Below are 60,948 nucleotides of genomic sequence, written 5' to 3'. Positions count from 1 at the left end.
CAATACAGGACCCATTTTTCCACTGATATGAAATTATACCAATTAGCTTATATAACTTGGTAATCTGACTGAGATCCTTATTTTTTTGGAGACCTGCTTCAAGTTTAAGTAACAGAAAACAAATATGATGCTATACATTTCATTTTAATGTAATATGACATACTCTTAGATGATTTCATGACAACAGAAGGTTTGAATTGATTTTCGGACATCCTGGTTCCTCAGAAAGAAACTGATGTAGAGGTGAAACAAAAGAAGGAAAAGTGTGAAAAGTAATTTCATATCTTGAATTTATGTGGAACAAGTGAGGCGCTCCCAGCTATTTCTGACATGCAGCCCACCTCAGTAAAGGTTGTGTGAAACACAGCCATCAGTTACCAAGAGGGGTGAAAGTCCCTGGGCCACCAGCTGCAGAGTGAAGCTTCTCCATCTGTCTACGGCCTTCCAAGTACACATTCCACTGTCAGCCTTCCTCCTCTCAAGACAAAGGCTAGCACAAACTGTCTACTATCCACAGGGAAGTAAACAGGACCCCTCAGAATGGCTACAGGAATTGGTATCTTCTGCAGAGGATAGTCCCAAATTCCTAGCTAGTCGGGATATACGGAGAGAGCTTGTGTTAATTATGCTGAGCTGTCCACAATGCTCTGCTCAGGCTTGCTGGACTTGCAGAAAAACACTTTCCTGCAGGGCTGATGGCAGAGAGCGCTGTCATACATGGGCCAGGATCATCCTAGCTAGAGCTGCTTGGGAGGATGCCATTGCTGAAGCTGTGAAATCAATGCAAAAGTGGTCTGTGGCTTCCTTATGCTTAACTATCACTGGCAGCCATCTGAACCTGGAGTGCTAACAGATCTAATCCTGAAACAAAACCACTCCAGGAAGAGATCATGAAAGAACCATCAGCTTCTTCCATCTTCTCCTGTATCCTTCTTGCCCTGGCTGATTTCATGACTTGAGCTACATTTACATCTCTTTACATTTACATTTACATTTATCAATTCATGGAAGTGGGACATGAGGAGTTGAAGGAAGAGGAACAAGGAATCATCCTTTTTTGTCCTAAGTAATTGCAACTCAAGCTGGCCATAATCTACAACTTTTGGCAGAAACAGAAGTAAAAAACCAAACCCACAACCTAAATCCAGCTAACTGTTGAAGAAGAAAAAAAAAAAAAAAGAGATACCAGCCAGAAATTCAGGAGCCTGTAGTACAAAATACTGGTGTGGTTTGTGACTGAAGAACACAAGACAAAACTCTGATTTGGAGCAGATCCACAGTGCATGCACCAGAGGAGACTCTTTGTCTCACAGATTTTGGCAGATGGCTGTTGGGAGTTGCCTAACATACACGTGACAAAGCTGTGGTGACATCCAGGTGCAGGCCTGCCTTCTGCTGAAAGGGTTCCAGTGGAGTACACAGCTTGCACTGTGAAGCACAAAGGGTTGTAAATTCCCCAGCTGTTCATACAGCCTGTCATTACAGAGTCGTAGGGTCAAAGGTATGTTTGTTCTTGGTGCTGGTTATCATCTGGAGATTCACACTGATATCATGGTACAACCTTCCTTGATGCAGGAGTGCTGCTGTTGCTGAGGCCACCACCAGCATGGTCTCCTGCAGATGACTGCTGGACTTGAGCAGCTTGGGAGAAGCAAAGGATTCCTTCAAGCAGACCCTCATCCCAGCCTCAGCCAGCCTTGCTCTCTGCCAGCACTCAACACTGACACAAAGAAATTACAGTAGTGAAAATTTCCTACATGACTACCATTTGGTGAGCTGAAATCAGACCAGGAAGCAAAATACCTCACACTGAGTTAAATTATATATGGAAGACTTCTCAGCTGTGTGGGTAACGACATCTGACTGTCCCCAGTGCCACTGCCCATTGTATATTCCTGGGCTGCTTGCACAAAAGCAAGAAGTGGAGCACTGAAAGACTGTCTATATCATAATAATGAGCTATTTGATTAATGAGTCATTTAATACATATAATTGTACAATATCTAGTAACAGAAAAGTCTCGAGCTATTCATGAGTCCCCTTTCCTGAGAAAGGAAGGATATACCGTTTCAGTGAGTAACCTGGAGAGAGAATTTGAGATAACATTACTACTATATCAATATCTTAGGAAATGCAGCCTCTGAGGGGATACATTATACTGTTATAAAATACTCTTTGCTGTGTTTTCACCACACAGGGGTGATGTGCTCCGTGGGCTACCTGATAGCTATGGCATAAGAAGGGCTTGTCACCTTCCACCTCTCCGTTTGGAACAGAACTGAGAGGTGGAGCAGTGGGCTGTCCCCCACCCCCAGGTCTTGGAGGCAGCTGGGACCTTTGGGTTTGGGGAAGTTTGACTCCAAAACAGGAAGAAATGAGCCAGATGCTGGCTGAAGTGAACTCCAGTTCCTCTACCAGAAGCAAGCTGTATATAAGGCTTGGAGTGGGGACAGGCATGGAGCAGAAATGTGATGTCTGCCATGCCTCAAACACCATTACCCAGCCATCCTGTGGAACCCCGTTGCCCACAGTGTCTGGGTGCAGTGCCTCACCTGATAACTGGTCTTCCTGCCTGGTGTCAACATTTCAGTGGGACTGAGGGTTGCCTTCATCAAGCAGAGGAGAGTACATGAGTGGCTGGGACCAGTTTTTCTGCCACAGATGTATACAGGCATGTTGTATCCATCTCATCCCTAGAGGGATGAAGAAAAAGAGATGATAGGAAGATTTCCTCCTGTTTGAGTTACCCCACAAACATACCACCACTCAAGTGCAAACACATGAAGCAGATCATACATGCAATTATGTACATCTAAACAACAGCTTAAAATTTAAGAAAACCAGATGGAGCCTGGGAACAAATACATCATGCTGTTCCTCAGCATACATCCACTACAAGCTGTGCTTTGAAAAGAGGCATGCCCACCTTGGGTGTTGCCCTGGTGGACATGCACCAGCATCAGCCCAGTCCCATGGCTCAGTGATTGATACAGTACCACCCAGATTTGACGAGACCACCAGTAGGTATAACTTTGTCAGCTTTAACAGGCTCTCGCCGCTGCAGCATCTGAGCAGAGGAGGTGCTCCTGGGCACCTCCAGGTGCCTGGCAGTCCTGCCGCGACCCTGCAGGATGAGAGGTTTTCACGAGCATCCTGTGTCCCGTGAGTGGGTGGGCGGGCAGAGCGTCTGTCGCGCCAGGACGGCCCTCCCTCGGAGCGCACCGGGACCGGGGCCGCGGGCGCGACGGGAGCGCAGGGCTGGCGTGATCCCGCCGGGAGCGCGCGGCATGGAGGGGGCCGCGGATAGCGCCCGGTTCGGCTACATCTTGGAGCTGCTGAAGCGGGACAAGGTAGGCACGGCGCCGGGACGGCACCCCCGGGACACGGCGGGGCGGGGAGGCAGCCCCGCGGGGAGAGACGGCTCCCTTCGCAAATGGTTTGTCGGGCTCCTTTAGGGGAACCTGCGGGCAGGAACGGCTCGTCTTTACCGCTAATGTACACTGGAGATTCGATTCTTATTTGCCGCGCACTTCCGAGGCTACGAGGTGAAAAAGTTAAAAAGCTAATTTCTGTGCGAAGTGTCCCTCAGCCCAGCACAGCTGGGCGGGCGCCTGTGGCCCTTGCAGCCCTGCTCCTGCTCCGTGTGCTGCGGAATGCCCCGCTCCAGCGCGCCGGGATGCGCCCTGCCGCTAGCCACCGGCTGCGGGCAGCGCTGGAGAGGGAAGTGTCTCCCCCAGGAACTGATTCAGAGTTGGCAAGTATTTTGAGGAAAACTTGCGTGCGCGCTTCGTAGAGAAAAAAAAAAAAAAAGGGAAACTCAACTTCTTGTGCTGTTGAGCTACTGATACCTATGAAAACCAGGTAGCATCAAAGATTCAGATGTCGTGTTTTTCCGAAAAAATGAAACAGCCACAATATTTTTAAACTTAAAAATAAGTGTGGCAAATAATGGTGCTATTGGAAATATTGTTTGTTCCAGACTCATCCGGATGACTTTCCCGCATATCTCCAAAGGCTGCCTTCACAACCAGCTCTTTGGATGCATGTTTTTACCCCTCCCTCTCCTCCACTCCCTCTTCTAAAAGTTCTGGAAGAACCTTTAGAGCAGGTGAGTGAGGAGTTTCCTGGGTGATTTTCTGCTTCTCCTTGCTTAGGAGTAATCATGCCGGGGCTTTAAAGGAAAATTCAGTCTTGTTCTGTCCATTTTATACAACAAACAAAATCATAAAGTGTTTCAGGCCAGAAACTCCTTCTGGCTGCGATGTCCCTGCAATGGGGTGTTACATCCATCCCTTATCCCACAGTTAAGCAGTTGATCTGACACCCTCTGCAAGAGCATATGGCTTGTGCAGAGCTGGCACAGTACTGTGAAATATGCATGTTTATTACAAACAGTGCTGTTGTTTATACATAGACAGTGACACTGCCAAGTCCCATCATCACAGATGCTTGATGTACATGGGGAAAAGGGGAGCAGCATCAGTTGTGTGACTGCCACAGACTTTCCACAGTGGTGATCACTGCTCTACAGCGCCCAGCTCCGAGACCTCTTGCTCTCCACATTTTCCTTTTGCATTTTTTTGAACCTTCAGACCAGGGTTTTAGATTACAGCCTCTTTGTAATTTATTGATGTTATCCAGCAGCTTGGAGGTGTTTTGCTGGGATAATTAAACTGCTTTCTCAGATGACATAAATCATGCCAGCAAAAGGACTCTTCTCCAAGGTAAACTGTATTTGCTTGGGGTCAGGGTATTGCTGCTTAGAGGTTCCAGCACTCCAGTTTTGCCTTTCCCATTTCCCCCCATCAATAAAGCTTTTGCAATAAAGCCTGGAAGCATTAACATTCTCTGAGTTAACTGCCAAGCATCTGGCTTTCACTGAACAAAGAACTATTAGAAAATCAGGATGCAATAAGAATACTTGACACTTGCACACTCAGCTCTCAATATGTAGGGTCCCTGCAAGTACGATGCATCAGCCCTTGGACCCTGGGCACATGACCCCTTTTGGCAAGCATGCTGTTTTTCCACTTAGCTGGCAACCTCCATCAGACCTCTCAAACAGGGCAAATCATTATATATCACTTTTCCCCGGGGGAATGTCACTTCAAAAACCTGTTATCTCTTTTAATGATCTGTACTCATTATTCTCCTGTGACTCCCCTTCACACACACAACTTGCACATCATACCTAGGACAGAAAGATGCATGTAGCACTTTCAGTTCCAATAAGACAGTCCTTGTGTAACCCATATATCCACAACATCTGTTTAGGCTCACTACAATACTCTCTGAGATATTCTGGGCCTCCATGGCACCTGTCACAAATGTCACAGCAGCATCTGAGAATTCCAAAATACCCGAGAGACAGATTAACAACTAACTGCATTTTTTATCAGAGGCACTGGCACAGGAGATTGTATGACCTTCTTTCAGGATTCTGAAATCTCAGTTCAAACCACAGCAAGGACATTCGTTTGTCTCAAAATGATATATTATTCCAGAACCAGTCTCAGGCTTCTTCCCTGTAAGTTTACTTTTGCAGTAGTCAAAACACACACATTCCTACCCCAGTAATTCACCCAAACTCCAGTTCAAACTGTTTTACTTGCATAGGTGTTTTTTGAAATGCATATGATTCTCTTGTAGTATTAACTTCAAAGAATTTTTAAATGCTGTAAAGAAACAATCATATCTGAAGGGCTAAACAATACCAATACTTGCCATCTGTTTCGAAAAACCATTTTTGAGCATTCTTCTCTAAGCAGAATAAAATCAATAAGCTGATATAAATCAATGTGAGTCTCAGAGGGAAGCTAACAACACCAACACTGTCCCTGTGGCCCCCTTATTTAATTGAAATAGGGATCTTGGCATGCTCTATTTTTTAATCAAGGCCCTGACCCTCTCTTTTTTCCCTCACTTGTTTGCTTTGTTTTACCATCTATTCCTACACTCCACATATTTTGCAGAAACCAACAGTTTGTGGTTCATAAGGAACAGCTTTTAAAGCTATTCTGCAGAAAAAAACATTTAGAGAAATAGATATTACTGAAAACAAGCCCCAAAACCCATATGATATGAACATGAGAAATACATAAAAGTAATTTTAAGAGCATTTCAGGTTCTGCATGCTCTCCACCTGCAACCTGCAGGGGGACACTGATTTCTGTCCCTGTCTTCTGCTTGATCTCATGTAATGACTAATGTAAAATTCTCTTGTGGTAGCACTTTAGCTTTTGTGCACGTGACAGTGAGGGATAGAGCTATACAGGGCTTCAAACCAAAATCACAATGAGGAGCTGGAGAGGGGAAATGCAGCATTTAGTCATGTCTGTGGTGGCTGGCAGGTGACTCTGGGCTGCCTGACTCAGCCGAACTGGAGCTCTGCTCCTCACACTAAAGAAGATAAGGCTTTACATATTTCTTGCTTATGTGCAGAAAACTGCTTCTTCGGGGTTGGGGTCCCTAAGAGGAGAATAGTCCTCTAAGAACAATTTTCTTCCATTTGCAGAGTATTCAAAAGCATGCCATGTGTATATTGTGAGGGGCATTTGCACAAAGAAGTTACTCTGGTTGAAAGAGTATGTAAAAGTAACTTGGAGTTCAGTGTCAGGTAACAGCATTAAGTTAGGTACTACAGAGAGGTCTGAGTTTGAAATCGAGCAGTCAAGAGCAGTTAAAATCCAATTTGCCTGTCTTTGCAGCTTTTACGCAGTTACTTGGCTGGGTTAGCCAGCCTGTGTGACAGAGGTGTGTTTCCACATCTTAGACATGTCCTCATCACTCCAGCAGTGGTTTCCCTGAAGCACCTGAGCAGCACATGGGATGTGACATGGCAAGGGTGAGCTGCCAGCTTTGTCCTCTGTGACAGGGGTATCTACAGCCTGAGGCGAAGGAGAGAAGGCTCCACATGTGTTCCACGTGTACTGTACTATTTTTTGTGTCATATCTTTATGGTGTCAGAAACTGAGCCTGTGACTGATTTTCTTGCAAACATGATTTAAAAATTTTGTTTTATGTAAATTTTTTCTATTCTAAATCCTTTTTAAAACAACCTTACATCTTCTTTCTGCTAAACAGTAATCATTTCTTTAGAGGTAGGACTCTCTCCTAATTCAGAGCTGGAAGATATTTTGATTTGAGTGTCACGTATTTTTGTGAAACTTTTTCATTTTAATTCTTTCATTTGCTGGCTAGTGATTACAATGTATGGAAGGAAAGAGCAAAGTCCTCTATGTGGGCTATTGCCTGTAGCTGCTCCTTGGATTCTCTGCTGCTTTTCAGGTGTCCTGGAACTGAAGCAGAGTATTTGTACATGTGGCTATAAGCTAAAAAGTAAAGATACACTGAGCCAATTCAGCACATTTTGAGACATGCTATCTACAAATCCTACCCAAATCTGATTGCAGACCCAATACTCTGGCAGTTCAGTGAATGTAGTCTTTATTGACTCAGCACTCAGCAGTGGCATGTGGGATCTTCCGAACTTGTCCAGTCCAGCTGATCAGGTTATGGGATCTGTTTGTAAACCCCTCCAGCCTTGAGGATTATGGGCCTGTAGCACACCTCTGCAGAGAAGACAAACAACTCTGAACCAAGGGATTAGGGACTGATATTTTTGTTTAATGACGAGATCCTCAAGCCATAGTTACGTTCATTTTGAAACACCCAAGGCCTGCAGATCTGTGATGGCTCTTCAGGGTCACACAGTTGAAGGGCAACCATTGTGAAGAAAAAGTTGAGCCTCTCTTCCTGAGCCAAAACAGGCACATTTCTCTCAGGCAGCATAAATTCCTGCCTTATTGCTGAGGGGACAGTATATCTTTCAGCCTGCATGACTGGGAAAATCCTGTTGATAGAAGTCATCTTCATTAGGTTCAATTTTCAGGACTAAGTAGAGAAGCAAATTGCAGCACTGGCAATTTAGAGAGAGCAGGATGTGGGCTAACACCCCTCTGAATTCATCCTGGAAGAAAACACATTGCGCAGGGAGAAAAGTGTCTGTGTGATAGCTCAGTCCCCACATCAGTCATACTAGCTCAGGAAAAAGTCTGTTTTCATCCTGCATATCTCCAGCTTGATGCATTGGCTCTAATACTGTCAGTCAGATGAAGGCAGACCAGCAGGAAACTGACTCAGTCTCAAGCCATGGTTGCAAAAGCAGCATGAAAATAAATGTCTTGAAACGCTTTGGTCTGAAGACCTACTGAAGGCAGAGGAGGTGTTGGCAGAACTGTCCTGGTGCTTTGGGACAGTCTCATGTTTTTTCATGCAGTAGGACTGCAGCTGCACTGTTTAACAAGTGTAGGATTTTTACAGCTTGTTGGAAAGCAGTGCTGCATCCTTCTTGAAACTATATAGATAGTTAATGCAAATGAGCACCTGGAAGATTTCTGCGTATCAATTATTGAATTAATAGGCACATTTAACCTGAGGTAAGGGGGAAATAGGATGGCAACACCCACCCATCCCAATTTCTGTCTTCTTCTGCTGTCTTGGGAGTGCAGGCCATGCTGTAACTCCTAGTCAGACCCTGTCTGCTGAGGTGAATTTTGAAGGATGTGTAGAACTACTTAGACCCTACCCAGGTATTACTCCATGCAAAAGGAGGGCCTTGTGAGCAGAATGATGCACGTCTTTGGCTGGAAACAAAGCAGAAGGGTAGGTCTGACTTCTGTAGTCATGCTGATCTTGTTGACCCCATTTTCGGAAGCTAAGGACAGGAGCCTTTTCTGACACTGGTTTGTGCTCTTATCTTTTTAATGTGTCAGTCATTCCTAGCTGTTGCTTTTTCCTCCCAGTACCTAAAGCTAATGAGAATTTTGGCACTGCAAATTTAGTAGTCCTGGGCTGGGGGAGGATCAAAAGGCTAGTAAAAAGGTATGTGTGCAGAAGAGGGAGTTTTGCCCTTTGGAGACCTTCAAGGACATTTTCTTCCATGTAACATCTTAATGTGCTGGAGGTGGTAATTAAAATCTTGCTCTAAAGTACTCTGAAGCCAGAGCAAACAGGTACACAAACAAGATAATACCTTAATGAACTAGTAAGGGATTGAACAAAGAATCATTCACAAGTCCTGGCAGTAACAGTAGTTGGCACTGTGGTCCATGTGAAGAATGCAGGAGGACAGGGGAAAATGTGTGCTCCAGGTTTGTCCGCACTAGCAACACCCACCTGCTCCTGTCATCTACACCTCTGCCATGAAGTGCAGAATCATTTTCCTTGCTGTGCCACCAAAGACAAAATTTCTTCCCACTGTTTCAAAGGCAGCTGTAGAGCCAAGGGGTCTTTGTTCCTGTCTGAGGCTGATAGCTTATTTGGCCCTGTCTCAACCACAGTCCAGTGTCATGGTGGGTAGTGCGCTAGTGAAGACAAGTGCTTATTAAAAGCTGCCTGCCTGTAATGTCATGAAATCTGGGAATAGTAGAGATGGTTAAGAGATAATATACTTATTCAGAGGCTTGCAAATCAAAACATATTCAAAACATAGTTGGAAGGCTGACAACACATGACCTTACCAACCTGTTCTCCCCCCTGCCCAGGTGAGTGACATGTTTCAGTTTGAATACATGTACTGTACATTTACTGGCACTATCAAGCACAGTACTCTGTATTTTTATGAGATTGGTTACTAAAGTAAATGTTAAATAATATCTTTGTAAGTGTTCTGTAGAAAATTCTTTGTTGTACTGGACATGTAAAAAATCACCTCTGTCTTCATGATTTCTGAGGGTAAATTTCCATTCAAGTTTCATATCCAGGCCACTGGAACCCAGGTGTAAATAATGCCCAAGTAAGACATTTCAGCTATGTTTGTTTTATTGACTCATACGGAAAGTAGTTTTGAGGGGAAAAGGGAACTTTTTATCCTGATGTTTTTCTTCAAATAGGCAAGTAGGTCAAATTTAGGATTTGTGAAACAGACAACGTTTCATCATTCGCATAACCCAGGCTTCATGTACTTTAATTAAGTGAATCTCCTTCAGCTGTGTAATGTGAGGACAGTGTATGCTTTCACTCCAAGCTTGCTAACTGGTGTTTTTTCTCCCTTAGCCTAGTGCTATGTTAACTATTGCTACTGCAATGGTTGTGTCTGCACCCTTGCTAAAACCTGAGGATGCTGGAAATTTAAAAGTATTTTTGTGTGTTCTGGTGGATGGTGGAAGGAGTATTTGCTACCCCTTTTCCAAGAGAAACATGGTGTAAGGGGAGGGTAGGAGGTGCTGGCTGTCATAACCACTTCCTCACCTCTTTTTCATCCTAGCTGCCACAAAAGCTGCCTGGTGCACACCTCCTGCACGATATTGGAGAACTCACAGCAGTCAGGCAAAGTCCCCAGTGACTAGAAAAGGGGAAACAACATGCCAATTTTTAACAAAGGGATGAAGGAATGTCTGGAGAATTACAGATTTGTGAGCCTTATTCAAGGCTTCAGTAAGGGCAAATTGTGCTTCACCAAACTGATCACCTTCTGTGATGGGGTGGCTGCAACAGTTGACACAGGAAGACCAAGAGATGACTTCTGTAAGGCCTTTGACATGGTCCCACATGACATCCTTATCTCCAAATTGGAGAGACACAGATTTGATGGATGGAGTATTCAGCAGATAAGGAATTGGCCAGAGAGTTGTGGTCAATGGCTCTGTGTCCAGGTGAAGGCCGGTGATGAGTGGTGTCCCTCAGGGGTCTCTCTTGGGACTGGTGTTTTTCAGTATCTTTAAAAATGATGTGGACAGCAAGATCCAGGGCCCTCAGCAAATCTGCAGATGGCACAAATCTGAGCAGTGCAGCTGGACACACCAGAAGGAAGGGATGCCATCCAGGGAGACCTGGACAAACCTGAGAACTGGGCCCATAAGAACATCACGAAGTTCAGCAAGTGCAAGTGCAAGGAGCTGCACCCGGGTTGGAGCAATTCCAAATGTGAGTACAGACTGGGAGAAGACATTGAGAGCAGCCCTGAGGAGAAGGACTTGGGGTTTCTCATGGATGAAAAGTTGGATATGAGCCAACAGTGTGCACTTGCAGCCAATTGTATCCTGGGTTGCATCAAAAGAAGTGTGACCAGCAGCTTTTGTGACACCTCACCTGGAGTACTGCATCCAGCTCTGCAATTCTCAGCAAAAGACAGACACAGACCTGTTGGAGTGAGCCCAAAAGAGAGCTACAAAAGTGATCAGAGGGCTATAGCACCTCTCCTGTGAAGACAGGCTGAGAGAGTTGGGACTGTTGAGCATGGAGAAGAGAAGGTTCCATGGAGACCTTACTGTGGCCTTTCAGTACTTAAAGGGGACTTAACAAAAAAGAGGGAGAGGAGTTTTAAAATGGCCAGGTAGTATAAAAAGGGGAATGAGTTTAAACTTAAAGAGGGAAGGTTTATATTGAATATTAGGAAGAAATTCTTCACTGAGAGGGTGGTGAGACACTGGCACAGGTTGCCCAGAGAAGCTGTGGATGTTCCATCCCTGGAGCAAGGCCAGGCTGAATGGGGGCTTGAGCAATCTGGTCTCATGGAAGGTGTCCCTGGCCACAGTAGGGGGATTGGAGTTAGATGTTTAGGATGACATAAGACAATCTTAAGCTATGTTGGGGGAAATTTAGGTTGGACATAGGAAAGAATTTCTTCAAAGCCCAGGGAGGTGGTGGAAGTATTTAAGGAAAGACTGGATGCAGCACTTAGTGCCAAGGTCCAGTTGACAATATCGCTCTAGGACATAGATTGGACTAGAAGGTCTCAGAGGTCTTTTCCAACCTGATTGATTCTGTGATTCTGTCATCTTCAACATCCCTTCCAAACCAAACCGTTCAACAATTCAGCGATTTTCTGTCATGGGTACCACGGGAGGTGATCAATTGCAGGGTCTGAGCGCGAAAGCACTCAATACTGCCGGCCGCCGGGACGGGCGGTGTTTCCGGTAACGCTTGGCGAGAAAAAGGACCGAGACAATAGCAGCGAAAGAGCCGGCGTCCCGCGGGGCGCGGCGCGGCGGGGGCAGCTGGACAGCTCCGCTGTGCGGCTGCTGCCGCGGGCGCGCACGCCCCGCCCCGCCCCGCCCGCGCTGCCCCGCGCCCGCCCGCCCGCCCGCTCGCCCTCTCGCCCTCTCGCTCGCCCTCTCGCTCGCCATTTTGCGCCGGGCGCCGCCGCGGGCGCTGCACCGTCCGCGTCCCGGCCGCCCGCCCGGGCTGACGGCGCCCCGGCGCAGGAGGAGGAGGTGGAGGAGGAGGCGGCGGGATGGAGAACGATCGGCTGGAGAGCCCGGTGAGCACGGGGGAACCGGCGGGGCGGGGTGCGTCGTCCCTCCGCTTGTGATGCGGGGGGCTGTAGGGTGTCTGCCTGCCTGCTTGCCTGCCTGCCTGCCTGCCTGTCTGTCTGTCTGTCTGTCTGTCCCCCCGGTGTGCGCCGACAGGTTCGTCCGTGCCCGGCCGGTAGTGCAGCCGGGACGGCGGGCAGGGCTCGCAGGGAGCTCCGACGGGTGCGGTGCGCGCAGGGGAAGCGCTCCCGGAGGGCGCCGGGCGGAGCGGGCGCTGCGCTGCCGCCGCCGCTGCCTGCGCCCCCCCGACACTGGTGCTCGGCGGGGCGCGGTGCCAGGGGCGGCCGCGGGGGTCACGGAATTACTGAACAGCCGCACCGATCCACAGGCGGCTCTTTGTGCGACAGATACAAGACGTAAATAAACGTATAAATAAATAAATAAATAAATAAATAATGTTTCTGACTCGAAACTATTACCCTAATGAATTCAAGACAGTTGCAGCCCTTAAACGTGAATTATACGTCCAGAAAGCCTGTTGTTTAACCAGTCTGACACTTAATTTCTTTTTTTCCCCCTTCCTCTTCGTAAGCCAGCGAGCAAGCTAAACATATGGACTCCTATTGTTAAGAAGTATGGTTGCATTCGTTTCACTAGGTCCTTGAGTGGAATTAAGACTACTCCCCTCCTTTCCTCCCCTGCAATGCAGACATGACCTAAAGATGAACTGAGTTTGCCTAGTGGCAATGCTCACTTCAGTTGAAATGAATGGTGTCAGTGCTTTCATAAATGTTAATTGAGATTTGTTTTAGTCAGAGAAGTGCCTCAAACCAGATAAAACTGTGTGCATTTATTCTACAGAGCTGGGGTTTGGTGACATAGAGCAGTGCCATAACTCTTGGTGGCTTGTGTTTTCCTGCGCTTACACTTGTTTCTCCCTCTTTCTATCATGAAGGTTGCCATTAAGGGTATTGAAAGAGAGCTTATCTGCCCAGCATGCAAGGAATTGTTTACCCATCCACTGATCCTTCCCTGCCAGCACAATGTCTGTCACAAATGTGTGAAAGAAATACTTTTTGCGTTTGAAGACGCCTTTGCTGATGGAGGCTCTGAATCCTCTAATCAGAGTAGCCCTCGAATTAGAATCTCTGCTTCTAGCATGGACAGAATTGACAGGATTAATAGATCAGGTATGTATCAGAATTTGTGCATGTTTTCCTGATTTTATTATTAGACTGGCTTGAGCTGAGTGGTATCTGCATTGGTAAAATGTCTTCCTGGTACTCCTGATACGGTTACAGAGATGACTTAGGGATAGTGCTACTCTTGTTCATTTTGTGTCAAGAACAATGGGAATATTTTTAAGGACAATGCACTCTGTTTCATCTATAATAAATGTCTTTGTGGCATTTTGTAAATCTTTATAACCATTGTGTTTGTTTATTTCTGTATTTCATTTACATGGAGATGCAATAGCATCATGTTCAGTAGCGTGGAGATGTAGATTTTCGCAATTTTCATTGCCTGTCAGTGGTTTGCTCTGGTTTCAACCAGCCCCAGTGCAGTAGTTCTGACTTCCTTCTGAGCCTGTGCAGACTTTGCAAGTTAGAGTTTTGTCCTGCCCACTTCATTATGCATACAGTAAATAATTATCCATTGGTTATGATTATTGCATGATTGCAGATTTGAAGGACAGATGACTATAAGCAGACAGCCCTAACAGCCTCCTTCATTGTGGTCTGCTCGAAGGTTTAAGGAGTGCTTAGCTGTAGGACTCCTCATGCTCTTTGTGGTATCGTGCTAGGAAGATTCTTGCAGTCAGTGTAATCCACGGATGAGTTGATCTGCTTTTATACAGATGCATTGAAAGTGATTTGTGCATGCTTTACTTCTTAAAAGATACCTCATCTTGGCTTTTAGGCTTTCTTCTGACGTAATTATCCACTTTAAAACCACATTCCCCCGTGCTCTGGAAGAGCTACTAACAAGACAAACTCTAAAGCTCTCTCTTACATTTTGTGTTACTAAAGTTCATCCTTCCCAGTTTTCACAGATCAAATGTGCAAACAACTAGTGAATTGTTAGTACTGGTACTCTTTCAAATGAGTCTGATAAGCAAAAAACCACCAGTTTTTGGTACTCCCCCTGCCACCACCACCCTGTCCTGAGATACATGTACACAAGTTGTTGCAGGAGTTGTAATCTTTAAATCCCTGGAGTCTGCCACCATCTCAGCAAACTGATTGGAATATATCTCCTCATCTGACCTGCTAGTAGAGAGGTGATTGCTTTCCTAAAGACCTGTTTGATGAGTAGCAAGAGAAAGTTGAGACTTGGAAATAATGAGCTTCCCCCCTCTTACCTCAAAGAGCATTGGGCAGATGCACATCACAGGAAAATTATCATCTCAGACAGTTCAAATTTGCAGAATGAAAAGCATATGGAAATGGCAGCATTAAAGAATAAATTTGTAAATTCAGGTTGTACTGTCTTTGCTTCTAATGTAACAGGCGTTGTAGCTCCATTGCTGTATCAAGTGTGAGATTTGCTCTCAGACAGTTTGGTACCAGCAGTGGTCGCCAGCTTGCAATTTACATTTGCACAGTTGTTGTCTTGCATCTGGAGTACTCATATTGTGCATTGCCTTGCTAAATTGGGTTTGTGATCTGTAGGGGAATTTGCAAGAAAACAGCTCCGTAAGAGAGAAAATGCTAAGAAAATATCCAAAGTAGGGTCTCACATGCATAACAAAAGCCTACTAGAACTTCTGGGAGGCTCGTGCAGGGCATGTCAGTGTCACATTTCAAAAGGCATATGACACCTTCCCACTATGGTTTTTTTTGGTTTTTTTTTCCCCCACTTAAGGAATCCCTGATGTCTCCATAAGGAATATAATCTATTTTAAATGGGTTTGGCATTTAAATTCTTGGTATGCCAGAAGGAGCTGGTCGGTATTTGGTCCTGTTCTGTATTTGTTGTGCACACACAGCTTGCATTTACAAGTACAATTTATCTTAATGTAAAAAGGACAGAGCTCATTGAAATGGAGTGTATGTGCTGCTTAAAATCCAGTGTGTTGGTTTAAAAATACTCCTCTTTATATTGTATTTAAAATCATTTTTAATTAAAAAAATAATGCGGTATATAACATGAAAATGAAGGCTATTTCTCATTGTTGTTCCATTACCTTTAATGTTACTGTAATTACAGTGTTGGTGTAATTAAAGTGTGTAATGTGGTTATGTTGACACTTGTGAGAATGTTGGAAATATCTCTCCCTGTCCCCCTCCCCCCCAATGCCTTCTTTCTCCCTTTTCCTGTTCTGCTTAAATATTACAGTTGTTTGATATGCTAGGAAATTAAACATTCTTGCCTTTCAACCCTGCAGGAGTTTAACAGCCACAGGAGAGAAAGGAGTTGATGCTTTTCATTTGAACCATTGTAAACCAATGGTATATCTCATTTCTTGATGTCTAAACAGCTCTCTGTTCATTGTTTGCAGCCTCACAGAGGAGGTCTTTTGGGTGCAGAGGTAGAAATGCTTCACTTCTTGTGTTGGCTAGAGATAGTCTAGCATTTAGATCTCAAGTTAACTATTGTTGGTTAGCATATAGCTTTTTGTCAGTGGTCAAGTCCACAAAAAGGCTTTTGCAGTGAGCAAAGGTACAGCAAAGAAGTTCTGTAAGGACAGCTTTTCATTCTGTGCAAGACTGATTTAAAGGTCAACTGGACTGGAATTCAGTTAAGGGTTGGATTAGATTTTTTTCCTTGTGTGTGTACACGACTGAATATATATTGGTGGGTGCAAAAATGCAGAACCCCAGCAACCACCACACCACCTCCTCCACCCCCTGCTTTTTAATTTTCAGGAGTTTACATGCTTATGTTTCAGTGCAACTGCTGTCTTAACTGGTAATGAAGAGTGATTATTGGATTGATCTTCCTAATGTTTACATGTCATGTTTAGCCATCACTTTTTAAAGGAATGTAATATTGGTTCTTCATTGTATCTAAGCCTGCTTCATTTGATGAAGAACAGATTGAAATTTACACCATGTTGATATGAATAGGTAGATCTGAATCTCACAGTTTATCACAGCACATGAATATGTGAGGAAAATGAAACATTTTGCATTTACAGACTTGTAATATTTGGTGTGTCTAATGACACAATCAGATTGAAGGATAGTCAGTGTTTTAATTATATCTCATTTCCAAAATAGAAAAGCTCAGTCACTGTGTGGACTTTTTAAATACCGATTTCTTATTTTTTTATGTAACGGTCGGTCAAAAATGAGAGAAAAAGTCCCCAAATTCCTTGTTGCCACAGTATTGGCAGACACATGAGCAATCCATAGGGAATATAGGTGTCCTTCAAGAAAGATGTGAACTGAGCTAAACACAAATCTGAATTTCACACTCAGTGGAGGACAAAGCAGCTGATCGGAAGAGGGAGTTTAAATTGCCTTAGTTGAAGGCTGAATGTGTCACAAAACAGAGATACCACACGATACTGTCAGACCTCTTGGAAAGCTGTCCGTATCTGTTCTTTTGGCAGAAAGCACTTTCGATTTGTGAAAAACTAAAGTGTCTGAAAGTAACATTTGAGCTCTGCTGGCTTCTCTCATGAGGCCTTTCCCCTCTCTGTGCTTCCTCTCCCTTTCTCTTCCCCTTCCCTCTTTATCCCTTCCCCTTGCTAAACCTATCCCCTTCCCCCCTCCCCTTTTTCCTTCCCCCTAAAAGTCCATACAAAAGCATCACCTGAGATATGGGGTGGCAATATATATTTATATTTTAAAAAACCCCCAACCTTTCAAGAGAATCCAGTTGACTTTTAAATCTTTTTTTTTTTAAACTTTCACACATTTAATGTCCGTGTCTTCCACAACCATAAAATTCTGGTAATACTGTTTACTTGGAAAACACAACTTTATCTTTAAGATGTCTTATCCCTTTGCAAACCATTCACTGCAGCTTGGACTTTTCAACATTTTAAGTGTTGGTACCTCTCCTTGGGAAGATGACATTTAAACATTGTCTTTAAAGGACATACTTAAGATTGCTCTTCGACCCAAGTCATTGCAATCTGTATGGTAATATTTCTGAGTCTGAGCATGAGTGTATGTTGTGATAATTTTTTGTAACTGATTGAGCAACTTACTGTAAGTGGAGCAATCAGTTTACAAATCACAGTGGAAAATTTCATGTGATGATTTCTAATATTTCACAAAATACATATTTGCCTGTTGTAAACTGAATTGGCAAAGGAAAGAGAATGTGGGTAGGACCTAAGTTTCCCTGAGCTGCACGTCTATATATGTCTACAAAATCCAGGGGGTTTGTTGCTCTGGTTTTTTTGTGTGTGCTTTTTCTTTGTTAGGATCTTTTTTGTGTATAACCAGAATTCAGTTTTAGCAAACTGGACACAAGACAGATAGAAAGACAGTGTCCAAAGTAATTCGTTACTTCATCACTGCATTCTTCTTAAAATACGAGTGTAGAAATCCTTTAAGCAGAAAGCAAACTAGAGTGTTCATATTTTAACACTCTCTAGGCAGAAAGAGAATGTGTTTCCTTACTTTTGAGTGTCAAAGTGGCAGAACACTCCAAGAAGGTTTGCAAATAAATTTCCAAGATTTAAAATAGGAAAAAAACCCCAACCTAGACTCTCGAAGTGCTGTCAATGAAAAGGGATGAGACATCTGAAGGTGTGCAGGACTTCCTTGATACTGGATTGCTTTCCGTAAACAATGTCACCAGTCTTTGCAGAGCATCGCTCATGATGACAGTCTCATTTTGGTCCACCATGGGCAGAATGAAAGGCCTCCATTGGGATGGATATGAGTTTCAGATTGTATTTTTAAACTTGACCACTGCACCATGTTTTTTTTTTTTCCTTGTTATCTTGCTTTGTCATTATTTGCCCTCTGCTGTAGCCTACTACTTGTAGGCAGTCGTGATATGTGCCACACTGTATGATTATTTTCTTAGTTTCAGCAAATGTATGTATTCTAGATCACTTTTTATAGCTACTGTCTGCATGGCACTGCATGTGAAGTCATATTTTTGTCTAAGACGTAGTAGAAGTCTATGTAGAAGATTTCTCTGTGTTGACGTGTGCAGTGCTGGCTTGGAGCATACACTGGAAATACAGTTTGTGTTTCACTGCTGTTGCTGTGCCTTGCATGCGTGTGTTGCTGTGTATGCCAAGTTATAGGTACTGCAGGATGTGCAGTAATTAATTCACTTCAAGTAAGTACTGAAAAAATATGAAATCTAAAAAAAAATCTCTGCTCCCTTAGCCAGAGAGTTGTATACCTGTCTTGTGTCACCCATCCTGTTCTGTAACTGCAGCCTAGTTCTGCTCAGAATTTACAGAAAGGCATGAGACCAGCTGGGTGGGAGACTGTCAGTGCATGCACACTTATGCATGCTCCAATTGTGACTTCTTAGCTGACAGTCATGCATAACTACCACGGGTCAAATTTCAAAGGTATTTAAAGGAACTAATTCCTTGTAGGAGTGTTGGTTTGGTGTTTCATTTGAAGAGACTGGAAAGGGCATGACAGGAATGGAGGTTTTGGATTTTAAAGTGAAGGGGCAACAGCAGAGCAGCCCAAGGCAAGTGTATTTTGGGTAGCATCACAGGACACTTCAGAAAGAAAAAAAGCATTATTATTATTATTATTATTATTATATTAGCATTTTTGATGGGAAAACACTGATTAAATACAGAGAAGTACGGATTTCCCTTTCTGAAGAACCAATTTCCACACTAAGAATTCAGCTTTAGGTCATACCTCCGTTTACAAATTTGTTAGTGTCCTGGTTTCAGCTGGAATAGAGTTAATTATATACTGGAGTATATACTGGAGGGATAACAATAATTTAAAAAAATAGCAATGCAAAAGAGAAAGAGGAATAAAATCCAAGAGAAACAAGTGATGCACAATACAATTGTTCACTCACTGCCCTGTGCCCAGCCTGTCCCAGCTGACTGCCCCTAGTTTATGTTCTGGACATGACATTCTATGGTATGGAATATCCCTTTGGCCAGTTTGGGTCAGCTGTCCTGGCTGTTCTCCCTCCTGGCTTTTCATGCACCTGCTCACTGGTGAAGCGTGGAAAACTGAAAAGTCCTGGATTTAGGGTAAGGACTACTTAGCAACAGCCAAAACATCAGTGTGTAATAACAACATTATTCTCACACTGAATCCACTGTACCAGCTACTGAGAAGAAAATTATCTCTAACCCAAATGAAATCAGGACATTTAGTTATACCGACATGCAGTGCTCTCAAAGAGATCTTAAAACAATGTACCAGCGCTACAGAAGGTGGGTTTTTTTGTAAGGGGAAGCTGAGAGGATACAAGTTAAGCCTAAAGACTGGCTTAGCCTGCTTTTGAAATACATACAGGATTGTTTCTGGTCGTTGCATCCTGTGGGCTCATGAGTGAGATGGGATGCACTCCTGGTTTGGTAACCTCAGGAGCATCACCTTGTGAGTAACCTCTGAGTCTGTATGAGCCAGTCCCCTAACAGACTCAAAAGGCTCCTTAGGTTAGTGGCTTTTCTTGAGCCTGTGATTTTATTTTGGAGAGGGGGGGAAATTTGTGTGTAGCTGTTTGGTAGGAGTGCAGCTTCTCTGCAGTTCCTCCTTTAGAAATTAATAAAGATAGAGGTACCCTGTGGAGATCTGTGGTTCCTCAGTTCAGGGTGGAGGAATCTCTCCCATATAACTACCTCAGACTCCCCTTTGGTGTGCAGGACTTATTTCGCAGTTCTCCTTTATTGAGGTCTTTCAGCAGGGGCCAAGTCAGCCTCTGCATTTTTTGACTAAATGATTTGGCTGAGATATCATACTGTTCCCTCATTTTCCTGGCTTTTTTATGATGTCTCTTAGGATGAGTAAAGTAAGTTTGAACTCAGCCAAAGCAAGCTTCAGGGAGCTCAAAGTTGGCTATATTTTTCTGTTGCTCTGGGAGTAAGCATCTTTAATATCTTAGGAAGCTGTTGCTCTCTATATGGGCAACCAGTTAGTCTAAAACCACCTGGCTTCCACGAGGTTTTGTGTTTATTGTTTCAAAAGGCTACAGCCTGAGTGTATCCAAAACTAGATAAAGAAGATAGAATTGGAACAGCTAAATTTATCTTAACATAAAATTAAGTTTTAGAAGAGTAATTTGTAATGTCCCTTGGAGTCAGAAATTACAGTACCTTGTCAGGGCGATTGTATTCTTTTTGGCTTGGCAGACTGCGTCTGAATTGGTGTTGTACTGGTTTGGATGATGTGCTACAGTCTGGAATTGATTCATAGATTCCTGTGCTGCTTTTAAAATCTAAACCAGTTTGGTTTGTGCTCATTCTGAATTGGGCTTTGGTGTCTACACAGGCAGAAAACGCAATTCACTGACTCCTAGATCGACTCTGTTTCCTTGTCCTGGTTGCCAGCGGGATATTGATCTTGGAGAGCGTGGCATCAATGGCTTATTTCGCAACTTCACTTTGGAAACCATTGTGGAAAGATACAGACAGGCAGCCAGGGCAGCCATTGCTATTATGTGTGATTTCTGCAAACCTCCGCCTCAGGAGTCCACAAAGAGCTGCATGGACTGCAGTGCAAGCTATTGCAATGAATGTTTCAAAATACACCATCCTTGGGGAACTGTGAAAGCCCAGCATGAGTATGTAGGACCAACCACCAACTTCAGACCCAAGGTAAGTGTACTGTACCCTACAGAATTTGGGTTGCAGGATTCTCGTGTAGCTTCAGATGTATCTGTGCAATGGTGGTTGCTTTTTAGGACCATTATTGCTTTATTGACTATTGCTGTTATTTATTGAGTGAACCACAAGATTTTTTTCTTGCTGATGGTCAAGTGGTTGTCATTGAAGGGGACAATGAGAACATTCTTGAAGGGTACTATAAAAAGAGGGATTTTTACTTTATGGAATGGATTGTGTTACTTGTGATTTGAGTCTTTCTTTCCATTTTTTTTTTAAGACAATGATCACAGATCACAGAAAATTCTGAGCTGAAAGGGACCCACAAGGATCATCAAGTCCAGCTCTTAAGTGAATGGTTCATACAGGGATTGAATCCACACCCTTGGTGTTATTGGCACTATGCTCTTGAGCATCTAAAATGGGACTGCCTCAGAAGGATGCCTGTGTGTGATAAACTTAAAAACCTCAACACACCTGGCCTCTTCCATGCCCCCTTTAGGCACATCCGCTTTGGATGCTTTGTGCCTGAACTTGATCCATCAGAAAGCATCTTCTTTCTCTCCTTCTTTGCATCTAACTAGAGCAAAAGGTGGAGTTAAGGTCTCCATTGCTATTACACCATTATTTTTTTATCTGTACCATAAGAGATAAAATTTAATGGCAAAATTTCTGCTTCATACACTGGTGCTGCTGGTGCTGCATTCAGACAAAACAGAGTGATAACAAAATGCTGCTACCTTTGTGTCCCACGCTAAGCATGGTGCAGTACATGGCAGTGCCTTACTGAATTTAAGTTACATCACAGATGTGACATGTCACAGATGCCACCTTGCTAACCAGGGACCACAAAAGACCTTAATGTCCCACCACGTGCTGTGTGCCTGTGCCTCCTTGCTGGAGGTCACACAGATACTGGAAATGCTGATGGTCAAGAAGTCCTGATTAATTATGGTTCAATTAAGTAAATTTGATTAATGTGCAGTGTGTAAGAAGCTCTTGACTGCTGGTGTATCTTCCTTCTGAGACTGGAAAGATTTGAGCCTCTAAAGTTAGCAAGCTGGCAAATAGTGAGCATCCAGTAGTCCACTTGGTGCTTATTTCCCATTAAAAGTGAGCACATGCTTCGTATGCTTACAAATGTCTTGCACATGTTGAAATGTCCTTCTGTTGGATAAAAGAGAAGGGTGAAGGTTTGCATAGTATCTTCTAGCTCTTGCTTTAAAATGCTCTACAGCTCCTTAAAAACTTCTCTTCTATGGTATCTAAACCCTCACAGCTGCAATGCTGCTACTTGAAAATACCAAAGACATCTTGTGATCCCTGTGCACTCCTAAAGGTGCCCTATGGTGTTATACTACATGCAGACTGAATTCAGGATTAAAAGTCAGTAGTTGACTTCTCTTGAAGCAGAGCAAAGTGGGGTGAAGTGGTTTAGATTATTCTGACACAGATGCATTGAGTATGTGTGCACCTGTGGGATTTAGCATTTCTAATTTTATGTGAAGTCAGAAAGCAGGGAAAAAAGGAGAAAAGCATAGTGTAGTTAACTTTAGATGCATCTGCTTTTTTGAAAAACTTCCCAACAGCAGTAATCAGATCTTTACTGTGCTCTTACAGAAACTTTTCTGAGGACTGCTTGAGCTTAGTATAAAGAAAAAAAAATGCATTTTTCATTTTTATGCATTTTTAAGACCTGAGCTGAAAGCATGAAGTATTTGTTGGTTTCCTAACAATGTTTTCAGTCATCACTTTAATTTACAACCAGGCTGGAGAGCACTTCGAAGTGTGTGTGGTGGGGATGGGAGAAGTACATACTGGGCTGATTGTTTGTGAGTTTTGAGAGAAGATAATAAGGCAGTCTGCTGACCTCTACTGTCTCTCACTTGCAGCCTGTAATTCTTGCTTATATGAGGAGATAAATAAAAATATGTGGTTTTTGCTAGGTGTGACTCTACACTGCTGTGGAAAAATTACTTCCACAGCCTAACTGATTGACTGTAGTTTTTGGAGATGTTTGCCTGCACAGCTGATTTTTTTGGCAGCTTCCTTTTTCCCCTTTTTATTTCCTTCCAAGTCCCGTAGTCAATGCTAATTGCATATTTGGGTTAATGATAATTTTAATGTTCTAAGGTGCTGGTGAGACTAGTAACTTTGGGCTTTTCAGCATAGCCTAAGATAACATTTGGGACTTGAATTTGGTTTCAGGTTTTAACTTACTGTGTCCATATTTGTGCTGCTCACAATTTTCTATTTTTATGCCCTTTTCTGACCTTTCTTGTGTGGGGGCATATTGAAACTGAAAAGCTTCCTCAAAAGCTTCTCTTTGGTAACTTCTGTGGAATAGATGACCCAAATGTTGTCTTTCAGTGCTCTAGAACAAGGCAAAGCATTGTTTGTTTTTTAAAGCAACACACACAGACACATATACACACACACACACACACGTTTTACGTGGTTTAATCTGTTGCCTGAGCTTGGACTTGAGCAGCACTTTTTTTAACTCTTTGAGCATTTATTTACCCATGTTCAGTTCTTGAAAGATTATTTTCAGCAAACACCAGCTTTCTTGCAATGCTGTTTGAGCTAATCGTGGAAGGAGCACTCAGTGCGAGCAGCTTGTAACTGGAGTCAGATGGAAAGACTGAAACACTGGAGTCTTTTGTATTTAAAATTACTGTAGCTGGTGGTGGCTGCACTTTGTTGCTCCAAGAGCAATGGCTATGTGGCTTATCAAAATCTAGTTTAGACTTAAATTGCTACAGTGTTATGTCAGCTCTTGCTTTAAGAAACACTTCATAGCTGTTGCAAGAGATGCTGGCATGAGCATGGTTAACTTTGACAGGCTGGGTGTGTTATATATTGCATTTACAGCTCTGAGCAGGAGTGTAGGGTGCTGGAGGCATCACAAGCAACATGGGCAGGGGTTGGCAAAAGGTTGTTTGCTATATGGAGTCTACACAGACACTGCTAGAGGTTTACATACTGTAAACTTTGTGAAACTGTGTGTTCATCTGCTTTCACTGGCATTGACAAATACAAAAGGTAGAAGATAAACTGGCTATAAAAAATTCACTGATGAAATCACATGCTGCTTTGGGTTGATTGGGTGTTTTGATTGTTTGTTGGAAGTACACCTGTATTGTCTCTTTCCTTTTCTTTTTTTCCCCCCCCCACAGATTTTGATGTGTCCAGAACATGAAATGGAGAGGGTAAACATGTACTGTGAAATCTGCAGAAGGCCTGTTTGTCATCTTTGTAAACTGGGTGGAGGTCATGCAAACCATAGAGTAACAACCATGAGCACTGCCTACAAAACCCTTAAGGTAAAAGAAAATATCATTGGACCTGACCTTAAGAAGGGGAGGAGTACTTCTGATGTGAGGGCAAACTCCCTCTGGCTGGAAGCCAGGATTTGTGTTTAGGAGACCCTGAACTAGTCTTGAGGCCTGTTGTTGTGCAGCATTGGTTAATGTATATATTAGTGTGATGTAGGGCATGTTTTAGAAACTAAATTGCCATTTGCTGTGATGCTTGAAATGTAACCCCTTAAAAGTGCTTTCACCTTATTTCAACTAATTGTACAGCAGTACTGACAATGCAGAAGGTTTAAGCAGTTAATACTTTACGATCAACTTTTTTTAATATAAATGTTCGGGTATCTTGTGGTAGCTGGTACTTGAGAAGCACTTCTGAAAATTTTGCATCAGAAGTACCTGTTGACACCTTAGTATGTATCTTTGTGTGTTTTGGAAGCTGTATAGCTGTTAATTTCCTAAGCAAAGCACAACAGAGAAGACTTGCAAACATCAATTTTTTATTAAAGATTGCACCTACTTCTTCTTCTTCCTTTTCTTCCTCTCTTGCTCACAGGAGGAAAAAAAAAGAAGAAAAAAAAAAGAGACCAGACTAGCCTGCCTTGTGCTCTTTGGCCTCTTCACTAGTTTGAAAGGCTTTTCCTGTACAATTGCTTGCTCTTGCAGCTAAGGAAGCACAGGGACACTCATAAACCTGTGATGTGAACTACTCCTTTTTCTAGCAACTCTTACTACAAATGAGTTAATAGCTAATAACTCCCTTCTGTAAGTTTAATGTCCTGAAGCATAATGTTCCTAACCTAAGAGAGGGTGACTCCTGGGTGATTGGGAGCCAGCTGACACTGTTACCTCTTGTCCTTAGGGGCTGTGCCACCAGTCTTGCTCACAGTTGCTTTGTAGTCTCTGCAGGTCACCAAACAATTCTCCACAGGATTGCTTCTCATAACTGGTGTCAGGCTGTTGCCCTTGTGGCTAGGTAAACTGAGGACTAGCTGGATGACCTGTCTGTGCTGGTTGTCACTTTGTGTGAGATACCCTATTCTTGCTGTTTTACTCCAACAGGAGAAGCTTTCAAAAGATATTGAGTACCTCATCAGTAAGGAGAGCCAGGTGAAAGCTCACATCACACAGCTGGATCTGCTGCTGAAAGAAACAGAGGTAAGAGTGCCTTGCAGGTTTTCTGGAGTTGGCCTTTGTAGAGACACAGGAAGGACTGTGTCTTCACTGTTTTCAGTGAAGTTTCAAACTTTGGGCTTTTCAGTTAAGGAGTGAAATAAATTTTTGAACACTTTATGCTAGTACTGAATCACACATGGCAAGACCTAGTCCTGCCAGTGTGGGAAGCATACAGAGGGAAGTTCATTTTTGGGTGCTGCTGTAAATTTAAATGAAATAAAGCTTGCTTGATACCTTAACCAAAGTGGGTTAAACATTGGGTATTTGTGCTTTTATGATGGTGCATTATTTACGCTGCCTGTTTACATTGAGAGAGTCAGAATTAAGGGCAAAATCTGCCTGAAGGGTCATGGCTGGAAACTCACATACAAGCTGAAAAACCCGAAGGCAGAAATTGCAGAAGCTCCTGGTACTGGTGTATCTTGATTACAGATTGCCTTTGTGCTTTGCAGTTCCTTTCATCCAGGGCAGTAGTCAGAGGTGGCACTACAGTTCAGAGGGTGTACTCGAGAAGCTGGGTTTGGGTGTTCAGGGTGATTGGGGAAGGTGGAAGAGCATCTAGCTCTTGGGCATGAAGACTTCAGAGACAGACATGCTTTCACAGTGCTTCTTCATGAGCTATCTAGACAAATGTAATGCATAACTTGAGACATAATCAGAGGAATACTTTCCTTCATTCTCTTAAAGACAGCAAAAGCTGACTAGCTTGGGTGGTATGCTGATCTCATTTTCAGTGCTGAATAGCATAGCAAAGCTCATTAGTCTTGTGTGTGAAATGGATGACTAGATTACTGTGATGTCTTGAACAACCTTAAGTATGTTTCTGTACAGAGCCCCAGTGATACAGAATCTGTCTAAAATGTCTTCTATTTTCTCCTAGTGCAACAGTGAAAGAGCTAAACAAGAAGCATCTCAGAGTTTTGAGAAATTATATCATGTCCTGGAAGAGAAGAAATCTGCAGCTCTTAGGGCAATTGAAACTTCTAAGAATATAAGGCTGGAAAAATTGCAAACACAAGTGGAAGAATACCAAGGGCTCCTGGAAAATAATGGCCTTGTAGGATATGCTCAAGAAGTGCTTAAAGAAACGGATCCCTCCTGTTTTGTTCAAACAGCAAAACAACTTCATGTCAGGTATCTTAAATATCTTCTGTTTGAAGTGCAGGTACTGTTCCAGGATGTCTCTGCTGTTGTATTCTTTAGAAAGCTGATAGCAAAATACTGACTGCAGTACCTTGTACTGCAGAGGCTTGGGAGATAGTCCTGGTGGTGTTCCAGCATTAGAGTTGGAATTCTTGCATAGAGTGTGCATTAGGAAACACCACTCAGGAGAGGAGGGCTCTTGTCCTGCCTCAATGCCTAGCCTTGTTCAGTGGCACTGCAGAGGAAGGGTAGTCTGTTTAGCTCCCTGACAAATCCCTTTTCTCAGAGATTTTATCAGGTGTTTGCAAGTTAATATAGCAGGCCTCTTCTGGCTCTTTGATCTTTGTGTTCTCTACTAGCACCTCACATCAGTTTTGTTCTTTGCACATAATGCTTCAAATTAATTAAATGCTTTGCCAACTGAATATATCCTGTTCATTATCTTTACACTGATGTACAAAAGGCCTTTAATTTTGTATTTGAGAATCTTTTTAGATAGACAAAAATTTCTGGGAGACATCAGTAAGTACATGAAAGCAGAACTTCTTTTAAAGCAAAACCTAGCATTTTTACTTTATGGAATGTCCACCTTGAATTGTCTTTTTTTCTCTTGTGCTAGTCTGCTTCTTCTGTGTTTCCAGAATCCAAAAAGCTACTGAGTCTCTGAAGAGCTTTAGGCCAGCAGCTGAAACTACTTTTGAAGACTTTGTGGTGGACACTGCTAAGCAAGAAGACATCCTTGGTGACTTGTCCTTCCATTCCAATGGTAAATTCTGAGAGCATCAGGTCTTTCTCAAGTTACAGCTTTAAGGGCTTCTCTGGAGAAAGGCAGAACTTGCACAGGGCAGCAGTTGCAGGGCTCAGTCTTGTGACTCGCACTGTGCCTTCTGTCTCCACGATTCAGATGGCATTACCTGGCAGCAGTGTAAGCTTCAGCTTTCATAAAGAAGCTAAAATGACATTGCCTTTGGTACCAGTTTGCACTGGCTTCTAAAATATTGTAGTTACATCACACTCAGTCTTTCTAAAAGATTTTATTGCATGACAGAAAGTAATAGTTTTTAAAGCTGCCAGAAAAAAAAATGGCTCAAGCCTCTCAAAGTAAAAATAGAAAACAGGGGATTTATTTAAGTGTATGAACAGAGAACCATCCTCATCTGCTCCGTTTAACTCAGAGAGTTAGATTCCCTCCTTTAACAGAGCTATAGCGCAAAAAAGGAGCTGGGTCTTGGTTTAAGACAATTCTAAGAGGTGGACGCTTTAAAATGAGTTTCCTCCCAGTATAATTTTAACCAATCCCTTTCCACCAATAGGGAAAAACTAATAGGAGTAGGTAGAAGTGAAAAAATAACAATTTACTACTAAAACAAAAAAACAATGGGCCAAAAATAACAGTAATAGTCCCTAGTTACAAAGTGGCTGAAATCTCACAGTGTGGGGTATGCCCAGCCACTGCCCTGGAGGGATCTCTGCTGAGATAAAAGATTTCGCAATCGCCCAGCAGGACTCCCTGGAAAGGCAATGACTTTTGGGTCATGGGGAGGAAAGGTAGACCCACAATCCTTTGGGATACCCTATGCAGATCATTCTGTAACCCATTGGTCTGTCCCAGACCCTCTGTAATCCATTGGTCCCCTTGCTGATCCCCTGTATCCTTATAAAGGCAAGTTCCCTCGAGCCCCTCGAGGGAGAGCTCGTTCCTGGCCTCCCTTCGCCGGAGGGGACCCACAATAAAGCTCCCTTCGTGCGGAACCAGCCACACGAGCCTCTCGTCTCTCTCTCTGGTCTGGCTTGGCCTGGAGACTGCCCTGCAGAGCTGAGCTGGAATCACGAGCTGATATCACTAAAGAGCTGACAGTCTCTGCAAGGGCTCCTCTGCCAGCAGCTGAGGGAAGACACCGGGCCTTGGGAAGGCAATTCCTTTCGGGACCATCTCCCCGGACCGGTCACCTCTTCCTGGGTCACAGCCTCAGACCCCACCACCAGCTGTAATATCCCAGGGGCACAGATAGATGTGGAATACACTAACATTTTGGGTTACCCAGGACAGGTTGTATGGTTAACTCCAAAACAACATGTATATAAATTTCAATGTTTTTTTTTCTCATGTGTTCCAGGTCTAGAAATACCAGAAATCAATGAAGAGCAGAGCAGAATGTACAACAAAGCTCTGATCTGTTGGGAATGCCCTGGGAAGACAGATTCAGCTGATATCTATGTTCTTGAGTACCATAAGCTTAATAGAGAAGATGAGAGTGTGACATGGCAGAAGACTGAAGTTTGTGGCAAGAGCAAATTATTATCTGATCTTGATGACGACAGCAGCTATGCCTTTAGAGTTCGAGGATACAAAGGGTCTATCTGTAGCCCTTGGAGCCGAGAAGTTATTTTGCGTACTCCTCCAGCTCCAGGTATGGGGTTTTCTTATGTCCGGCAGTGTTAAGAGCTGAAAGTAGTTTCCAGTAGCTCCCAGATGTCTCCTACACTGTTACCAGTTGCATAAATGTTTAGAATCACTGTTAAGTAGGTTAAGTAGGTAACATACAGAGACTGTTAGCTTGCATGACATTCCTAGTAGCCTTTAAAAGTGAGGAATTCTAATGTCAGTATGACTTCAAATGTAGTTTATAAGCACAGAAGGCCAAATACATAAATAAGAATTTTTCTGGGATACTGTTTTTCAGTTTTCAGTTTTCTTTTTGATGACAAATGTGGGTACAACAATGAGCATCTCCAGCTGAACCCAAGAAGAACCTCTGTGGAAAGTAGGGCAGGATTTCCTCTCCTACTGGGATCTGAACGCTTGCAGGTTGGATGCTACACAACCCTGGATTACATCATTGGCGACACTGGGATTGCCAAAGGGAAGCACTTCTGGGCTTTTCGTGTGGAAGCCTATTCATACCTGGTGAAAGTGGGAGTTGTTCCTAGCAACAAGATACAGAAATTGTTCCACAATACCCATGATGTGACCAGTCCAAGGTAAATTGCAGACTCTTGCTTAATGCATGTTTTACATAAGGAGATGGCTTTTTAAAAAAGTAAATTAAGAGCAAGTCTGGTCTCACTACATGAGGTGAACCTAACCACCAGTGAGAAGTTTGAACTGTATGGTATAAGCAGGTTGTCCTGTTCATCCCCTCCTGTTAGCAGAAAGATGTCCTGATTATCCAGAGTCCTATTTTCTTTCTTTTTGGGAAAGAAGCCAGGTTCCTATAGATGCCAAGGAATGTCAGTTAAAGCAAGAAAGTTAAAAATAAGTGTAAGTTGTAAGATAGAAGCAATGCTTAATTATCAATAGCCTGACTCTGCCTTAATTCCCTCAGCATACAAGGTTTGGCAGCCTTTCAGAAGTACTGCGTTCACTGTACATATTTGTATTTTTCTGCAGTAGCTTGTGCCACAGTGGATCCCAAGGCACTGGCTTACCCCAGGCTCCATGCTTACATACTGTATTGGAGTGCCACTGAGCACAAGCCAAAGTGCAGTGGACAAACCAGTAAAAATATTTCCATCTCTCAATTACAGTTGTAGCAAGCCTGGGTGTGTGTAGGAACTGCAAGCAGGGAGGCTATCTCCTGGGGACTCTTTCTCAGAAATTTAACAAATGTTTGGCTTCCTCCTGTATAACACGTGGAAAATGTGTCAGCACAATCTCGAGCTGCTTAAAACCAGATGGAGCAATTTGCAAAGTGAGAAATTAGATCTAAATTTCCTGATTTCTTTTTCCTTCTCCACATAGATATCTGCAAAACTTTAGCTGACACAGAAACAACTGCCCCCACAAGCACGCCAAAACTGAAATCCTAGGTAGGGAATGTCTGTACTGAAAAATGTGTGCTTCTCCATGTGTCTCTATCTGGGACAGAGGTGAGGGGAAAAGCATGCAGACTGACCAGATATATCTGCACACTCTTCAGTAACCATTTGGGAAACTGTTCAGGGAAGTCTTCAGAGAGCGCACCTTAAAAAAGCCCCAAAGCTTAAACCATTAAAACACTACCTTTCGATTTTTGAATTTTAAAGATACTGTAACACAGCAGTGTCATGGAGAACTCACAGGACATGTTCCTGTCTGTAAGGATTGGTCATATTTGCTAAGTTACTTCTCACATTAACTAATTTACTATACTTGTAGGTTCACTAATGATTGCCTAGCGTAAGTACATTTAGATACATCCACTCTGTAGTATACCCTTCTGTGGTCTTGTCCTTACTGGAGTTCAGCTGTTACTAATGGTTTGAAGTGACTGAAGTGAGTCTTCTCCACCTACTAAATGCATCTTCCTTCCTGGCTTAGGTGTGTACCACTGGTGTAAGCAAAGCCCGGTGGGATGAGTCCTGTGACGGGAGTGCCCTGGGACAGGCAGGACAGATGAGGTGGGGGTGGCATTGTGTGTAACAATGTCTGGAATGTATGGAGCCTGCAGTTGGCAATGCCACAGCTGAGAACCTTTGGATAAGGATTAAGGGACGAAGAAAGTGGATGTCATTGTGGGAATGTACTATAGGCCACCCAGCCTGACATGATGATGACACTGATGAATTATTCTTTAAGAAACTAAGGAATATCTCTACATCAACCACCTGTGTCCTTGTGGGGCACTTCAGCTTGCCAGAGAGCACGACACAGATGGTACAAGCAGGTCCAGAAGAGTCCTAAAATATCTGGATGATAACTTCTTGTTATGGGTACTAGGGGAGCCAGCTGAGAAAAGTGCCCTCTTTGATTTGTTCCTTGTCAACAGAGAGGATCTTGTGAGCAAAGTGGAGATGAGTGGCCCTCTTGGCCACAGCAACCACAAAGTGATCGAGTTAAAAATTTCCGTTGTCAGGAGGAAAAGTGCCAGCAAAACCTCAGCTCCTGACATGAGGAGAACAGGCTGCTCAGGGTGCTAGTCAGTAAAGTCCTCTGGGAGATCACTGTTGAAGGTGCTGAGGTCCATCAGTGCTGGTCACTTTTTAAGCATCACCTCCTAAGGGCACAGGAGCAGGCACTTCCAAAATGTTGTAAGTCAAGCAGGCGAGACAGAAGGCTGGCTTGGCTGAGCAGAGATCTTCTAGAGCTCTGGCATAATGTACCCAGCATTTGCTTTGATGGGCGGTGCAGCAGTGCATCTTGAGGAAGCTGTCACAGCCAAGTACAGGGAGTACCACGACGACATCTAGTGCAGTAATCTCTTCCCATTGCTGTTCCGAGATGAAAAATGAAAGCAGAAGAGTTCTACCTTAGTTTTCAGTCCTGATAAATTATATTCTACCTGCGTGTTGCTCACAAGCCTCTGGCATGTGATTCTTTAAAATAGATGGTCCAGGCACTTCCTGAAACAGAGGAATTCTCATGCCTTTCTTGCGATGCTGTTCTCTACAGCCTTCTTTTCCTGGGGGAAGCAGGGAAGAAGTCTGACTAGCAACCAAAATTTACTCTTCAGGACTAGCACACAGCTGGATAAACACATCATGTGTTAGGTGAGCAACTGGCTCATGTTTCAGGCATGAAGGGTTGTGGTGAATGGGGTAACACCAGACTGGTGACCTGTCACTTGGGGGGTTCCACAGGGCTCCATCCTCAGCCCTGAGCTCTTCAGCATCTTCATAAATGGCTTGGACACAGGACTGGAAGGGATTCTAAGTGACTTCACAGACAATACAAAACTGGGAGGAGCTGTTGACTCCCTTGAGATCAGGGAGGCCCTGCAGATAGACCTTGACAAATGAGAGGACTGGGCAGGCACCAACTGTATGAAATCCAGCAAGGAAAAGTGCTGGATTCTGCACCTGGGATGGGGCAACTCTGGATGTACAGACAGACTGGGGAAGGAGAGGCTGGAAAGCAGAAATGAGTGCAGGAAAGGGACCTGGGTATCCTGGTCAGTGACAAGGTGAACATGAGTGAGCAGTGCCCTGGCAGCCAGGAGAGCCACCCGTGTCCTGGGGTGCATCAGGCACAGCATCACCAGCCGGGCAAGGGAGGGGATTGTCCCGCTCTGCTCTGCACTGGGGCGGCCTCACCTCGAGTGCTGGGGGCAGGTCTGGGTGCCACAACACAGAAAAGCCATTGAGCTGTTAGAGAGTGTCCAAAGGAGGGCACGAGGATGGTGAAGGGCCTTGAGGGGAAGCCCCAGAAGGAGTGACAGAAGTCACTGGGCTTGTGCAGTCTGGTGGAGACTGAGGGGAAGCAGAGAGGCAGACACTGATCCTTTCTCTGTGGTGACCATTGACAGGACACAAGGGAATGACACAAAATTTTGTCATGGGAGGCTTAGGCTGGATATTAGGAAAAGTTTCTTCACCCAGAGGGTAGTTGGGCACTGGAGCAGGTTCCTCAGGGAAGTGGTCACAGCACCAAGCCTGACAGAGCTCAAGAGGCATTTGGACAATGCTCTCAGGCACATGATGTGACTCTTGGGGTTGTCCTGTGCAGGGCCAGGACTTGGACTTCGATGTTTTTTGTGGTTTCCTTCTAATTCAGGATATTCTATGATTCTATGATTTTTTTTTACCACACAAGTTTTTTTTGGGTGATCCTGTGGTGTTGCCTATCTTACAAAAATGTTTTCTCCAGTTCACATCACCGATCCCACTTAATAATTTGACAAAAGCACATGATTTTTTTCTGTTCCAGATATGAGCAAGACAGCGGTCATGACAGTGGGAGTGAAGACGCCTTCTTTGACTCATCGCAGCCTTGCACACTGGTCACCTTAGGCATGAAGAAGTTCTTTATCCCTGCTACACCTGCTGCTCCCAAGGATCCAGCAAGCAGAATCCTTCCCCTGCCGTCGTGCTTGGGCATTTGCCTTGACTGTGACAAAGGCAGGGTAGGGTTTTACGATGCAGGCCATATGAAGTGCCTGTATGAATGTGAGGTGGATTGCTCTGGCATAATGTACCCAGCATTTGCTTTGATGGGCGGTGCAGCAGTGCATCTTGAGGAAGCTGTCACAGCCAAGTACAGGGAGTACCATGACGACATCTAGTGCAGTAATCTCTTCCCGTTGCTGTTCCGAGATGAAAGCAGAAAAGTTCTACCTTAGTTTTCAGTCCTGATAAATTATATTCTACCTGCGTGTTGCTCACAAGCCTCTGGCATGTGATTCTTTAAAATAGATGGTCCAGGCACTTCCTGAAACAGAGGAATTCTCATGCCTTTCTTGTGATCTGTGCAATGCTGTTCTCTACAGCCTTCTTTTCCTGGGGGAAGCAGGGAAGAAGTCTGACTAGCAACCAAAATTTACTCTTCAGGACTAGCAACCAAAATTTACTCTTCGGGGTAGAAATCTGCCTTGTATTTAACTTAAATCCTTACACAGTCAGCTTTGTATTTAATGAAGTCAAAGCTGACAGTGGGGGATTGCCATTCTCCTTTTAAGAAATCTGCCTGAATGCCTCTACGGGGTCAAATGCTTTCCAGTTAACCCTTGACCACCAGTCGGGCCTTTCAGCACAAAACAGCATTTAAGAAAATACAATACAAAAGAGGAAGAAACTAGAAATGGTGTTGAATGTTTAAGTTATACTTGGAATGATGAGGGTAAACTTGAATCTGATTGCATGTTGTATACCCTTAATGTGATTGTAAGTTAAAACTCAAGTTCTGACACTCAGTGTCATATAGTTGGTGGCATAATGGTAAGTATCTTTATTCTTCAGGCTTTTACTATAAGCTATCAAAAAGAAAGTGCAATTGTACCTTAAATGTCAGATTTTGGAGTCAAAAATCAGAAATGTTTGCATGTGTGATTAATAGTACCTGGTATTTAGGCAAAAGCAAATGAGTTACTGACATGAGTAATCATATGTGAATTTCAAAAAAAAATCAGGTATTTCTTTTAATACTTGCTTTTATAGGTTAATTTTTTTTATCTAGTAGCAGCTTAGATTTTTCTTAGTAAGAATATTAAAAATGCACTGGTTAAGTTTTGAGACCTAATTTCTGCCTTAAAGGATACCTCCCTTCAAATTTCAGTTCCTCTAATGCTAAAAACTGTATCACATAGTAGTTTTTCACAGAATCATAGAACCACAGAACAGCTTGAGTTGGAAGGGACCTTTAAAGACCATCCATTTCAAGCCCCCCTTGTCATGGGAAGGGACCCCTTCCACTAGACCAGGTTGCTCAAAGCTGCATCGAACCTGACCTTGAACACTTCCAGGTATGGGGCATCCACAGCTTCTCTGGGAAACCTTCTCCAGTGTCTCACCACTCTTACTGTTAGAAATTTCTTCCTTGTATCCAATCTAAATCTAACTTTTTTTAGTTTAAAATCACTGCCCTTTGTCCTGTCTCTCCAGGCCTTGGTCAAAAGTCTCTCTCTCCCCATCTTTCTTTTAAATCCTTTTCATGTATTAAAAGGCCATAATAAGGCCTCTCTGGAGCCTTCTCTTCTCCAGGCTGAACAACTCCATCTCTCACAACATGTCTTCACAGGAGAGGTGTTCCAGCCCTCTGACAGTTTTTGTGCCTCTCCTCTGTACTGGGGGCCCCAGAGCCGAACACAGTATTCCAGGTGGGGTCTTGATAGAGCAGAGTGGGAGAATCATCTCCCTTGCCCTGGTGGCCACTGGGCAGCTCAGGATGCTTTCTGTGCTGCAAATACACACTGCTGGTTCATGGCCAATTTTTCATTCACCAGGATGCCCAAGTCCTTCTCTGCAGAGCTGCTCTCCATCCCCCAGTCTGTATTGATAGTGGGGATTACTTGGATCCAGGTACAGGACCTTGGGCTCACTCTTGGGGAACCTCATGAGATCCACATCAACACTGGTACCAGTACAGACCCTTGAGGGACACCACTCATTACTGGTTTCTTCTTGGACATTGAGCTGTTGACTGCGATTCTTTGGGTGTAGCTATCCAGCCAATTCCTTATTCACTAAACAGTCCATCCAATTCAGCCCTTCTCTTTCAAGCTGAGAGGTAAGAATGCTGTGGGGGATCCTGTAAAAGGCCTTACAGAAGTCCATGTACATGGTATCTCTTTATCTCTTCGCTTATCTACTGGTGCAGTCACTTGGTTGCAGAAGACCACTAGGTGAGTCAGGCAGTGTTTGCCCTTTGTGAGCTCATTTGGCTGTCCTTGATCACTTTCTTTTCTTCCGTAAGTTTTGACCTATCTTCCAGGAGGATCTGTTACATGATCTTCCTGGGAATGGAAGTGGACTGCCTCTCTTTACAGAAACCTGTGTATAAAAAAAAAGTAGGGTGTGTGCACCGTTGACTTGTGGAAAAATAAGAATCTAAAGTGAAGGATGTTTCTAATGAGTACTTGGTGCTTTCTAATTTGGGGATATGCTTTCTGATTTGGGGATATGCTTTCTAATTTGGGGATAGTGTTGCATCTTGATGAATGTGTGTGAAGTATGCTTACTAAGTACATGTAAACAGCTGTAGAGCTGTGAAATGGGACCTGAAAATCACAATAACAGTTAAGTGAATGTAGGTCATAATGCAAAACTTTTGTGGGCTTTGCTGTCTGAACTGTTGTACTGATCTGACCTGGAGTCCACCCCTCCCAGTGTCTTCTCTCCTAAGCCTCTGACTGTACCACTGTTGGAAAAAACGGTCTAAAATGGTTGTCTGTGCCAGCATGAATATGACAGCCCTTTTGGGGCTAGAAAGGCCCAGCAGGAGCAACTTCTTGTCTGGATCTCACCTGCAAATGTTTCTGTCTTGATAAGGCTGTGTGGAGGTGCACTCCACAGATTCAGTGTGAGTTGTGTGAGAAACACTTTGATGTCCCAGCAGCAGGTGTGAAGTAGGGGGTATCTTTGGCCTTTTCTCCTGCAGGAGTAAAGGCAAATTGTCCCTTACTAGTTAGCCTTTTGCTAATTTATTCTCTTTTAGATGGTTATCATCATAGTCTTTCATTTCTATCATTTCCGCCCTTTTATCTTCCCTCTTGCTGGATTGAAGCCATTGCTCTCTTCTCTCCTGTTGAGGCTGACTGAACAGTCTGTCCATAAGACACCCTGTTGCTGTGAAGGATGACAAAGTTTTGTGTTCTCCTTCTTTCTGTAGTCCTAAAGCCATATTTGCCTTTTTTTGTTTGACACCCAATACTAGGGTGATGATGAAGCTTCTTCTGCAGTGTTTCATGCAGTCCTGATGGTTACCTGTGCATGTAGGGTTTTCCCCACCTGTGTGCTGTTTTGCATTTGTTTATGTTGATAATGCTTGTTTACCTAGTCACTAAGTTCTAAGGGCCTTCTTCAGCTCTTCAGTCACTTCTAGACTTGGATATTCCTGAGTAGCTTCATTGGTGACATGAACATGACCTTTTTTTTGTTTGCTTTTCGAGGTCTTGGAGCTAACTAAGTTGTAGTGAGACTCAGCAGTTCCCTCTGCTGTTAAGATTTTTTTGTTCCTTCTACTTTTTTCCCCCCTGTCCAATATTTATTAAACCACAAGTCAAGCACTGAAAACTCTTACATCAGTATACTCTGTTGAGTAGGTGAGTCATGATCTTGCTTGTGTCAGCACAGCAGTCAGACAGACCCAGGAGAAAGGATTCTCACTTCAGTAGCTGTGACTTCTCCCCTTCTATAACTAGCAATGGTCAGTTCATCTACCAAACCAAGTACCAGCTTAAAGCTGTAGATTGTAGGGCTGAACTTTGCGGGTTTTTTTCCAGACCAAATCTCCTTCCGTAGACAAATGTTTCATTTTTGATGAAACAAAAACTGGTTTGTTTCAGAAACTGGTCTAGATTAGAGGGTTTATGTCATGGTTAGCACTCCACGTTTCCACATTTAGATTTTTTATAAGCATCTGTACTGGTATCACCAGACCTTTTGTTACTTTATGGAAATATTTGTAAATGGAAAACTCTGTTGCAGATATGAAGACAGTGTCTCAAGACTCATTAATCTAAAAAGATTATTGGTTTGAGACTACAGAAATTAAAAATTTAGGGGCTTTTTTCTACTAGAGTTTCAAATTCATTTAAGATGTGTTCTGCTATGCAATTACTTACTCTACTGGACAGAAACTGATGCTACTTTAAACATTTATCTACCTTTTGATATATTTGCTTGTATTTATCTCATTCTGAGTTTAAAAATTGATTTGGCTTTTGGTGTTACTTGAATACTTAGTATGCATTCCAGACAGTACTCTTTGGTGCTTACTTCAGCTTATTAAATAAAAAACACACTGTCAAGAGGCACTGACAACACGCTGTGATATTTTTTCCGCTACCATGGAAGCGTCAACTTTCAGAGATACAGTTCAGCAGTACTTGCCTATCCAGATAATTATTTTTTCAAGTTTCTCCCTATGAAACAGCACTTTACAATGTAGACTAAGCTAAAAATGGTGTGGTATTGTGTGGATCTTTGTGCAATATAGCTGTTTGGTGACTGTGGTGTGACTTGCAAAGCTTCATGCAGGTGTGAATCATGTAGACACTTTTTAGATACCTAAAGCTTTAACAGAAAGGCCTTGTTTGAAAATACTCTGAAATGTAAAAGTGATGTCTTGTTTTTTTTAATAAAAGCTGAAATACTATATCTTAGTCATTCACATTATTACATCCCAGCTCTGGAGGACCCTGGTTGAAATAATTTTTCATACAATACATGAAAATAGGTGACTTGTGAGGAGAAAGCACTGCTTTGGTTCTCAAGTGTGCACATATACCAGTACCTGTGATTTTAGGAGTAGTTTGGACTGATTGCCAGGCATTTACTTAAGATGCTAGTGTTAGGAACTTGACTGCCTGAGCCTCCCTCCCTAGTCAGGGAAGGAAAATGTGCATCCAAAATGAACTTGGCTCTTGGGCATTTTCAAGGGAAACTATCTGTTCCCTAACAGAGGAAGCAGATGGTGCTCTCCAACCTGAACAGCACTACTGGAGGACCTCAGGCTGGGTGGACCTGCTTTACTCTGCAATTCTGAAAATTGGTGCTACTGCTTGAATCTGCATTCCTTTGTTTCATTCAATGTTTACATTTGCTGATGCTGTTGTTGGCAGGACGCTTTAAAGTTCCAGCTTCTGGTGGTTGCTGCCTTCAGGCCAGCTGTGTGTGCATCTGCAAGCAACAGAGGCTGTATTCACAGGGAATCCCCTGTGGGCTGTGCCAGTGCAGTTAAAGCAGCCAATATAAATGGACGTGTATGCTTTAGCAGAGGCAGGCTGACACTCCTGGGAAAGCAGGAGTATTGACACCAAGAGCAGTATTCTGCTGAATTTTCACAGAATCACAGAATAGCTAAGGTGGGAAGGGACCTCTGGAGACCATCTAGTCCAACACTCCTACCTAGGCAGGGTCACAGTTTAGGAACCGTATTCCTCAAATAAATGTTTCCACGGAAACACACGTACATGTGCTGCTTTCTCCCTTCCTTCCCCATTGTTGCAGGATGGAGAGGAGAACTGGAGGCACAAAGAGGTAAAGATCACGGGTTGAGATAAGGAGACTTTACTAGAAACAGCAATGAAATAAGAAAATGACAACAACAGCAATACTAATAACAGAGTGTACCAGACAGGTGAATAATTGACATAGGATTACTCAGCACATGGAACCCAGCGCCACCTGAGGGCACACCTTGTACACCTTGGTGAAAAATCCTGTGCCCCTCTGTGCAGGGTGTGAGCTGGTATAGAATAACCTGGCTGTGCCCCTTCTGGCTGCTGCAAAACTTAACTCTGCCCTGGGCAGAACCAGGACATTCACCTAGAGGCAGGGAAAACAGGAGTGTATCCAAGTGGGTTTTAAATGTGTCCAGTGATGGAGACTCCACAACCTCCCTTGGCAGCATTGTTCCACTGCTTTCCCACGCTCAAGTTCTTCCTCATGTTGACATGGAACTTCTTGTTTGATTTTATGGCCATTATTCCTTGTCCTGTCACAGGGCCCCACTGAAAAGAGTCTGGGACCATCTTCTTGGCATTCACATTTGAGATACTTGTATTTATGAGGTCCCCCCCCTCAGTCTTCTCTACTCTGAACTAAACAGGCCCAGCTCCCGCAGTCTCTCCTTGTGAGAGAAATGCTCCAGACCCTTTATCATCTTTGTGGCTTCTGCTGAACCCTCTCCATTAGCTCCTTGTCTTGTACTGAGGAGCCCAGAACTGGACACAGCATTCCAGATGTGGCCTGACTAGGGCCGAGTAGAGGGGCAGGATCACCTCCCTATCGACCTGCTGGCACTGCTCTTCCAGATGCAGCCCAGGATCCTGTTAGCTCTCCAGGCCACAAGGGCACTGCTGGCTCATGGTCAGCTTGTCATACACAAAGATTCCCAGATCCTTCTCCACAGAGCTGCTCTCCAGTAGGTCAGCCCTTGACCTGTACTGGTACCTGGGGTGTATTGGGTTGAACCTGAGTTGATGGACAGTCTTTTAGACTAATGACGCTTCTCACAATTTACATATTTAAATGGCACGGAAAGGTGGGATTTCCCTTTTTGTCCGAGCTCGCCTGCTGGAAGGTGGGGGGGGTGCCGGGCCAGGCCGGGGCCACTGCCCCTTCCCCCCTTTCCCAACGCTGCGGCACGGACCCTGGGTCGCTGGGGGGACTGTCCCAGAGCCGCAGGCAGCTCAAACCAGCCATGGACTGCTCACAGCTAAACCCATCCAGCGCGGCTTCTGGGGACAGGCGGGTCCCTCTCCTCTCCATGCGGAGCCGGCGGAGCCAGCGGGAGCCGGCAGAGCCTCCTGTCTGCAGCCAGCACACTCCGTGCTGAACTGAAGAGGACACCACGCAGCCAGCAGCACAGAGGGAGCGAGGCTTTCCCCACCGTAAAGCCCGAACAAGAACACTCTTCAACATGGCGGCTTCAGAGTCAGAGAGAAAGAGAAGTGAGTCCCGTGGGACGGAGCTGAGCATGGCGACAGGAGAAAAGAGGGCGGTGCCGCGATTCTGGCGCGCAGCTTAAAAGAAACCTTCTTGCATGCCGTGGTAAGAAACTGTAATACCACAAACTGTTTGTCTCTTTAATCCATTTGAAGTACAAGGGGGGATGGAGAATCCGCGTGTGGCCTGTGAAGATTGTGAAGAGTGCCTATGCCAGGCTATATAGAAGTAGTAAGAGGCTGTTAGAGACTTGTGGCGAAGAAAAGCCTCTGTGTGCAGGCCAAAAGAACTTATCCTTAAAAAGATTAATAACCCCATGTGATGGCCCATGTTTTGCAGTGTGAAGGAACTGTGAGATTTTTTCATGGAAGAGATGTTTTACACACAGCAGACTGTTTGTTTCCGGGAGGGTCTGCTGTTGGTGGCAGTTTGGGAACCATGTGCAGCTGAAGAAAACCCTTTTTTTCCTTAAGCATAAGAGAGAGACTCTTCAAGAACTGGAACACTGACTAACATCCCATGTTCTGTTACCCTTTGTGTGAGTTGGGTAAAGGGAGAGAAGTGCTGGAAAGGGAGGGAGGGGGATTTGCTTTAATTTCTTGTTATTCCTCTTTACTTTTAATTCTATTAGTAATAAAACTCTTTCATTGTACTGCGACTGTTTAAGGTTTGTGCCTGCTTTGCTTTCTCCTAATTCTTATCTCACAGAAGGAAAATAAGTAAGTAATGAATATTTTGAACCAAAACCACTACATGGTGTTATTCCTCCCCAGCTGCAGAACCCTACACTTGCCCTTGCTCAACCTCACTAGGTTTCTCTCCACCCAATTCTCCAGCCTACCAAGGACTTACTGAATGGGAGAACAGCCTTCTGATGTATCAGCCCCAGTTTCATATCATCAGCAAACTTGTTGAGGGTGCATTCTTTGTCCAGATCATTGATAAACAAGTTGAACAAGGCTGGATCCAGTACTGACTCCTGCGGAATGCTACTGATCACAGGCCTCCAACTGGAACTGGAGTAGAAACTCTGCTGGCCATCAGCTCTGCAATTCAGCCAGTTCCTGGTCCAGTTCACTGTCCATTCTCCTCATGCACATTTCCTGAGCTTACCTACAAGGATGTTATGGGAGACAGTGTCAAAAGCCCTGAAGCCAAGGTAGACAACATCCACTGCTCTCCCCTCATCAGCCCATCTTGCCATGCCATCACAGAAGGCTATCAGACTGGTCGAGCATGATTTCCCCCTGGTGAATCCGAGCTGACTACCCTTGATCACCTTCTTTTCTTTTACATGCCTGGTGATGATTTCTGGAATGATCTGTTCCATCCCTTTTTCAGGGAGGGAGGTGAAGCTGACAGGCTAACAGTTTCCCGTGTACTCCCTTTTTGAAGATGGGGGTAACATTGGCCTTCCTCTAGTTATTAGGCACCATTCCTGTTCTCCATGATTTTTCAAAGATGATGGAGAGTGTCTTAGCAACGGTATCTGCCAGCTCCCTCAGCTCCCAACCCTCTTTGTCCTTGGGGAAATCTTCCTCTTTCCAGCCTTCCTCTCTTAACCCTGAGGTCTGGGGTTCCTGAGAGCCAGAAGTAAAGCAGTAAAGACTGAGGCAAAGAAGGCATCCTTGTATTTTCTGTCACCAGGACACCCATCTTGTTCAGCAGCGGCCCCACATTTTCCATAATGTTCCTATTGCTCCTGATGTACTTGCAGAAACCTTCCTCTTGTCCTTGATATCCCTTGCCAGACTCAATTCCAAGTGGACCTTGGCTTTCCTTGTTGCATCCCTGCATACTCTGATGATGTTCCTGTAGTTCTCCTGTGTGGCCTGTCCCTTTTTCCACATCCCATAAATTGTTTGAGATTTACTAGAAGCTTCCTGCTTATCCATTCAGGTCTCTTGCCCACTTTGCTTGAATTCTTTATCATGGGGATACACTGGTCTTGAGCTTGGAGGAAATTATGCTTGAATGTTGACCAGCTCTCTTGAACCCCCTTATCTTATAGAGCCCCAACCCATGCTCCTTTTTGAAGAGGCTGAAGTTAGCTCTCTGGAAGCTCAGGGTTCTAGTCCTTGATGCTTTTCTTCCTCCACACAGGATCCTGAGTTCCACCATCTCATGGTCACTACAGCCAAGACTGCACGCAGCCTTCTTATCTTTGGCCAGTCCCTCTGGATTGTTAGTAAAAGGTCCAGCAACCCCTTTCCTTGTTGGCTCTTCCTCCACTTCCATCAAAAAGTTACCATCAGTGATCCACTTCCTGGACTGGGTGTGCTGAGCCATATTGTCCCTCCCACAGTATCAGCGTAGTTGAATTTCCACAGGATAAGCAGGGTCTGTGACCCTGAGGCTGCTTCCAGCTGTCCACAGAGAGCCTCATCAACTTCCTTTTCCTGATCAGGTGGCCTGCAGCAAACACCCAAAACAGTGTCACCCATATTATCCTGTCCCTTAATTCTTAGCCGTAATCTCTTAGCTCGTTCATCTGCCCCTGGACAGAGCTCGATACATTCCCAGTGCTCTCTCACTTAAAGTGCAGTGCCACCACCTTGCCTCGCTGACCTGTCCTTTCTGTAAAGTACATAGCCATCCATGACAACATTCCAGTCATGTGAGCAGTGAGATCACGGCCCTGTGACCACACACAAGGTTCTAGTTCTTTTTTATTCCCCATGCTGTGTGCATTTGTGTACAGGCATTTCAGAGAATTCATCAAGCATCAAGGTTCCATGGAAGGGGCAAAAGAGGATTTACCATAGCCATACACACCCTTGACATGGTTAGCCCTATGATTCTCATCCTGAGAGGCAGCCAAAGGACATCTGTTGCTGCACTGGTTGACATGACCAACACCCCAAGAGGAAGCAGTGGCAGGAGCATTGCCACTTTGGACACAACACATCCCCTCCCCCCAGTCCTTCTGTTTAAAGCCTGTCTCACCAAACTGGCCAGCCTGATGCTCAGGCTTCTCTTGTCTTTTTTAGACAGGTGGCTCCCATTCCTCCCTAATAGGTTACCATCTTTAAAGCACAGCCCATTGTCATAAAAGCCAATGTCATGAAGCCAAATCTTTATCTGCACTATGTGTCTGCTTCTAGCTGTCTCTGTTTCTCCAGCTGATAGTATAGATGGGAAGAGGACTTGGGCACTGATATTTTCCACCTGCCTCACCAGGGCTTTACGGTCGTTTTTGACCCTGCCCATTTTTTGGCTTGCAGTGTCATTTGCACCCACATGAGAAAGTAGTAGCAGGTACTAGCCCGTGCTCTTGGCAAGCTGGGGCGCTCTCTTGGCAACATCATGCATCTTAGCCCCCAGGAGGCAGCACGGATCTCCTGCCTCTCTACCCGGCTGGCAGATGGGGGACACAGTGCCCCCTAATAGAGGGTTGTCCACTATAAGTAAGCTTTTGATTTGGCTGCCATTCTCTAGTATGTTGTTCAAAGGTATAAATGACAGGCTTGTTTTTTGATTGGAATATAGTAAAACAGACAGAAGGGTGTCTGGGGAAGCACTTGAAAAGAGCTGTGAAGAATATTCTGAATACCCCACCAGTACATGAATGCAGGGCTGTCTGGTGCTTCCCAGGGTGTTTACCATCAGGGGAAACCTGAGATGGTTCGTGCTCAGCTCCTGCTCAGCACCAAGTGTCTGAAAGCCTATTTTGAGGTTCAGAAAAACAAATGGTGCATCTGTGTGAGAGAAAATTTCAGTTTGCACTGGAGTCTCAAATTAGAAAGAAGTGGCTTTGAGTTGGCCTGAAGGATATTTCTAGCTCCTTGGCAAAATAGTAAGCCTTTATGTGTATTTATTGCCCAACTATAGACATTGCACTGAGCAAAACCAATTTAGCCTGAAAAGATCCATTTGTTTTAGCAAGCCTGCCTGGTTTGACAGGCTTAGTCCTTGTTCTTAACCCTTTTATTCCTCCTGTCTCCCATAAGACATTTGCATGGGAGAAGTGGGGGGCTCAAACACTACAAAAATACTTCTCTCAGAAATTAATTTTTTCCTGTCTGTTAATTAAATTCTTCCTCTCTTTTGCTCTATCATACCCATGTCAGCTCAACTTTTGTGCAGCTAGTGGGTTGCCTGCCCTTTTCTCAGACCTGAAAACAACTACAGCTGCAGTATCCTCTGCTCCTCTGTTCACTGATGAAGAAAGGAAGAAAAAAAAATATACAGAGCTACATTTAAACTATCAGATGAAGGTGAAGAGAAGGTGCCCTAGGTAGAACAGAAAACTTTCAACTTGGTAGGAAAAGAAAAGGGAAAAAAAGGAAAAATAATTTCAGAAGACAGGGAAAAATAACTATTTTCTTCCTTGAACTATATGAGTGACCATTCTGCATGGGTGGTTGAGCAGGGAAGGGAATCAGGCAGGCAGAGCAGGCTCCCACCAGTGCTGCTAAGCATGGACAACCCACAGAACAACTTGGTATGTTGTCCAGAACTGTTTCTGGGGTTGGTAACCCACTGTGGCCTGGTAGGCTAAAACAGGGGAACGTTCAGTTTCTTCCTATATGGTATAATTTGCAAATGACTTTGTTTCTGTCTGAACTTGAATAAAAAGATTATATGTTATATTTAGACTCTGTCTTAGTTGACTTAAAATACTTTCATCTCCAACAAAAATGCTGTCTCCATAGCTATCCATCCTTTCTTAAAAAGAGAACTGTGGTATAACTTTTAAGGGTAGAGTTTACAGCAATGTAATTTAAGTGAGTCATCATACTTTGCTATATAGAATGCCACAAAAACACCATAACTAAACTGGTGGAAGAAAAAAGCTTCTTTTGAGAAATAATCTCTCATAAATACTCCTTCAAAACCAAGGTAAGCAATGAATGATGATTAGAAAATGAGAAGTCATTTGAGAAGTCATTTCATAACAGAATTGCAGGGATTTGAACTAACTGCTTGGCTAGGGAAAACATTTAATTTCATTTCTCACAAAACCTACCTATATATAGACATCTTGGGTATACCTATTTATATTTGTGCTTAAGTGCATGTATCTTTTTCTCTGGAAAGTCACTTGACTAATCATGACATGTTTAGGAAGGTCAGAAGACAGTGGGACTTATTAAGATAATTCTGATAATTGTTCTTAGGACTGTCTTACTCAGGACTGTGCATATTGCTGGGTTAACTGTGCTCACTGCAGACAGATATTTAGATTATGAAGGTGACAGAGGTCCTTTCCTATGCTCCTGGGAGGCTACAGAGTGAAGGGACTGTTTATTGAGACAGAAGGACCTGGGTCAGTGCTGGTGGTGCATCCTCTCTACCTGTGAACATTAAGCCAGAAGAAGATGTGAAGATGTGGCGTTGTACCCCAGTGGAGCTGACAGGATTACATTTCCTCAGTTTTTTCCTCACCAAACCTGTAGACAACACAGACATTTTCAGCTCCTCCCTGCCGTTTCTTGGGACTTACAATAAGACTCTTAGAGTTATGGGAATGATGTTAGGGAGCACCTTTCAAGCCCAATTCCTGTATCTCTACCCTGGCAGAAATTCTCTGTGGCCCTGTCCACATGATGCCCATTCAGGGTCTGGAAGAAGCTTTCTTTGTGGACTGCCCAGGAGCTAACTAGCACAGGAAGCAGGTTTTCCACAGGCATTCCAGACCTGAGCTGAATTTGTCACTTCTTTCCCTATTTAGAAGATGCTATAAATCAGCTACCTCCTGATACTCCAGGGTATTTACGCAGGTGTGAATTCATTCATGCTGGTTTTATTATGACTTTTTACTGCCTCACAGGGAAACAGGCAAACCCTTACACAAAGTAAATGTAACCTGAAGTGTTGATTTATCTTTTTTTAAAATGACAATAGAGTCATTTTAGAGAGCTATTGAGACAAAAAAATAAGGATGAAGAAGGGTAAAACTGGGACTTATTATGAGAAAAAAATCATGTATAGTACCAGGTTTGTACTATTTTAATTTTATTTCGGAGCACTTTGGTTTTTCCCAGACATAAAAAAGGATGAGAAATGTATTTTTAAGACCCTAGAGAGAAAAGGATGTACTGGTAAGATTTTTCTATGTAAATTCTATTTGCTCTCCAAATACCTCAATTCCCTTGAAAATTCTTTTTTTTTTTTTTTTTTTTTTTACCTTATGCAGTTTGTATCTTGTCAGGCTGCACAGAGGCAGGCTGGCCAGCTCTAAGCCCCTTCCAGTTCCCCATGCACTAGCCAGGCACAGCACCCACAATGGTGCCTTACTGCTGCAATCGAAGGGCAGCAACACACAGCAGACAGATTCGTGGGGTAAATGCATTCAAGACTGAGTGTGAGTTTTATCTTTCAGCACCCCTTTTGTGACTTGCTGTGAGAGCCTTTCCATGGGGCCCTGCCATGGCTTTTTTTGTTGGGTCTCAGATGCTGGTTTTGGAGCAGAGTGAGCAGATGCCCTGGCCTCTTATCCTGGTTGCTCGTGCTCAGCTGTTGTCCATGTGGGCGGATAGCCACTGTCCCTCAGAGTTTCAGCTCTCCCTGCACAGGGGTCTGGGACCCCTCTGTCTGCACTAATGTTGAGGTTTTGCCAGTTTATGAAAGCTCCCCAAGGTGCCCTGGCGTGACCCTCACCTCCAGGACATGCCTCCCAGGGCTAGCTCCAGGGTCATCCTAATAAAGCCAGCTGTGTGTATTGGTGAGCCTGGAACACATAATTGGGCAGCAAGGAAGAAGTGTTGAAATATTTCTAAGAACACATGGTCAAAACATACTGATGGATAAGTAGAAACAAAAATAGTTAGGAGAGATGGGCTATCTGGTTTCACAGCAGCCATCGGCAGTATTTCCTGGGAGACAGGCTGAGCCTTCTTTGTTCTGCTTTAGGTACAGTGTGTGCTTGGCTTTGTACAATCTGCAATCTGACAAGTACCCATTCACTTCTCAAGGGAGAGGCGAAAGATTTAGAGTTGTGTGAAGTGCTCTTTGACTTGGGACCAAACCAGGCTCTAGTGTATTTTCCAGTGCTGCTGCTAGCACTGGGTTGTCCTCAACAGACCACACAAGAAATGCAAAGGCACAAGGGCTGGCTGCCTTGTCGTATATCTGGGAAATTATTCTTCTCCTTTGAAATGCAAACCCAATGGCAAAGCCATTGCTCCGGTGACTGCCTTTCTGCTCCCTTTGATATGGCATATACAATGCAAATGTATGCTACAGAATGACAATCAAAAGGCTTTGAGAAGCAAAGGACCAGAGAAATAATGTTCTTATTTTCCACAGCTGTTATACTAAGTAGTACACAGCCTGTTGAAACAGAGTTCAACAAGTAGGTTTGCAGAGACCAACTTGTTGAAAATTAAGTTAAAATCTTGCCCCTCCCCAGAGTGACTCAGTGGATGATTATACTGTATTTCACTGTTCACATCAATATTGTTCATATTTGAAATGTTTTTGCTATAAAAAATTTAGGTTTAGCTTTGTCAGCTTCTACACTGAGAAATCTGCTCGAAGTTCTTAAGCTGTCACTAGGGAATTTGAGAATAATGTTCTTTATCAATACAAGACAGATTTCTTAGTCACTGAGTTGATTTCTTAGTTGCCATTTGTTTCTGTTGTGGAATTAGCAAAAAGTGGATTTTTTACACTAGATTTTTTTTTTTTTTTTTAAATGATACAGAACTTTTTTATCCCTGCCATTTGTTGAAGAGATCAAAAGGAAGAGAAGGTTCTACTGAGAAAAAAACAAATGAACAAACCTACAATTTTTTCTAATTTCAAAACAAAATTATATTTTATTTTAAAAAAGACAAAACTCTATGCGATCTAGGAATTTCTTCCTGAACTAAGAAAGTAGATATCTGATGCAGACATAATTATTTCTCCTTTTCAGTGCAGACAGGATTTAACCATGTTCTTTAACCCAGCATATCTATCTTTATGGCCTGAATTTACCCAGTTTCCAAAGCAAGTTTGGTTTCATTCACACATTTGCTGATGACAAACCATAACGCCACAAAGAAAAATTGGACTACATTATGTGAAGGCCAAGGAATATGTATTTGTACTTGGAGTGCCATGAAAAGCAAGGAGGCTGGGATAAGAAAGGGGAAAGCTGGAAATAGGATATCTGCTTAAATGTAAAACCTACAGCTGAAATTAATATTCTCTGCTCAAAGTCAGTTATGGGATTGGTGCAGGTGGAAGAGATACAGGTGTATTAATTTGTGCTGTACGGATAGAAGAAGCTCTCTTTTAGGGTGTTTTGCAGTGCAGACAAATATAAATTCACTTCTATAAAGGCAAAGCATTTCTAAATGTCAGTAAGGAAAGAAAGAAAAAAGTACTTAGAAGGTCAAAACCCAACTATCTGTGCCAAGGAATGTCTGATCTCAAGCACCCACAGTACCAACCAGTTAAAAACTCTGTTGCTTTAGAGCATAAGATATTTGCTTCAACTTCAGTGTGTCTGGCCGTCCATTTGGATGAGACATGTGGGGTTTTAGGAATGTGACCTTTCCAGTGACCTTGGAAGGAGTCATGTGAACAAAGCTTGTGGCCCAAAATGGCTCTTGCTGAGGAGCACACCCGAAATGAAATCCTACCATAACCAGGGCCAGCTGTTCCAAATTGTAACTCAAAGGACCCGGTCAAAACCCAGGAATGGCCAGTGACAAGTCTGTAAGTGAAGTGGGAGCTGCTGTCTAGCAGCAGCAAGGGGTGGCAGCCGTATCTATTGACTCAAACCCTGTGCCCAAAAACCTCCCACCAACCAAACCACAGCATGAAACAAAAGGAACCAAACCAAACCAAACCAAACCAGCAAACCCCCCAAACAACAAACACGGCCCAGAACACAAACAAGCAAACCAAACCAAGCCGAATCCAGCGAGCCCGAAGCAGACGGGCGGCGCTGCCGGCAGAGGGCAGCAGCGCACCGAGCCCCGGCCTGGGCGCGCCCCGCGCTCTCCCGGGCGGCTCTGTCGGCGTGAAGTGGGCGCCTCCGCCTCCCGGGAATACCGCCGGGACACCCCAGCGGCTGCGCCCGCCGAGCAGTGGCTGCGCTGGCGAGCGGCAGCACAGGCACTGGCTTGCCGAGTCTCACCCGTGCGCTCGCTGGTTGCCTTGGCCGGATGCCCGGGGAGATCCCCAGCCCTGACAGTCCTGCAGCCCCTCCAAGAGCTGAGAAGTAGAAGAGAAATACTTTGCCGGCAGGTTCCCACACAGAGAGGAAGACAGCAAAGGAGAAGTTGACACCGGATTGCCAAAGAGCTGCTGAGTCTTTGCTTACCCATGTTCCCCATGCAGAAGTGTGACAGGTGAATCTGTGATCTGTGTCGCTGGCAGAGCTAGGCACTGTCCTGGTGTGGTCATCTGTGGCCATCTAGGTGTGACAGGAGATGCAGCATTACCATCCCTGCACTGGTGCTAAGACGACTGCTGCAAAGTGCAAGAACAAATTGCAGGATGTATGCACTATGTATGCATTAGGTACTAGGCAAGATCTACACATTAGGCATGCATTTTACAGGGGTAAAAATCTTCTGTGCCCTGCTAGTTGATGTAATTAAGAGAGGTTTCAAAGGCTAGCCAACAGACAAAAATGTAGGGCAGATGTAGTGAAATATAATTGAGGAAAAAGCATATATGTTCACTTGGCAGTGCTGAGGATCAGGCCTATGTATACAGAAAATAGATTTCTACATGCATTTGGTTAATGCATCTACCAAACATGCTTCAGGCTTACAGTTCTCTTTAGAAATGCCAGAAGCACTCAGCTTTGTGTCACCATCACAGGAACAACTGGAATGGAGTGCTGTACTGCGCACTACGTCTGTTTTCTTGACTGCTGGATCAGCAGCTGGTCGGGGGTTGCTTGTGTGAGTACATGAGCCAACCAAAAAGATTACACACCTTTTCTCTGAAAGAGTGCTGAGTTCCAGGCATGCTTTTGAAGCATCAATTTTTTTTCACTCAAGGTTAAATTTGAACAGATGCCAACTCCCTTGCCTTCTGCATCCTTCCCACGCTTGTAGTTGAGAGACGGTGTCCTGTTCAGAGTGCCTATGCAACGCCTATGCACTGCCTTTGTTCCCCTGGCCCTGTACAGTGGGACAGTATGGTCTGTGGGCAGCAAGTCGCCCCAGGTGAGATGAAGCAGAGCCTTCCTCTGGCTGAGCTCTGGTTGTCTCAGCTGGAGGCTGTTCTTGGCATATGTTCACTACATTCCCAGAAGGACATACAGCTTGTTCTAATACTCAACACTCGCTTTGCAGGCACTGTGCATCCGAGACTATAAATAATTGTAAACCCAAAGGACTTGGAGAAGATCACACTATCATTTCTTAATCTGGTAATGAAACCATAGGTGGAAGAGGACATAACACCCATTTACATAACAAGCTTCTCAGTCTAGAGGACATTTTAAAAAATTTGTTGTCTAGATGATGCTGTAGCCATCTAAAGCAGTTTCTTGGGTATCTGAATATCTGAATCTCCTACTAAGCTATGCAACTATTCTGCTTTGGAAAGGAGACTGCCTGTCTACGGACAAGTATATATCAGCAAGACTATCTTTGATTTTTTTACTTTCCTTTATGCAACACATAGGAGATTTTTTTTTTTCCCATGGTCAGCTCAGTAAATAATTCCTTCATAATAAAGAGCCAAATACCAGAATAATTGATGCAGAAGGGTCTCAGCCATGGTGTGAGGTGACCACTGATGGCTATGTCCTGACATATAGTAACCTAACATGTCCTTAACCATTCCCCACATGGGAGTTTCCACAGATTCTCAAGACAGTACTGGTAGTGTCCCCCTCTCCTGCAGCAGCATGGCTTGCCTGATTGAACTTTATGTATGATGGAGTTCGACAAATCACCATCTTCCCTACACAGAGGTTTCCTGAATTTTTAAAGATCCTTATTACATGCCTTCCTTTTTTATCCTTTCTTTTTGAGTACAACCCTCTCCGCCAGATTCTTTAATCTGTCTCTAAAGGTCATGCTTTCTAGCTTGCTGATTGCTTCCCCCACTGTCACCATGCTTCTGGTCCCTCTCAAGCGGCTCCTATTTTTATGGAAAGACAGCCCCAAAACTGAACCCAGAGCCAGGGAGAGCAGGCAAGTGCTGCACATCTCATATTTGCAAGCATGTCGTGTAGAGTCTGAATTACATACGTCTGTTTTCTCACACTTTGAGTAGTTCCTTGCCTGTAAGTTTCAGCAGATTTTTTTTTTTCTCAAAGAGGAAATAAAAGTAATTTAAGAAGGACACTGTTTCTCTGGGGGCAGTCCAAAAACCTTCTAACTAATTAGACACATAGAAGTTATAAAACTGTTGTTTCTGAAGGTGTTGACCAGAAGACTGTTTGTTCACCCGGCATTACTAAGCCAGTCTCACAACATCTAGGACTTGCTACCTGCTGGTTTCATAAACTGTGCTTGAAGATGGCCCTGGGAGAGGAATGGATTGTTTTGGCAAGTTCAGCTGTTGCAATGTGCCTGAGTATTTCATGGCTCACATTACCAAGGGATCCGGCATGCTGACTCTATTTGTTCACGTGTTTTAACTGCTTTTTGTGTCTTTGTGCTTTTTTTTTCACAGCCTATTACCTCAGGCCTGCTTAGTAGCACCACGAATTTATCCTACACTTAGCCCAAAAATTGTGGTCATTTTTCACTCTCTGACACATGCACACTGGTTTCTCTGAATCATCTGTGCCCTGTTTAAGGATTGTGCCGTCAGTGCTGTGTCATGATTAGGTGAAGAAGGGATCTGTTTCAGGCCAAGGCTGCTAAGTCACATTTTCTGTAAAGAGCGGTGATGTAATTCCGTACTAGAGTTTTAAGCAGCAAAGCTGATTTAAGATGCTTCTGAGCACATTGCCACCAGCTGCCTGACTGCTTTTTTCACACCCCCAGTCAACATTTTTTAAAGGAGAGTGACTGATACTGCATGGGTGAGAATGAACAACATGCAGTGGGAAAGGGTGAACAACTTTGGCAATTAAACCACATTATGAAAATGTAACATACAATAATGAACTAGATACTCTGTAATCAAGTACCACAAGAGGCATACAGTGATTTCTTCTTTCTCTTTTTTTTTTTCTTGTATGATTTATTTTTATTCAGATCTCTTCTGGTTGTCTTTGACTACAAGCAATGCTGTCAGGTTTGTGGAATTCTCGCCATTATTATGCTGTAATTCAATTAGATAAGCAATTTTCTGATAGTCACACTAGGAAGCCTACCAGGAGCCTGAGCACCAGCGATCAGCACTGACTTTCAGAGTAGAGCCGCCTCTAAAGTTTGGAAGCCTTATTTTATTAAAAATAGGTATTTATATATTACTCAGTATACTGGGAATGATTTTTTTCCCCAAAACTGGTTCTGCAGGTGCTTTGAAAGTTTCCTCTGGCAGTGATTTTTAGAAATGTGCTTGCTTACTGTTTTGATCTGCTGATGGAGCCCATCAAATAGTGGAGAGCTTGGTTACAGTTTTATGCCTGCTTCTGAATCAGGGTGTAGGAGAGGATTTCCTTCACAGATGGCTGAGTAGTTATTTTGTGTTGGGAAGTGCAACTAAAATAATCCTGATAGGGTGGCAAGAGAGCACACAAGCCTCTGCAGGCTCCTACATAAGGAATCCTGCCTATCCATGCAAATAATGGTCATGTGAGGCAGTTGGGTGCTGGGAGCAGTGGCAGTGGAGTGGCTGCATGAGTGGTGGCTGGCCAAGGGTGGCTGCAGGAGGCCACCCTGTCAGGAAGGACTGCCTGAGCACAAGGCAGTGACAGTCATGTCAAAAAAAGGGCTCTGGGGAACCCAGCAGTGACAATGTCATATGGCAGAGGTTTTTCACTTTCCATAAAGAGGAAGGTTCATTTAGTGTGCATGTATGTGATGGAAGGGTAAACAACAGAAAAATCCAGTAAGCTTGACCTCTAACATCCCAGTCCGTGACTTTGCACAGAAATTTGGGGTTTGTTTTTCATGTCAGTTCTGAGATCCACATATTTTCAGACGCATGAATCACACAAATGGTACCTTGCAGCCAGAAAACATCAGGAAACAGCAAAATGCTGGTCAGGTTTGAAATTTGCTTACACATTTACAGAGATTGTACATAAATATAGATGTTTAATATATACTTTTGTGTGAGGGAAAGAGTTATTAATACATCTTATTCTGTGAGGTGTATTTTTTCTTGGATGTTTATAAAAATACCTTTATAATGGTCCTTTTTAAATAAATTGCTTCCTTTAGTAATTAGGGCTATTTGCTATCATTCACTTAACTTTGGAAAATTCTAATTCCAGGCTGATAGGCAAAGAAAACTTAAAAAATGTTGCACTATTTCTCTGCTTCAGGAGATGATTTTATCACAGTTACTGCTCAGTGAAGGTAGCAGATAAAAGGAATAAAAATTGATCTTTTTTTAAAAAGTTCTTGCATCGTGGAACTTTGGTTTTTCTTTGAATTGCAATGAAGTGTCTCAACATCAGTTGTTTCTGAAAAAATGATTTTGTGATGATGTTGCTGTTTTTGAAGGACGAACACACAACTGGTTCCAATCAGTTTCTTAATGAGTATATTCACAGTTCAAACACAAGAGACTGTATTTCAGGTTACACAAATACTAGGTTGTAATCCCATGGTGAAATACTTGTGTGCCAGGCACTGACTGTTCTCAGAAACAGGTTGGTGCAGTGCTTTCCAATCACTGTATCTTAGCTGCTTAGTGTTTTGTTGATGAACTTAGCAAGGTGTCTGTTGGCACCTTTTTAGTAAGGTGAATGGTTTATGGATAGAGCAAGATGCATGGGACGGGTATGCTTGCTCTACTAAGCTGTCTTTTAAGTATTTAGTGTCCTGGCATGATTTTTCTTTGTAAAAAAATTCTGGAGGCTGAAATGCTTCTTCATCTTGCTGTACTTTCAGCTTGGATAATAACTGTATAAGCTTCTCTGACAGTCATGGCCCTAACTAATGCCTTCTCTATGAGGGGTGATGGAAAAAATTGTTGTACTTTCATGGTCAGGCTTGTTCCCTTATTTCCCTACCTTGGAGGGTCCTGTGATATCATTCTGCAGTAGGTTTCTCCTGCCAGTAGAAGCAATACAAACCCTCCCTTCTTTGTTGCTAGTGGCTAGCCATGCTGTAATGCAGTGCTTACTCAGGTCTTTGTGCAGCTCCACTAAAGACTTTCTCAGACTTAAGGCTGATAAACAAAGCTTTCTGTAATGTTCAGGATATGCCTAAAATTCAGTACCTGCAGTCATAATGGCCAAATTCAGCCATGGATGGAGCTGCCAACTCACCTGAGTTTTTTTACTGCTAACTATGGGGGAAATTCTCCCACAGAAGTAGAGAGTACTTAGTGAGGAAGGGGAGTGCTCCCTGTTGCTCTTGATGTAGTCCATGAGTTCCAGGGAGCTCAGGGCATTCCTGGTCCAGCAGTACCCCTGTCAACCAGAAGTGGTTAGTCAAGGGATGAGACCAAAGGATTTGGGTCAACAGTCCCATTAGAGGAGGCAGAGTCTTCTAGTGCACAGAGCTGAGTCACCCTCTCCATTTGAGTGAAGATACCTGATTTGTTTACTTTGATTACTCTCTGAAAAATGACTTGAACACACAAAGAGTGCTTGGGGCAATGGTGGTTTTGTAAGCTGGGTGTTTGTGCCGTGCCACTGAGAAGAAGTAGTGTTTACTTTGATGGTTAAAAGAACAGTAATTCCATGAGAAACAAAGAGCTGTGTCCACTGACAAAAACAGTGACCTTGTCCCTGTTTTATTGATGACTGTGCACCTCTGCCTGGCAGATCTTCAGTCTGGGTGCTGATTTTCTCTTTAGATTTGTCAGTGCTCTGGGGCTTTTTTAAGTGCAGAAAAAAATGAGGTTCTTCTCTTACTCCCAGTTCTGCCTGATGTGAAATTTCATGCTGATGTCTCCTATTTCCTAGTTCAGGGTCTAGGTCAATCCATTATCAGCAAATGGCATTTCCCTCAAACAATCTTGTCAGAATTCAACTGGCCTAGACAAGCATGTCTGAACAGCCAACCTGACCAACTTCAATACTTTGGGTCCTCAGCTTTCTTCCTGGCACAGCCTGGGTATGCGAAATTCATTATCCTGGCACTCCATACATTCCCTTGATGATTGAAAACACAGGAATGATTATTAATTAAGGAAGGAGAAGGCCTCCTGCAGCTAGGATCACAACCATTAAGTTAGCAGACAGAACCAGTCACTGGTGTTTTACCTTTCAGGTCTCCTTATATTGTTAGGATTGCTCTTAAAGATGGATGGAAGGTGGAAATTGATCTTTTTCAAAACACAGTCCTGCTGCACACTTGGCCAGTGTCCTACAAATGAGATGAACAACATAGTGGCCTAGTAGATAAACTAAAAAGTTAAAAATCAATGTTCAGCCATTCAGATCACTTGAAGAGAGAACCTCTCCAGTCTGAAAGGCTGCCTGTACCATGATATTTATATAGATGTTTAGAGCAGTATAGTCAATACTGTTCATGTCTTTAAACAGAGATTGAAAATTAAATAATAATAAAACCATTGAACCAGTTGCCATCTTTGAAGGGTGCCATTGACTAAGATGCTGCAGCATGGAGGAGAATGTGCTGAGCAGGCAGCAAGCAATGACTCACCATGAAGAATACATTTTATCTGCATTACCAGATACTGATAATAAACAGGAAATTTGGGCCTTAAAGGCCTCAGCAGAGAGTATCCCCTCTCACTTTACTGTGACTGAGATGCTCCTCACTGTTCTCCCTTTGGCCTTACTGGGTGAAATGAGACATACCCCACCATGGCCTTGGGACCTTGGTGCCAGGCTTAATTCACGTCTTAGCATGTCTTTGCTGGAAATGCTTCATGGCTTTGTGTAGTTTTGTTTTCATGTTATGTAACAAAGTGAGTCTGACTTGTGAAACACCCTCTGAACATGTCAGTAACATGCTCGGTTTCCTGGACTGTCTTGAAAGTTAGAGATAAGTCTAACATGAGAAATCACTGCATAGGGAAACATAGCAGCTAGGCCTACCTGAATATATCTAGGTCTCTTGCTTTCAGTCACTTTCATTTAATGGCTGAGATTTTGAAGCCTTCTGACATGCATTTTATTGTAATTGCTAGTTGTTTCATAGGGACTAGCTGCTAGCCCAGTTCATTTTTCACTTCCCAATACCCTTTCTGATACACTAGATTTTTTTTACTATTAATGCTGTCATCACTGTTAAATCTGGAGAAAGGACAGTTTTGATGACTGTGGCTGTTGAGGTATTTATAATGAAGAAGGCTCTTTTGAAAGCAATGAGATGGCATTCAAAATCAAGTGAAGACAAAGCCCAGAGTCCTGAAAGGAAAATTAACTTAGAAGAAGTCAGAAATTTAGGACTACTTTAGCCAGAAGGAAGATGTGTGGAGAGGGGTGAATCCAAGAACAAACAGCCTGATAATGCTATAAGAGGTTAAGATTCAAGTGTTGGTTTGGAAGAGTAATATGATGTAAGCAGCGTATAATCCAGAGTCATGGCAAATTATATTTGAGAGGGACTTGCTTGTTTTACTCAATGGTATTACATTTCCCCTAATCCACAGCACATCCTAAGGGACAAATCCTCTTCCCACTGCTGGATATATTGACTCACACTGCTTTCCTGACGTTTGGGCACTTCTTCACAGGGACAAGTGACAAGACTGAGGAATTTTGCAGAAGTGCAGGTTGTGAATTTCTTAGCATAGGACTGACTGCACCCTTAATATGCATTAAGATTTTGAGGAGAGAGTGGCCAAGTGGGGTGTGTGAGAATAGTATGGATGAGGTACCACCTCCATCTACATCTGACGGCACAGGTTGGAGGTCAGAGTTCCACCGGTCTCTTCCATCCTTTTGACTCCAAAAAGGGTACCAAGATGACAAGAAAATGCTTATATTTGTAGTAGACATATCTGAGCTGTGTCTACAATTTCTTGTGAAGTTATAACTGCATATGTTCCAAGAGACTAGGGAGAGTATGAAAGTCATGGCAATATTTTTAGAAAGGTAAGTGAAATGACCTGAGTAATTTTAGGTCAATCTTGCATTGATTTGTGGCCAAAAGATGGAATGTTTAAAAGATTGAAGCAGAATTAATGACAGTCAATAGGGCTTAAAATAAAATAGGGTATGTCAAATGTACTTAATTTAATTGCTTGAGATCATGGGTTTGATTGATTAGAAGTATACTGGTTTTCTTGGACTTCAGTTTTTTGGACACATGACAGGCTGCTATGTTGCTCCCACAGCATTGACTGCTTTAGGATTTCATGGAGATTTCAGGTATTGTCTGTAGTTTGGTAGCCTTCATGTGCAGCTGTGTGGGCCTTGGCATGCAGCTGACAGGGCAGCCTTGCCTGTAAGTCACAGATGCCTTCCCTGAGAACCCCAGCTGGCTGAGTGGCCCTTTTGGAGTACAGTAAATCACAGCAAACTTTTCTTTAGCAACTATTGGTCATGAAATTGCAGTGTATTCTTCTGTCATCTAGTGTGGATGCAGTTACTCTTATAGGTTGTCCTGGTGACTCAGGTTACACTGAATTTAGGTGCTCTCACAATGAAATGGGTGGTGAAAATGTGTGAGGTTAGGAAAGCCCCATGAGAATGTTTTGGAGTCTGATCAAAAACCCTACCAAGGGAGATTTATCAGCTAGGTGTCTAGCTTACTTTCTGGGTATAAAAATCCTTACTGGGGTATTATATCTAGCTCCTTAGGTTCTTATAGTCTGTTAATTAAAATCAATGAGAGAGGGTAAAAGTCAAAGTGAGAAAATGCATGCCTTGAGCAATCCTGTCAAGAGTTAAGGTAAATAAATGGTCAGTATTTGATAAAGAGTATGCCAGTTGGCTGGTGTCTTTCTGCAGGTTATATGTAGACTGGCCTCAATTTTTAGGTTTCTGGCAGAAGATACTTGGTGTCCTTTCGTAGCTTCTGCTGTTTTTGACTTCAATACATTTATGAACTGATCAAACCTACAGCAGTAAGCATCCACCAATAATTACAGAAGTACTCATCTTCTCAGGTCTGATTCTTGACTGAGATGCCTAAGCTCATGCTAAGATATGGATTATGTTAGATCCTCAGCTGTTAAGGTTTTATTTAGCATCATTAGCTTATCTGGGGCTACAGTCATTAACACCAGTTTGATTTTCCTTATGAGATGCCCGTTCATGTCATTTCAAGTCAAGCATTTGAAATTCACATTTCTCTGGTATCTATACTGAGCATCAAATGGAAATTTTTTATTAAAGCAGATATGTCATCTCTGGAGAACCAAAAGACTCCTTGCCTTCCCTCTAACTTCAGTAAACTATTCACTTGCTGTTTCATAACATGACTGACTAGATTTATTTGTCATGTGCCCCTGTAATTCAATGTTCAAATCCAAACATGTCAAAAGGGAAATAAGTAATGGACCCTTTCTTATGCCCTAAACCTCCAAAGCAGTACTTTTTTTTAAACCAGTATTTTGACTATACCTAATGCTTGAGTATAGAATAGAAACAAAATACATGAGGAGAGTCAGCTGTTCTGTCAGCTCTACAAGGCCAGTATTTGACACAGACAGAATGGTACAAACACACAGAAAATGCAACTATTTGAAAGGATAATCCTTTTGGAAGTGCAGCTTGCAGCATCTATCTAGGCTGTGAAAAGTGCTGTATTCCAGTGAGATTCTGATAGAGATACTGAGCTGATATATTGACTACAGTTTTTAAGGCAGTAAGAAATCAGCATATCCCTAAAAGTTTTGCTGACTATGAATTTATTTGAAAACTTACCTGAATAGAATTAGGCAACTAAATCAAGGCCCTGTAAGGTTTTTGCTAGTACTACGTCCATAGCAAAATATTATGTGAAAAATCCCATAACATATTATAGCTCTGTCCTCTGTTCAGCATCTCTAAATCCTTTCTAATTTTTACCCCGATGTCTCATGCTGCAGTAACAAAGAACAGATAACTGAATCTGTTTAGTAAATTATAGTCTGAATGTTTTTACCTATATTGAGTAGATATGCAAAATGCATATTCATTTCTCTAAACAAAAAGAAAATCAGATATAGAAAATTCTGCGTAACTACACTATCATAAAATTTTGTAGTAGTTTGCTTAAAGAAGATAAAATTATACACTTTTAAGATCTTCACATGTATTATCACTAGTCAATCTTGCAAGATGCATCTTCATTCATTGTACTTGGGAGATTGCCTGATTTCATTATGGTAACTTTCTAACTCAGGACGTATTTTGTATCTGAGCACTTTTTGTGAATAGTTATAATATCTACTTATTCAAATAAGTGGCTGTGTTTACAGAGAGAAGAGGACACCACAAATAGCAGAGATTTATCATTCAGTACCCCGCAGAGTGATTGTACATGACTTCTGTACTCTTTTCTCTTGAAAATACACTTGCCTGCTTGTCATGGCTGGCAGTTCTGGTGTTTCAGCCAGTGAGCTCAATGCTTAATTCAGAGGCATGTATTATTTCTTCAAAGTTGTTAAAAGAACTTGCAGTACTCAGTGATCTACATTTGTATTGAAGTCAGGTTCCTGATGGACAGCTCAGAGAAAACAAAGCCACTGGGAAGAACTGAACTCAGAAGTCTCTGGATTGAATCTTCAGTGAGGGGAATGGCAAGAAAAGAGAAATGGCATCCTAGTTCTAATTTTGAGTGAAGAAAGCAGGTTACTAGGTCATGCTAGTCAGCTATCTAATGGGAATTGCTCTTTCATGCTTTCTGGAGTTCCATACAGCTTTTTATCTAGGGTGTATGCACAATTCATGAGCAGCTGAAACAAGTAAAGACAAAATTTAACAAAATAAAAAGAACATCCAAGTATAAGGGACTATAACACAGTAATAAGTGAAATATAATAGATTAATACTATAATAGCAGAGGCAGTCATTCACTGCTATTATTCATGGCTGTAGTTATGAATATTAATAAACTCAAATAGCTGCATCTGTAAGTCAGACTATTTTTTTAGAAAGGGATTTCTGTCTTCAGAGACTAAATCAATATTCAGAGATTGTAGGGTGGAATCAGTGAGACAATAACCAATGAACCCTTTTCAGGGTTCCTGAATTTGTACCTGATGATTGTGAAACATGAATTGGTTTGTCAGAACTTGGCTTATAAAAATGAGAAGAAGGAGAAAAACAACAGGCTGTGAAAACCTGAGCTCTCAAAAATATTCCATTACAGCAGAACGAGGGAGGAAGGAGGGGATGGGACAGGACTGTGGGTTTTGAGATACCCCCATAAAGATTGCTGCAGAGCTCAGAGTCCTCTGGGAGATTTGGCAGCCAAAAAAATTGCTCCACTCTCCTCAGCAGAGGCCATGTCAGTGTGTGTCTGTGTGGAGCAGCTCAGGCAAGCAGCAGTCTGCCTGCAGTTGTGCCTAAAACATACATGTGACAAATGATAGCAGAACTGTGGGAAATAATGCAGCAGTGCTCCACAGACAGCCCAGTTCTGCAAGCATATCA

At 43.3% G+C, this 60,948-nt stretch overlaps 1 protein-coding gene across 3 annotated transcripts; it reads left to right on the top strand.

The window, feature by feature from the left end:
* The first annotated feature begins 3,230 nt into the window (after positions 1-3,230).
* On the top strand, positions 3,231-34,789 carry TRIM36 (tripartite motif containing 36). Of its 3 annotated transcripts, none has more exons than XM_048292213.1 (11): positions 3,231-3,350; positions 13,210-13,444; positions 15,757-15,786; positions 20,648-20,973; positions 24,159-24,305; positions 25,359-25,454; positions 26,353-26,606; positions 27,257-27,381; positions 28,733-29,026; positions 29,300-29,597; positions 33,241-34,789. In XM_048292213.1, exons 1-11 carry the CDS (start codon positions 3,288-3,290, stop codon positions 33,593-33,595), a joined length of 2,223 nt encoding a protein of 740 aa, XP_048148170.1. In that variant the 5' UTR covers positions 3,231-3,287; the 3' UTR covers positions 33,596-34,789. The 3 variants fall into 3 exon arrangements, with proteins under 3 accessions (XP_048148170.1, XP_048148171.1, XP_048148172.1); XM_048292215.1 differs by lacking the exon at positions 3,231-3,350 and adding an exon at positions 12,177-12,262; XM_048292214.1 differs by lacking the exon at positions 15,757-15,786 and having other exon boundaries at positions 3,232-3,350.
* The last annotated feature ends 26,159 nt before the right edge of the window (positions 34,790-60,948 follow it).

Source organism: Corvus hawaiiensis, chromosome Z (assembly GCF_020740725.1).
Source record: "Corvus hawaiiensis isolate bCorHaw1 chromosome Z, bCorHaw1.pri.cur, whole genome shotgun sequence".
NCBI lineage: Eukaryota > Metazoa > Chordata > Aves > Passeriformes > Corvidae > Corvus > Corvus hawaiiensis.
The sequence above is the reverse complement of the archived record's forward strand: the minus strand, read 5'-3'. Positions and strand labels throughout refer to the sequence as shown.

Coding starts and splice junctions, on each gene's coding strand:
- TRIM36 (XM_048292213.1), top strand. CDS start 3,288: ATGGAGGGGGCCGCGGATAGCGCCCGGTTCGGCTACATCTTGGAGCTG. Junction 24,306..25,358: donor CTGCCTACAAAACCCTTAAG/GTAAAAGAAAAT, acceptor TTACTCCAACAG/GAGAAGCTTTCAAAAGATAT. Junction 29,598..33,240: donor CATGATGTGACCAGTCCAAG/GTAAATTGCAGA, acceptor TTTCTGTTCCAG/ATATGAGCAAGACAGCGGTC.